The sequence below is a fragment of the Gossypium hirsutum genome, chromosome D01, assembly GCF_007990345.1.
Source record: "Gossypium hirsutum isolate 1008001.06 chromosome D01, Gossypium_hirsutum_v2.1, whole genome shotgun sequence".
Classification (NCBI taxonomy): domain Eukaryota; kingdom Viridiplantae; phylum Streptophyta; class Magnoliopsida; order Malvales; family Malvaceae; genus Gossypium; species Gossypium hirsutum.
The window spans coordinates 27769949-27842037 of NC_053437.1; the positions used below are offsets into that span (position 1 = coordinate 27769949).

General features: G+C 33.9%; 2 protein-coding genes across 18 annotated transcripts; both read right to left on the reverse strand.

The window, feature by feature from the left end:
- Positions 1–20972: 20972 nt before the first annotated feature.
- LOC107921087 (DEAD-box ATP-dependent RNA helicase 5) lies at positions 20973–27274 on the reverse strand. 17 transcript variants are annotated; one of them, XR_005909015.1, is made up of 6 exons: positions 27112–27274; positions 26750–26808; positions 26201–26272; positions 25912–25997; positions 25782–25838; positions 25516–25687 (listed from the first exon to the last, which is right to left on the reverse strand). XR_005909015.1 is itself a non-coding variant. In XM_041086500.1 (6 exons), the coding sequence occupies exons 3-6, from the start codon at positions 26256–26258 to the stop codon at positions 25604–25606; spliced, it is 285 nt and encodes a 94-aa protein (XP_040942434.1). In that variant the 5' UTR covers positions 26259–26272; positions 26750–26808; positions 27073–27274; the 3' UTR covers positions 25516–25603. The 17 variants fall into 17 exon arrangements, 14 of the variants coding, with proteins under 14 accessions (XP_040942427.1, XP_040942428.1, XP_016706440.1 ...); XR_005909014.1 differs by having other exon boundaries at positions 26201–26279; XR_005909013.1 differs by having other exon boundaries at positions 26201–26326.
- A 13293-nt stretch (positions 27275–40567) lies between these two features.
- LOC121213639 (insulin-degrading enzyme-like 1, peroxisomal) lies at positions 40568–56878 on the reverse strand. Its single transcript, XM_041086503.1, has 26 exons — positions 56569–56878; positions 56378–56453; positions 55862–55929; positions 55045–55136; positions 54873–54946; positions 54742–54785; positions 53757–53808; positions 52821–52943; positions 52591–52703; positions 52270–52432; positions 51461–51553; positions 51209–51294; positions 49887–49973; positions 47685–47788; positions 47093–47195; positions 46868–46963; positions 46593–46782; positions 46319–46380; positions 45385–45489; positions 43691–43892; positions 43370–43578; positions 42173–42297; positions 42041–42092; positions 41877–41963; positions 41259–41381; positions 40568–41154 (listed from the first exon to the last, which is right to left on the reverse strand). Exons 1-26 carry the CDS (start codon positions 56689–56691, stop codon positions 40903–40905), a joined length of 2904 nt encoding a protein of 967 aa, XP_040942437.1. The 5' UTR covers positions 56692–56878; the 3' UTR covers positions 40568–40902.
- Between the last annotated feature and the right edge of the window lie 15211 nt (positions 56879–72089).

A 72089-nucleotide genomic window follows, 5' to 3' on the forward strand; every position in this document is an offset into this window, starting at 1 on the left:
ACTAGGACAAATAATCAAAATTTTACTGGAAGAAGAAAACTAAGAAAATTCCATGACACGTTGCCATGTCGTGACATCCACTATCCTATCTTCGTGACGTTATTTTTGCTTCTCCCCTGTTTCGTCGTCGTGTCATCATGACGTCGCATGGCTCCTCGTTGCGACGTCGCTCTCTATTTGTGTCTTAATTTGACCGAAATGCGAGGCATACTCCATAAATCTCCACCTTGACTCATATTTCCATAATGCCTTTTTTGCTGAGCCCGCCATGGGCCTATCTTGAACTTTGTAGGATATTAGCTGAGTCTAAGCTGAGCTTGAACTTTGATATCGGAAAACTTCAAGTCTTCACTTGTGCACTGCCAAATCAAAACTGACTTGAGTTTGCTTTCCATGAACGTAGTGCTCTATCTTTCCAAATCCTGTACCCAAAAGAGAACTTCTCTTATTCAAAACGGTCATACCTTTTTCCCTCCTATGACCAAATTGCCTCTGCTTCAAATAAGTCGACTCCGACTCCTTAACAGACAAGGGACTTGTTGTTTTACCAATCACTATTGAACCTTATAGAACATAAAGATTGCCAGTCTTTCAACCTTTCATTAGAACAAGAGCCCTACAAGACACTTTAATGTCGCTTGACTCGATGTTAATTCTACAACCCTTCGAGCCTAACATACTCAAGGAGATGAGATTCTTCATTAATTCAAGTACATTGACAGTGTCCTAATTGTCCCGTCGTGCATCCTAATCTAAACGGTACCTACACTGATTGTCTTACTGGATGAACTATTCCCCATACACACAACTCTACATTCAATTGAACTGCATGTGTAGAACCAGTCCCTATTGGGGTACATGTGGTAAGAACACTCCAAATCCATGATCCATTCGGATGTAAACTTAGACCTTTCAATTGTAGACACCAACAACCAATCATCACATTTGTCGTCGGCCAAATTATCATCAACTAATTCTTTCTTATTACTCTCAGTAGCCCTCTTATTTCACAGTTTGTAATAATCTGCCTTAACGTAACCTAACTTTTTGCAGTAACAACATCTCTTGTCTCGATTCCTTAATGCTACCAAAATCGAGGCTTGCTTATCTGACTTTCTATCCAAACCAAACTCATTGTCAAGTTTGTCTTTACTCAATAAGTGACTTTTCACATCCTAGAACAAGAGTTTATCTCTGCCATAAATTAGGGTCTCCTTGAAAAATTTATATGAAGGGGGTAAAGAGCATAATAATAGCACAATTTGATCTTCATCATCAATTTGAACCTCAACGCTCTTTAAATCATTTAAAAGAGTAATAAATTGATTGATGTGACCTCTAAGGTGCTCACTTTTGTCTATACAGAACGTGTATAGTCAATGTTTCAACACCAATTAGTTAACTAAAGACTTTGTTGCTTAAAGGGTTTCTAACCTTTTCCATAAGACGAATGTCATTTTCTCCATCAACACCTCCTGCAATACACTATTCGTGAGGCAAACTGAATTGTAGACAAGGCATTTTCATCAATTTCTTCCTATTTTGATTGATCCATATCTGTGGGATTTTTCCACGTAATGGCCTTTTTCAGACCGTTATGAACTAGTATTTTTGTCATTCGAACTTGCCACAAATTGAAAATTTAAATTCTATCAAACTTCTCAATTTCGAGGACGAAATTTTCTAATGGGGGAGAGTTGTAACAACCCATTTTCAGTGGTGTCAAAATAGTGATTTCGATACCCCAATTTTGATGAGTGAGTATGTAAATATTATTAATTAATATTTACAAGTTAAATATAGTAAAATAGTGAAATTTGATATGGTAATTTTTTCTAATTGATCGATTAATTAAGGTACAAGTGGTTTGACCTAAAGTTTGTGGTTTTGGAAAATGAGGTTTCAAGACCTCATTTTTGTAAATCTAATTCGTAAATATTTTTATTAAATATTTACGGAGCTATTGTATAGGTGAATTGATGTTTGGTTTGGAAAATTTGATGTTGTGTTTGTTAATTAAGGAAAAAGGACTAAATCGTAAAAATCATTCAACTTGAATTCTATTGAATTATATTCACTAAAAATTTATATGATAATTATTGCAAGTATTTGAGTGGAAATTATCCAGTTTTGAAGATTAATGGACGGTTGTGGCTTGGAAAAATTATAATTTATGTTAAAAAAATTATAAAGTAAAAATCATAATTTAATAAACAAATGGTGGAAATAAAGAGAAGATAGTCATTCATCTTCTCCACTGAAAATTATTCTCCATTGAAGAGGAGAGAAAGCTTCAAAATTCACCAAGATTCGGCTATTGCTTGTAAGCCATTTAAAATCGTTTTTAGTAATTTTTATGTTTTTGAGATCATTATAGCTTAATCTAACTATCTTGGGTATTAAATTGTAAAAATGTTAAAGTTTGTAAAAATTACCATTGATGGTTTTTGGATGTTTTGATGTTAATGATAGATTTGTAAGCTTAGATATGAAATAGGACTAATTTGTAAAGTGATTTTTGTTGCTTTTGAGTTAAAGGAATAAAATGAAAAAAAATACAAAATTGTCATGAAATTTCTAAAATTTTGGATCCTGGGGGGTTATAAAAGGATGAAATTGAAAATTGATTAAAAAATGAAGCTTAAATGTGAAAGTTATAATAGTTTCAGTTTTAAGGACTAAATTGAATAAAATGAAGAACTTTAATGACTTCCAAAAAGTGAAATTAAATTGAATTATACTTGTAATAAGATTTTAGAAGGCTATTAGAATTGATAAATTGTAATGAATTATTATAGATTGGGAATTGAATCAACCGATAAATAATCCAAAAAAAAAGAAGAAATTGTGTATTAGTCCCAGTACCTTGTTTGTTGTCATTTCTCCAGATAAGTTCATATAAGACTTATTATAGATTGTCAGACTTCAATAAGTTAGAGCACAATATTTCAAATCCTCAAGATTAAGTTCATCTTTCGACCTTTAAAACCTATGCATTTTGAGAAGGATATCTGATTATTTGGGTCAAATGAAAAATCAAAACCCAGTAAGTTAGGGTTCAATTTCACAAAATTCCTAAATATCGAATATTGCCTTTTTTATTTAGAAGAATCCTCGTCTTGAGAAAATAACATGTCATATCCAATACGTTAGGAACAACATATTGAATTCCCGAGAATGAGCTTTTTATTTGTGTTTTAATAAAAGAAACACATGGCTATCTAATTCATCGAGACAAATTGGAACCTAGTAAGTTAGGGCACAATTCTCTCGAGAATTATAAACGCTTGGCCCCTTTTTTTAAAATTATGAAATAAAAATGATTTTGGGGTTTTAGTGAAACCGAATATTAAAAAAATGCAATGGGATGTTAACATATAACGCAAAACAATAGGTAAAGTATACTAATAATCATCGATAACCAATAAATACGAATAAATAATATAATACATATGCGGGCAAAAATATCAAACACACATCGTGCAAACACAAATATCAACATTCAAAATAAATACTATAAAAAGATAAATCAAAATGCATTAAATCACATACATATATTAATTTAAATAAATAGTACATGTGGAAGGAAAATTTTAATGATAATATATACACAATAATATACAAAAGTTGAAATAAGCAAAATATATTAAAGTAGGTTTTTTTTCTTTTTTTAAAAAAATATATGTATAAATAAAATATATAATATAAAATCAATAATATGTTATGTATACATATATATAATCAAAATGGTTTAATATAAATGCATATATGTATAAAACAATATCGTATATAAATGTTAACACCTAAAATAATATTATATAATAATGTACATACATAAAAAAAGTAGATAAATATATAAACTAATATAAATAATAATACTAATAATAATGATGATAACCAGGATAATAAAAATAATTTAATAATAAAAAAGGGTAAAAAAAAGACTAAATCAAAAGTAAAACCAAAATTAAAGGATGAAAAATGCAATTCGAGATGTCCAAAAGCTGCGTTGAAATGCGCGCGTAATATTAGGGATCAAAAAGGGAAATAATCTCTTGCCCAAAACGCAGCGCTTTAATGTGGATTAGAATGAAACAAAAACAAAATGAGAGATTAAATCTAAAAAGAAATAAAAGGATTGGATTGAAGCGCATTTGAAAAGCGGAGGGACTGGGGTTGTAAATAACCCATTAATCAAAACACGTGGATCCCCCATGGAGCGGGTCGGGTCGGGTCGCGCACGGATCTTGGTCAATACGGTGCCGTTTTGGAGTCACTGATCAGACTCCAAACGGCATCGTTTAATACATCACGTAAGGGCCAAAATAAAACCCTAAACTAAACAGCCATGAGACATTTACAAAAAAACTAAAAAAAAACTAAACCTAAGGATTTCTCCCCGCGCCGCTTCGGGCCTCCATCCTCTATCCGACTCCGATTGCAACAGAGCAATAGGAAGATCGGCCACCAGGTAAGGTCGCTTTTCTCCCTTTTTTATTTTTTTTCTCTTCTTTGTATAAAAAGAACAAAAGGAAAAAGTGAGAAATGCAGAAAAAATAAAAATGAAAATGGCGAATCATCTACTCGAATCTGTTTTTTTCTTTTCTCTGAATATTTTTTATTTTTTATTCAATATCCGTATGTAGAAAAAATTAACAATCTTTGTATTGGCTTTTTATAGCCAAAAATACAGAAAGACAAAAGAAATCAAAAGAAAAATCAAAGAAATCCCCAAAAATCCCCTCTGTTGCCCCTTTTCTATCATTTTTTGCTGCTCCTTTCGTGTGTGCATTTGTTTGTTTGTCCTTCTTGCAGGTACGGAGCAGTGGACGTGGAGGCGTGTAAAGGGATTGCGCATGCATGAGGAGTGGCTCGAAGGTGTGGTGGCGCACGCACGAGAGGGGAGCATGCTGGCTGCGGCGCTTAGTTTGCTGCTTAGGGTTTCTGATTTGGGTTTTCTGGTGTTGGGCCATTTAGGTCGAGTTGGTTTTGGGTTAGGGTTATTTGGGCTAGTCTAGCTTAGTTTAAAATGATTTGGGCCACGTTGGGCCCATGTATTTGGACTGTGGACTTTTTGGTTTGGTTTATTTTATTATCTGTTGGGTTGGGCAATATTGGGCCATTACAGCTGCCCCTATTTGCTCGTTGTCGTGTAACGGGAACGGGGCAAAAACTTTAAAAATGGCCAAATTTGCCCGGTCGTGTTGGGCTTTGGTGCTCTTGTTCTTCGAGAAACCTCATTCCATCCTACTGCATCTTCAGAGGTATAGGAAATAGTGCTTCGATCCACTCTACTACAACGTCAGGGAGATAGGATTTGTACCTCGTAGCTTCTAAAAAGAATAAAATTTGTTATCTCTAGTCGGCAAGACTTGATGAGATCTGCTCTACTGCAACTTCAGAGAGATAAGATCTATTACTTTAATTCGCTCCACTACAACTTCAGGGAGATAAGATTATCGACTTCAATCTGCTCCACTGCAACCTCAGGGAGATAAGATTTGCTTCTTCAGTCTGCCCCACTGTGACTTCAGGGGGATAAAACTTGTTTTCTCAGTCTGCTCCACTGCAACTTCAGGGAGATAAGACCTGATGCGATCCACTCTACTGCAACTTTAAAGAAATAAGATCTATTACTTTAATCCGCTCCACTACAACTTTAGGGAGATAGGATTATCGGCTTCAATCTGCTCTACTGTAACTTCAGGGAGATAAGATTTGCTTCTTCGATCTGCCCTACTGCAACTTCAGTAGGATAAGACTTGTTTTATCAGTCTGCTCCATTGCAACTTTAGGAAGATAAGACCTGATGCGATCCACTCTACTGCAACTTCAGAGAGATAAGATCTATTACTTTAATCCACTCCACTACAACTTTAGGGAGATAGGATTATCGGCTTCAATCTGCTTCCTTACACTTGAAGATAAGATTCGCCGTCTTCGATCTGCTCCACTATTGCTTAAGGAGACAAGATCTGCAATTTCCAACCTATTCCACTGCTGGTCAGGGAAATAGGACTTGTGGCTTAAATCTGTTTCCCTACTTCTGGGGAAGATAAGATTCGCCATCTTCGATCTGCTCCATTATTGCTTAGGGAGATAAGATCTGTAGTTTCCCAATCTATTCCACTGCTGGCCAGGGATATAGGACTTGTGATTTCACCGATCTGTTCTCTGGGGAACATGACCTGTATAATTCGTTTATGAACTTAATTATGCCTAGTGATTAGGATGTCATGATCAGAATGAATCAAATGCTCCTAACTAGACATATGTGAATGGTGTTTGCATGAATGCAGAATTTTATTTTTTTGAGAATGATCCCGCTTAGGTTGTCATTACTCGAAGTTTATTAAGGCTTTGTCACTGAAGTGCTATAACACCTTCATTCTCGAATGCCGTTTTCTGAAGAAACATTTAGCCAGGTTGCCCTCCACTGTAAACCTTAAAGTTTAATCCATTGGGGCCCATAATTTGTACCATCATTCTCCCACTGTAATCCAAGTGTAGAAATATGTGGCTTTTCCTCAATTCTTCTATCACAATTCAATGATACATGATCTAAATCATTCTAGTTCCTTACACCATTCCCAAGGTGTCGTACTAAAGACTTATGCGCAGATGATGGCTCTCTTCTCCGAGGTAACCTCTTCCTATTGCCTGATGATTATTGCTTGCTTGTTAATTTAAGCTTTGTCATTAACCCGTCATCTTATCATTTTGTTCAATCAATGCATTTGACAACAAAATCCAAAGAGAAAGTTCAAATTTAGACTCTTCCTTTTCAAATTTCCAACCTTTAAACCTAGTGCATTCTAAACAATAGTCCTGTTTCAGGCTCCTATATTATTTGGAAACTTTTCAAAGTAATATGCAAAACTTCCTTTGTGAAAGTTTTATTAGTCCATTAATCATTATTCCAATGCAACATGTTTGCAAAAAAGGTCATAACAATGGATAAGAATAAAGTTAATTCTGAGCATAGCTCAAAATGAATAAATTATCAAAAATGGTAAAGAGGGATAATAAAGTAATTGATTGGGAATGTATATCTTGGAAAAGAAAAAGGTATTCCAAGAACAACAAATTTAATATAGATAATATGAGAATTGGGTGCCCCAAGTATCGCAACTTGAACTTCTCTGTACAAACTTTCTAAAGACCATTCTGAGTTTGACATGTGTTTAGGAGGTCTACAGTGCTTTGTCGATGCCCCAAGATGTCGCCTACCCTTTCCTGTTGATTCAGGTATAACAAGATTACCACATGCCCCAATCTGATCAAGATACGAGTTGCTCTAATCACTTCATGCCCCATTCTGGTCAATATTTGAGCCGCCCTTTTCGAGTTTTCAACTCAAATTCCCTTTGGCCTAAGGTGCCATTTGCAGGTTTTCCCCTTAGCCTCTTCATTTTTACTTTTTCATTTTTTCATTTTTCATTTTCATTTTTCATTTTTTTGACTCAAAATGCCCTTTGCGGGCTTTCACCTTGGTCCTTTCTTCTTATTTAAACGAAGTATTTCTTGACTAGATCTGAGTTTGTAGGACTAGCAATCTCACTCAGGATCAGTGCTCCTCCGAAAAAGGTATTCTTTACAACCTAGGGACATTCCCAGTTTGGCATTCACTTCCCTCTAGAATCTTTTCGAATGATCTTTTTCAACATCTAGCCCTCTTGTGGAATTCTCTGAGATGACCCTGTTTATTATGGGCTCGTATCATTTGTTTCTTGGTACATCTGACCCTGATGAATAGCTTTTAACCCTTTTCCTAGGTCCTACTGGTCGCATCACGATAGGAACCCTTCAACTAATATCTGGAAAGAGGGGATTTCAATAGGTAAAATAACCTCAATTCTGTAAACCAAAGAGAGAGGTGTTGACCCAGTACAGATGTTCGACAAGCAAGGAGGGCAGATGGTAATTTCCCATGCCGGTAATTGCAAGTCTCAGTCATTTTTCTTCAATTTTCTTGATGTTCATTCCTAGGTAATTCAGTGACGAATCATGGTGTCTGCTTCTGAATTGGTTTCAGACCTCAACTATCGTGCTATTGTTCAAGTTCAATACATTTTCCAATACCATCGGCATATAATGAAATTGACGCATGCATTCTTTACCCGTTTGACAAAGTAACTAATGATCTCAAACATGAAGCAATTCCCATTAGAAGCCTTTGATGATGGTGACGGCCATGCCCCATTTTGCTCAAAACTTGAGTCGCCCTTTTCGGGTTTTCAACTTAAAACCACCTTTGGTCACAAAGTGTCCTTTGTGGGTTTTCACTTTGGCCTCTCATTTACCTTTTTTGTCATTTTGATTTTTTTCCATCTAGATTTTTTTCTTTTTTCTTCTTTTCTTCTTTCCTTTTCTCTCATTTTTTATTTTTTATTTTGATTTTTGATTTTGATTTTTATTTTGATTTTTTTTGAAAGGATCTAAACTCATGGGATTAAGCAAGTCCATGGTATCTCTTTTGATTAGAACTATTACTTCACATAAGATCTTCAACTTTCATCTCGTATGCGAAAGGTCTTTTGGTATCAGATTTCTTTCATAGAGCCTTCTGGGGCGAAACTACGATAGAAAAATTTGGATCATCCTCTTCAATCAAGATAAACTCCATCAAAACTTGAAGAGACGGAAACTCGACTTCAAACGAGCAAAGCTATACTGAGTCAACAAGAAAGGCATTGCCCCGGCAAGGAATTTTCATTGCATCGTTCACACTGTAAATTTTTGTCATCGAGTTCTTGTGTAGATTTCATTATCAGTGCTTAACTCGGGTATATCCTAGTATGATCATATAAAAACATCTTTGAACTCTAGAGGTGACTCAACAAGGTCTTGCTTCGTCTTTTCAATCAGGTCAATTCTACTCTTCACCAAGCTCATAATTTCTAAAGATTCCTTGTGAGGTAGGATCTGTCTATCTTTTTATTCTACCCTCCTCACCAAGTCCGGAGATAAGCTACGATCTATGTCATTTCCAAAGTCATGAGATCCGTCTAAACACATGCCTCGCTCAAGAGAAAAGTCTGAGTCTGTAGTAGTGTCATTCATGCCATTGATATCTGAGGACCCATAGCAAGTACCAAAGAATATACAAAGAATGTGTGAATTTATGAATAATTATTTATACAATATGATTATGAATGAATGAATGATGTGGAAGAAAATCATAAAGAATGAAATAATAATTATTCAAAAGGAACGGAAGAATATTGGCTCAAAAGTAATCACAAAGATATATTTCATTAGAATAATAACGTTCAGACATGAGCCTATTTCACAAAGAAGTTCTCATTGCTCCTAGGCTAAAAACAACAAAAATGTTTTGAACATTACTCTAAATAAGTTCTAAAAACTACAGGGCTTCCTTCCGCAGCCCAATTGCTTAAAACGCTCCAGATTTATAAGGGCAGATATCTAACAAGGTCCCTTTTTCATTCGTGTCTTCAAATATGTCATTGATGTGAACACTTCCCAACATCTCTTCATGCCTCGCATTCACCTTATTGTCAGTCATGATTGGGTAGCGGGCTTTCTGCACTAGATGAGCAATCAAGCTTGACAATACCCATGTTGATGAGTCTTTCAACTTGTTTTTTGAAGGCAGTGCAATTCTCTATTAAGTGCCCCATAATTCCCGCATGGTAGTCACATTGTACATTCGCATCATACCAGTTGGGGCATGGAGGTTGTAGAGGTTTCACATGAAAAGGGGAGACAATGTGTGCATTAAACAAATTTTGATACAGCTCTTTATACGACATCGGAATTGGTGTGAACTGGAGCTTCTCAGTACTTGGCTTCACTCTAGATTCTTGTCTCAATTAACCTTGTTGACTAGCGACCCCTTTACCTAGATGACTTATTGACCTTGAGTAACCTATGTTATTCATCTCATCTTCTTTTCTCATTGAGACTGATCTCTTATTACTCTCTTTCGCCTCAATTTTTCTGGTCCTTATAGCATTCTCAATCATTTCACCATTCATCACTATATCAGAAAAGCTTTTTTTTGCACTTCCTAACATATGCGTGATGAACGGGGCCTTCAGTGTATTGATGAAGAGCATTGTCGTCTCTTTCTCCAAGAGGGGTGGCTGAACCTGGACTGCAACCTCCCTCCACCTCTGTGCATACTGCCTAAAACTTTCATTCGATTTCTTTTCCAAGTTTTGTAAAGTGATTCTATCGGGAACCATATCTGTCACATGACTGTATTGTTTCATGAATGCCTGTGCTAGGTTCCTCCATGAACCAATCTCGGTACGGCTCAACTGATTGTACCATTTCAACACTGATCCAATGAGGCTATCCTAAAAATAATATATTAATAGCTGATCATTGTTAATATACCCAGTCATTCTCCTACAGAACATGGTGATATGGGCTTCTGGGCAACTGGTCCCACTATATTTCTCAAATTCAGGCATCTTAAACTTATGAGGGAGTACTAAGTCTGGAACCAAGCTCAGATCTTTTGCATCGATTCCATGGTGACTATCGGCGCTTTCTAGAGCTTGAATTTTTCCTCTAACCATTTACACCTATCCTCCCATTGTTTTGACAGTTCGACATTTACCTTCTCTTTTTCAGCCATTTCATCGAAATCAGGAATAACAAGATTCACTGGGTTATCTCTAGGATTAGAACCTGATCTAGCCTGAAAGTTTATCGGCATTGAAACATCAGTTTGAAACTACTGAGGCCTAATAGAAAAAGAGGATCTACGCGGATGCACCTCAGCTTGAGTTTGCCCATGCAGAGGCTTAAAGCCTAGAGGATATAGAGGTCCATCATTGTCTTCTTCATCATCATTTACCATAGGACCTTTCCTCTTATTTTCACCTTTAGTCAGTAGATGGGTCAATTCAGCCATCGCATCTTTTTGAGCCTTGATCAAATTTTCCATCATGTCTTCTTGAATTTTATCTAACCGCTCTTGCATTTGTACTTGTAACCGTTCCTGCATATCCTTTTGCATTTGATCCAATTTCTCTAATCTTTGATCCATTTTCTTAGTTTTGCGATGAGTACCGTAAGGATGTTTGGTTGGTTGGTTTTCCAGATTAGCTAAAATAAATTTACTCAATTAGACTCTTTCAATGGACTCTAATGCATGTAATGCAAATGTATGAAATGAATGCCTAAAGAGACATTGATTCTGATTCAATTACATTTAGAAAACTTTACTAGAAGGAAAATTCCTTTACATAAAACAGATGCATGTACAGCTTTGCCCTTATATTCCAAGAGACAACATCGATCTTTTTCTTCATCCACATGTTTGAGATAATCTCGCCAATTTCCAATAGATGCCACTGCTAGCTCTTTTTCTTGATCTTGGTCGCGATCCATCATCTGTCGATCTTCATAAGGCTCGTCAGGGAGTTGGAATGTGGAAGGCTCTTAAATAATCACCTTGAATCCTCAGGCCACGAAGCAAGGTCACGAACTCTTCCATCGCTCTTCTTGTGTTTCTCAAAATATATTCAGGCAACCGTATTATTTTCCACTTTATCAAGGAATCCGTATTCCATGACAAGCTTTCTAATTTAGTAATCAAACTTGAATCAATATCTCCTTCCTAAGATGCAAATGCAATGCGATTACAATCAAAACACAACAAGAGGGGTTAGTACAAAACAGAAGTAAACAAGGAAAACAAAAGTACCTAGTCAGGTAACCGCTAGGGATTTGGAGGGGCTCTACCTAGGATAGGTTCCTAAGGTCTTCTACATGCGGTTTGGCTCTAAACTCAAGGTACTGAACCAGTAGATTCCTCGATCTTCACCCATTATAGGCTCATACAGACCGAGTTCGGTTCAGGGGGATACATTTCCCTATGGCTGCACGGAGATGAAAATCTCACGAAGACATAGGTACGGATGTATCCTGGAAGTGATCTACTATCCTGGACGGAGGTGAAAACCTTACGAAGGAGTAGCTTCTCACTCCCACTTAGAAGGGTAAGACTAAATAGTCTTTATGCAATATGATGCCAAAATATAGAGCTCAATTTATAGTAATCATACAAACAAATGCACAAAGAATATCGTAATTTTTCAAATCAAATTTTAATTTTTGACAATAAGACAAAAACAATCAATTTTATGGCATGACTCTCTGATGTCCCCAGTAGAGTCGCCAAGCTGTCGAAACCATTTTTTGAAAGCAAAAATTTAGTTGTCGACAAAAAAATGAAAATTGGAGTCGCCACCAATCCTTTATCGAGGTGTGACCGGTTCACCAAAAAATGATTTTAAGTCTGCGAATTTTGAGAAAACAGGTTCGGGAGTCGGTTACGCACGAGGAAGGGTTAGCACCCTCATGACGCCCAAAATTGGTACCGAATTAATTGTTTAATGTCTTAGAGTGGAAATTTTGAAAATATTTTAAAAATACAATCCTTTTAAATAAAAAATTTGAATGAAACGAATCGGAGGATGAAACTCATTTATTTCAAGGAAATAGATTGTCACACTTCAATAAGTTAGAGCGCAATATTTCAAATCCTCAAAATTAAGTTCATCTTTCGACCTTTAAAACCTATGCATTTTGAGAAGGATATCTGATTATTTGAGTCAAATGAAAAATCAAAACCCAATAAGTTAGGGTTCAATTTCACAAAATTCCTAAATATCGAATATTGCCTTTTTTATTTAGAAGAATCCTCGCCTCGAGAAAATAACATGTCATATCCAATACATTAGGACACAACATATTGAATTCCCGAGAATGAACTTTTTATTTGTGTTTTAATAAAAGAAACACATGGCTATCTAATTCATCGAGACAAATTGGAACCCAGTAAGTTAGGGCACAATTCTCTTGAGAATTATAAACGCTAGGCCCTTTTTTTTAAATTATGAAATAAAAATGATTTTGGGGTTTTAGTGAAACCAAATATTAAAAAAATGCAATGGGATGTTAACATATAACGTAAAATAATAGGCTAAAGTATACTAATAATCATCGATAACCAATAAATACAAATAAATAATATAATACATATGCGGGCAAAAATATCAAACACACATCATGCAAACACAAATATCAACATTCAAAATAAATACTATAAAAAGATAAATCAAAATGCATTAAATCACATACATATATTAATTTAAATAAATAGTACATGTGGAAGGAAAATTTTAATGATAATATATACACAATAATATACAAAAGTTGAAATAAGCAAAATATATTAAATTGGGTTTTTTGTTTTTTTTTCTTTTTTAAAAAAATGTATGTATAAATAAAATATATAATATAAAATCAATAATATGTTATGTATACATGTATATAATCAAAATGGTTTAATATAAATGCATATATGTATAAAACAATATCGTATATAAATGTTAACACCTAAAATAATATTATATAATAATGTACATACATAAAAAATGTAGATAAATATATAAACTAATATAAATAATAATACTAATAATAATGATTAAAACTAGGATAATAAAAATAATTTAATAATAATAAAAGGGCAAAAAAAGAGACTAAATCGAAAGTAAAACCAAAATTAAAGTATGAAAAATGCAATTCGAGATGTCCAAAGGCTGCCTTGAAATGCGCGCGTAATATTAGGGATCAAAAAGGTAAATAATCCCTTGCCCAAAACGCAGCGCTTTAATGTGGATTAGAATGAAACAAAAACAAAATGAGAGATTAAATCTAAAAAGAAATAAAATGATTGGATTGAAGCGCATTTGAAAAGCAGAGGGACTGGGGTTGTAAATAACCCATTAATCAAAACACGTGGATCCCCATGGAACGGGTCGGGCCGCGCACGGATCTGGGTCAATACGGCACCGTTTTGGAGTCACTGATCAGACTCCAAACGGCGCCGTTTCATACATCACGTAAGGTCCAAAATAAAACCCTAAAATAAATAGCCATGAGACATTTACAAAAAAAACTTTTAAAAAAAACTAAACCTAAGGATTTCTCCCCGCGCCGCTTCGGGCCTCTGTCGTCCATCCGACTCAGATTTTGAGGGAGCAGAAGGAAGTCGGCCACCAGGTAAGCTCGCTCTTCTCCCTTTTTTATTTTTTTTCTCTTCTTTGTATAAAAAGAACAAAAGGAAACAGTGAGAAATGCAGAAAAAATAAAAATGAAAATGGCGAATCACCTACTCGAATCTATTTTTTTCTTTTCTCTGAATATTTTTTATTTTTTATTCAATCTTCGTATGTAAAAAAATTTAAAATCTTTGTATTGGCTTTTTATAGCCAAAAATACAGAAAGACAAAAGAAATCAAAAGAAAAATCAAAGAAATCCCCCAAAATCCCCTTTGTTGCCCCTTTTCTGTCATTTTTTGCTGCTCCTTTCGTGTGTGCGTTTGTTTATTTTTCCTTCTTGCAGGTACGGAGCAGTGGATGTGGAGGCGTGTGAAGGGATCGCGCGTGCGTGAGGAGTGGCTCGAAAGTGTGGTGGCGCACGCACGAGAGGGGAGCATGCTGGCTGCGGCGCTTAGTTGGCTGCTTAGGGTTCTGATTTGGGTTTTCTGGTGTTGGGCCATTTGGGCCGATTTGGTTTTGGGTTAAGGTTATTTGGGCTAGTCTAGCTTAGGTTAAAATGATTTGGGCCACGTTGGGCCCATGTATTTGGACTATGGACTTTTTGGTTTGGTTTGTTTTATTATCTGTTGGGCCGGGCAATTTTGGGCCATTACATATTGGATGAATGCAGGTATGCTTGAATGAATTATATGTATTGATAGTGTTGTATGAAAAATAAGAATAGGTATATGGAACTGTATGAATGTGAAATGTGACATGATTGAACGATACATATATGTTGATTTTATAAGTTTGAACTGGGACAAAAATAGTAATAGTAATCATGAAAGCTTGGTAAATGTTTTCAGGAGTAAAAGAGAATTGGGCGTTGATTAGGGAATTTCTTTATCAATGGTTGATAATCCAACATGATTCGAGGATTCTCGATAGCTTGAGTGGGTAGCATCAAATAAAGCTTATATAAGCAACCCTGATCTACAGCTTGTGCGAGCAACCTAAATATCACAACTTGTGAGCAATCTAAATATTACAGCTTGTGTGAGAAATCTAAACATTATAGCTTGTGTGAGCAATCTACATATTACAACTTGTGTAAGCAAACCTAAATGATACAGACCAAGTACTAGTCAAAGATTAAGTTATCCATGATTGAGATCTAGCATATGTTGCAGATTCTCTACAACTTGAGTGAGCATCATTGACTAATGGTTATATGAATAATCCTAATCTACAGCTTGTGTGAGTAGACCCATATTTTACAGACTTTGTGAACAAATCATTCTAGTGTATTCGAAGTTAATTACTATAGTTCTCCAAGTGAAAGTGGCAATATATTGGAAAGGAAATGGTTAAAAGGATTGATACTAAATCAAATTGAAGTGCCTATAAAATGTGTATGTTTGATTTACATGAAATTCATTGTACATGATTGTAAATACATGATTTGAATGGGTACTCCATTGATATGTTTACATATCGAACAAGGTTGAATGGTATGATGCAAGGAAGTTGTAACACACTAAACCCGGCCTAGAAGTTTAAGCCGAATTTGGATGAGTTACACCAAATTATTGAAAACTGATTTCTTTTCGGAGTTTTAACTTTGAAAACCAAAAATTCATTTTAGTCGATTCAAGTGGTTTTGTGGTTTTGTGGTTTCGTGTTAAAAATTGACAGATACCGATGAGATTATCAAAAAGAAAGCAACACAAATCCAAAAACAATTTGCAAGCCCAAAAGATCAAATCATAGTTGTACCAATACAAGACAATTTGAGCTCTTGTACGCTGCCTGGTCCTAAGTCAGATGTCTACCTGACCAGATAAAGGTAAGAGAAAAGGGTGAGCTACCAAGCACTGTGTTAACCAAACTCAGATACAATAAATAGATCTTAATATCTAAATCAAAGTAACGCAAAGAACTTAATAACAACTTATAATCAGTACGAAACATATCTAGAGTATCATGAAGATTTCCACAACAGTAGTACAATAGAACTGAACAAAACAGAATGAAGCAAAACATAACAAATCAAGCAGAATAGAATTAAACAGAGCAGAGCAGAACAGAACAAAACAGAGCATATTAGAACAAAACAGAGTAAAATAGAACAGAACATAGTAGAAGATGTACGTTATGCAGATGTTCTATCTTTCAAACAGATCAGAATGCAGATTTATCAAAAAAATCCTACCTAAACTCCGTTACACACCCAAATACAGTTCCCTTAAAACTCATCCAGCCAAATCACACTAACAGATAATTGTGGATGGTGCCACTAGAGTTTTGCAGTTAACACTACCAGATCGGATACATGTGGTCAAGCCACTATAGTACAACCAAGTTGCTGGAATAGAATTGTGGATAAACCACCAGATAATGCAGATCTTTAAACTGCCAGAAACTGCCTCCTTTCACATCAACCCAAGTCTCATGCAATGTGTCATGGCATACATATGCAGAATTAGAGTAATGAGCAAGTAAGCATGCTATCTTTCAATAACAAAATCAGTAAACATGGGAGTTTAAGTTTTGTAAAGCAGACTTATCAAGCCTTAACAGATCATATCAGATTAGCCATGAAGTCACATACACGGTTATAAATCAGAATCAGTAACAATCAGCCTAACATAATCAGATATCACATATTCTTAATCAATAAAGTAACACAGAGGCATATCAACAAACTTAACAGAATACATATCGTACCTGGATAACTCGTACACATTAGACAATCGTACATTACATTCTAACAGATCCTATTCATTTAGGTTCTAACATAGCAGACATATGTATAGATCACAAGTAATTCATCATCAGATCATCAGATATCAAGTTATATAGCCTAATTTAGATCATACAGGCCCTACAGTAAGCCTGCCTTCGTCTCAAACAACACTCGTGGCGCAAGGGAAAAGTTCCAAATATTGTTTTACACACTCGTGTGGTTTCACACGGATTGTAGAACTAGCCCGTGTGACTCCATACGATCTAGCACACACCCGTGTACTTGCCCGTGTGTCCCACACGGCCTGACACACACCCGTGTCACTTGCCTGTGTGCTCCTAATTCGTAAACAGTTAGTTACATGGCCTGGACACACACCCATGTCACTGGCTCATGTGCACATTGCACAATTCATAACCACACACAGTCTAGGCACACACCTATGTGCCTAACCTGTGTCCCTCTAATTTTTGTGAACAACAAGTTACACGGCCTACCATACGACTTGACACACGACCGTGTGGCATCGATAGTCCCGTTTTTCAACGACTAAGATTCGAAGAAGAAGGGGTTTCTAATACCCATCTGATACAAATTTGATGTAGAAGCAACAAGGATCAATTCTCGTCCCTAAATGACAAGTAGTTGCCTAACAAATGATTAATTCACAATCAAATAGCTAAAAACTAACATTCCAAAATCTCAGTTACGTTGAAGAACTTTCGACACCAAAACTCTAAATCAAACTTACTGACCAATGAATTAAACTAGAAGGAGAAGTCAGACCCTATACAGAATCAGTGTAACGTAACATAAAAAAAAGGAAGTTCACTTGAAAAGAAGAAACCAAAATGAAGAAACTAAAGAACGGAAAAGAATGACAGAAAAACGTCGCATAAAAAGAAAGAACAAAATGTGAAATAAAACACACCAGAGCTTTTTTGAAAGGTTTTAAATAACCAACTGAAACTAACTACCATACAACGAAATTCAAAAATAAAACATTCCTCTATTGCTTTCGCTGGGATTTGAACACAAGATCAAGGATTATACAGAAGCTTAACCATTGAACCACCAGGCTCATTCTTGACATCAATTGCCTGAATTTAACTTACAATCCAAACGTTCAAAGGTAAAGGTTTAAGCAAAATAAAAAAATTTCTAAAAATAGGATTCGAACCCAAAACACTTGACCACTAAACCACACCAATTTACTTGTTAAAACTCTCTAAGATCTAAACTCATAAACGAGAGACGACCATTCCTGGTTTCGAAACCCAATTTCTTCTAACTCGAGTTTTAGGATGTTATAGAAGTTTTGTTAACATGCATATGAATTTAAATACTATGATCTTGCTATGTGAATTACTAGCTTATTGGTGGTCTTGTGGAACTGTATACGAACATATGAAAGGATGCCAAGAATAGGTTATGTCATGCCTTCTGTTTCAAACACTTAAACTGTTAAATCATTAAGTTGAGTTAAGTTTCTTATGAACTTACTAAGTTTACCTAAAGCTTTCTCTATTTCATTTTCTATTTTTTGTAGTTGACATTTTTGTGGAACTTAGCGATTGGATCACTCCAGGGCCCATGCTATCCAGCGTCAATCTTGGTAGACTTTTAAATCGTTCCTAAAGAATTTTATGACATGTATATAGGTTTTGATATGAATGAGTGCCTATGTTGAATAATGATGGAAATGGCCTTATGCAATGGTTGTTTTGAATGTATATATGTTATGTTTATAAACAAATTGATGTCAAGGAAGTAAGTTATACTTGAAGTACTTGAATGGTTGATAATTTTAAAGGTAGATTGAATGAATCAATATGGATTAGGTTTAAGTATATTTTGCATGATTTCTGAAGACTTAACATAAAGATAAGAGATGTTGAATTATATTTTATTTGTAGGTAATGTGGTTGAATAATTAACATGTTGAATGTCAATTGGTTAATATGTAAATCGTGGTTTGATCGATGGATGAAATAGGTACTTTTATATTATTTGAATGATATTTTATATAGGTTTATTTGTGTTTAAATTGTCTATTGAAGGGAAACTTGAATTGAACATGTAAAGTGTTTTCAAACTTGTGATTTTTGATTATTTAGGTAAAAGTATCGACACCAAGGACCAAGGTATCAATACTTTACCAAATGAACAGTTTTTTCCAAATTTGGCAGAATGCCAAAATGGTATCCATATAGATTTTTGTATCGATACCTGCCATAAAAATATCAATACTTATTTCTTTGGTATCGATACTCAGTCCCAAGTTTTGAAAATTTTCAGATTGATCCTTATTCATGCTCAAATAAGATAAACTATGATTGTTTGATCGATTTAATCTTATAGATGTATCAAATTATTATTATGTGTACAATTGGTATAAATTGTTGTGATTAAATGGCCTAATTTACATAATTATTTCATTATTAGTGGTAACAACCTGTAACTCAAGTTCGACGACCAGACCGGGCGAGGGGCGTTACAAGGACAACGACCTACCCAATTTGAAAACATTCCTATGTATATTGTGGAGATGGAAACATGTTCAAAAATTGCCCATCAAGCCTAGAGTCCATTTACTATATGGGTAATCAAAATCAGAGCAGAAGTAGGCCAGGACCACAATCCAACTTTTATAATCTTTCATGGCGAAACCACCCAAATTTTTCATGGAGTAACCAATGAGCCAGTCCTAGCAATAGTTACATGCAATCCAAATCGAATCAACCACTAGGATTGACCCAACAAGTTCAAAAACCACCACAAGTAGAATCTTTCAATAGTTTGGAGAACTTGTTGAAAGCATACATGGTGAAGAATGATGCAATGATCCAAGGCCAAGTAGCAATGTTGAAAAACTTGGAGAATCAAGTGGGTCATTTAGCCAATGAACTTCGAAGTAGACCCTAAGGAGCTTTGCCCAGTGACTCAAAAAACCCGAAACGTTCAGGCAAAGAGCATTGCAAAGCGGTCACTCTACGAAGTGAAAAGACATTGGAGCCCAAAAGTGTCGAGATTAAAGATGAGCCTGTTGATGCTCAAGACAAAGAGAAAGTTCAACCAAGTGTTGAAACTCCCATTTCATAGAAGTTGAATTCTAAAAAATTTGATGAGGGAAACCTTAAACCAGTCAATTCTGATAATCTAACAACTTTTTTAGATGAAAAAAAGTGTCGTAGAAGAATTGTCCAGCAAAAGTTAAGACTCCACCACCCCCTTATCCTTAAAGACTCCAATAACAAACGTAGGAGGTCTAATTTAGAAAGTTTTTAGACGTACTTAAGAAATTTCGTATCAATATTTCATTGGAAGAAGTTCTTGAGCAGAGGCCAAACTACGTAAATTTTATTAAAGACATCCTTTCCAAAAAGAAAAGACTTAGAGAATTTGAGACAATAGTTTTGATGAAAGAGTACGGTGTATTCTTGCAGAACAAGCTACCCCCAAAAATGAAATATCTGGGATATTTTACCATACCCTACAATATTAGAGAATCCTTCTGTGGTAAATCAATGACTGATATTGGAGCGAGCATCAACTTGATGCCCATGTCCGTATTCAGGAAATTGGGAATTGGTGAAGTTAGTCCAAGAACGGTTACACTTCAAGTGCTAGATAGGTTCTTAGCACATGTAACACCCATAACCGTTGCCATCGCTGGAATAGGGTTACAGAGTATTACCGTACAATTCAGAACATTCTATAACAATAACATTCAATTCATCAAATTAATTAACAATATTCATATATGATTTAAAATGAAGCAAGACATACATTCACGGGTCTTAAATTAAACTTATGAGGCCTTAAAAATAGTTTAGAAGCAATTAAGGACCAATTCGGAACAAAATAAGAAATTTCAGTTAAAAATGAAAAATTTTCCAAAACAAGGGTCACATGACCATGTGTCCAGGTCGTGTGGCAAAGCCCAAACCGTGTGGCTCTAGATAGGACCATGTGGTTATCCCACACGTCTATGTGCATGGGCCATGTAACTCTCTGACTTGGGTCACACAGCCGAGTCGCAGGCTATGTGCCCACCCATGTGAACCTTGTACCTAACACGCTAGGGGCACACGCTCATGTGTGACACACGGTCGTGTTACAGCCCGTGTCTCAGGCCATGTGTACCCAAAAGTGACCAAAATTATACTTATATATCATCCAATTACATAGGTACCTAAACTAGTTCATAACACATGATCACAATACTATAACCACCCCTAAAAGCAACCAAAACATACCAATTTCAACCACCTAAGATCAAACCAATGTACCATACAGGAAGATATAAAATAATGCTCATACCCAAACATTATCATTTCATATCACCTACAAGTCATAACATACACACCAACTAATATATCTCAATCTCATCATGTCGTACTTAAACATGATACTTACCATTCCTTGGACAAACACTCATGCTCAACTTTGAGTTTAACAAGCATACCATATAATGTTACCATTCCACAACATCAAACATACCAAAACACCACACATAGCTAGGAAACATTAGAAACATAATCATTTGCCTTATTACATGCCATACAACCAAAATGTTTACAAAATCTACAAAAGAGTCCTCGGGATAATGCGATTTTGTAATTTGATCTGATCTCCCCTCCACAAATATAATCTACAAGAAAAGGACAAGACACGAGTAAGCTTACAGAAGTTTAGTAAGTTCGTTGGCTAAACGATAATCTTACTAGATTAAACATAATAAAACAATGTATATGATTCAAGAACTAAGTTCCTGACAATCACAGCTCACAACAAGTGAGTATTGCACTATACAATAATTCAAATCATACTCTATTTTACTATTATTTCAACTTTCCAAAAACACTTATACTTAGAGATAGTTTACATCATCAAAATGCCATATGATAAATGATAGTAACCAAGTCATAGTTTCTAACAATATCTCATCTCAAGTAGTCGAAAGCGTAACACTCATTCGATTTAACATTTATAACTTTAACCGGCTCACGATACTGCTCACACAAGCTGCAGAGGCTACGCAACACATGCAGGATCTCAAGCCATCACTACAATCTGTATCACCGGTACATAGCCTAAGGCCTGCTATTTCAGCATACCATGTACTCACCATACTCATTTATTATTCCTTCTTTAAACATTTAATGGATAAATACAAAATTAGATCAAATTCTGCTAAATGATCACCGGCTCAAAGCCTACTAAACAAATCACTAGCCTAAGGCCTGCTATTTCAGCATACCATGTACTCACCATACTCATTTATTATTCCTTCTTTAAACATTTAATGGATAAATACAAAATTAGATCAAATTCTAATAAATCAGGTAATATGTAAGAAATCGTTATAAACATAAAAAAAGTACAAACTTATCGGATTGATTTGCAGCAACAACAAAAGTATAAGGACTACTTAGCTACTTTGTCCTTTCCTCAGTTATCAACACGTTCTTGATCTAATATAATAATTTCATTCAATTAACTAAATCAATAGCAAAATTAAATCATTTTACGCAATTAAGTCCTTTTTAACATTTTACAAAATTGTCCTCAACATTTCACTTTTACTCAATTTAGTCCCAAAGCCCCATACATGCAAAATAACCATTTTTCCTTTTTAACTCACGTTGACCAAACCTATTAGGCCCTCTCTACAGCTCTTATTTGTTGTTAATTCACATCAAATCCTCATAGTTTTTCACTTTTAACAGTTTAGTCCTTTAACATTAAAATTGTCAAAAACACTTTACCAAATAGTCCTATCTAACAACCAAGCTTAATAATCTAACATGAAACTTCAAAAACAACTCAAACTCTTCAATGACACAATCCACAACATTTGAGAATTTTATAAATTAGTCCTCGAGTTAGGTAGATTAAGCTAATACAAATTCAAAAACATAAAAATCACTAAAAACAGACGAGATTTCACTTACCTATCAAGGATTGAAGTTCAATCGAATATCCAAGTCTCATTTTAGGGTTTCAATTCTAAATTATTGAGGAAAAAGATGAAAATCATTTTTATCAAGTTGATTTTTATCATATTATCTTTTACTTATTCAATTACATTTCTACCCTTAATTATAACATCAACTTTTAACATTTACATCTCTAGAACATTCCACCACTTTAATTGATGGTCTAATTACCCCATTAGTCCACTACCACTTAATTCAATTTCTATTTAATACCTTTTTACATTAAGGACCAACATTTATGACTTTTATGATTTAGTCCTTTTTATTTAATTAACTATTTAAAAAATAACATTTCATAACCAAATTTTAGTACGACGCTAATGGCCTTGTAAATATTAAATAATTAATATTTACAAGCCAACACATTGGAGTCATGGTCTCGAAACCATTGTTTTCGATACCACTGAAAAATGGGTTGTTACAATACATCCAAAAGGAAAAATCGATGATGTATTGGTACATATAGATAAATTTATTTTTCCTAATAACTTTATTATCTTAGATTTTGAAGCAAATAAAGAATTACCAATCATCTTAGGATGACCTTTCTTGGAGACCGAAAGGACTTTAATTGTTGTGAAGAAGGATGAACTCACCATTCGAGTTCAAGATGATCAAGTGATTTGCCATAATTTGATATACCAAATTAGACTTCCCCGATATACTTAAGAAGCTTATTCTCAAGAAAATTAGCATTTTTTTACAGTTTTTGAAACTTTTAGATTTTAAGTTAATAAGTGTAAATGCCTCGTTTTTGCTCATTTTGAGAACCAATTTGGCCAATAGTGCCATTAGGGGTCCTAACATGTGGTTGAGTGTTGTAAGGACGTGTTGGAAGTTGAAATGAGTAAAAACGAAACAAAAGGAGAATGTATCATGATATCCAAACCTTGGAATCGCGATACCTCCAATAGACTTGAAGATTGGAGACCGCCTTTCAATAGTATCGTGATATCCACTTTAGGTATCTCAATAACCACCCTCTAAGAAAACCCCAAAGTTTAAAACTAACCGGGGAATTGTGATATCCTTTTCTTGGTATCGCGATACCGATATCGTGTGGAGGACAAAATTGGACAAAAAGGAAGTCTTTGTTCTCCTGACACACCAATCACACAAGGGCTGTGTAGGGGCAATTTTGGTAACAAAAATTCATTAGCCTAAAACAACCAATTTTGGCTGAGGAGAGAAGAGACACACATTAGCTTAGTTTTAGTCTTAGTTTCTCTAGGTGTTCTCTTAGTTTTTCTATAACTTCTTCTAAGGTTTTTATTTTTCTCTTCTCCTTTCTTAGTTTTAGAGTTTATTTTACTACACTTCCTTCCCGTCCTTAATGTTCTTTTAGTTAGTTAAGTTAGTTATCATTATAGCCTAGGTTTATTTGCACTTTCAGTCTCTATACTTTGGTTGTAATGACATTTCTAGCTTTAGTTTGATGTATTTTAGTTTCTTTTACTTTAAATCTTTTAAAGTTTGTTCCTTTTATGTTTATTGCTTTAAATTTTCTAATTGAATGCTTTTCGTTTCATGTTCTTTAAGCTTTCTTGGATAAAAATATCAACTTTTATCTTTTTCTTAAGCTTTACTTTAATGGCTTCTTTACTTTTCATTTCCATGGTTATTAGTTGTATTTTCAGCATGAGTAGTTAAACTTTTAAGGGGGTTGGTTGATGGAGATGCGGTGAGCTGAGTTTTGGATGAATCACCAAATCTAATAAATTGGATTAATTTGAATGAAAATAAAAATAGGATTGACACCCTTAAGGGAACATCTAAACGAGTGACACCAAGAGGTAATCTTGTTGTGTACTAATTCATTAGTCTCGGATTACTCGGTGAGATTAAAAGATAAACAGGAATAATTTGTCTAATTTGGTAAAATTGAGATCGAGAGATAAAATTGAACCACTTTAGTAATTTAGCAATTTAAGTCTCTCATTCAAAGATTGAAGAACCACATCGAAGCTAATCGACCACCATTAGTCCTTTATTGGTTAATTTCTTAGTCCTTTACTCTTTACTATTTGGTCCCTAGAGTAGCGTATTTAATTTCCTTACAACATTTTCTTGTTATGATTTTCCGTACTATAAAATCGTATCAGTAGCCACTTGGACTCTAAAGTTTATGTTATTTATTACTCAATCGATGTCTCCTTTGGGTTCGATCCCTGGAATTAGAGGTGATCATGGGCCGAGCCGGGCCGGGTTTAGGCCGGGCCCAAGAAAAATTTTGGCCTGCTTCTTAGGCCCGGGCCCAGCCTGGCCCGAAATATAGGCCTAAAATTTTGTCCAGGCCCAACTCAGGAAAATTTTCCTAATCTCGAGCCCGGCCCGGTCCGGCCCCTTTTTTTAAGTAAATTAACTCATGCAAAACAAAATCAACTTAATTAAACAACAGATTTGACTCCTGAAATTAAATGAAAGAAAGAACATAAAAAAAAGCTCAAAATTGAACTAATAAAAAGTACTTAAATTCTAATGCAATTAAGTATCCACAACTGATTTTGAACTTTTAAACTCAAACAACTTGAGCCTTCAAGCAATTCTAGATGATATATTTAGTTGCATAACTCGCAATCACATGAATATCAAGTGACCGTCTCAATGCCATGTTAAACTAACATCATCAAATTAGATTGATTAGCACTATCGCATGTTTTAAATAGCTCATGTGCTTAATTCAAAGTCAACAACTAAGTGAAACTTATAATAGCATCAAAATTCAAGAACCATTTTAAATTTAAGGAATGAAAGGATCTGCAAACTTATTTATTTAAATGAAGCCCAATTAAAATGTTAGCGAACACACACATACAGAGTGTAAATTTTAAATGCTGCCCATTCTATTTAGCCAATGAAGAGAAATTTTAAATGCAGTCAATCGCTCATAACGTGCACGATCATCTAAAACCTACATAAGAAAACAAATTTTTAATAAAAGCATTTATATATATACAAAATAAGTTAATATGAAAGACAGTTTAACAGGTTAAATAAAATCAGACCTCAACTATCTGCATAACATCATGGTTAGCAGCTAAATCTTTTGAGCCAATCACAACCTAAAAACAAATTTATTACTTTCTCAAATATATAGGAAACTATGACAACACCATCAAGCATTCAGATAATTACCTTAACAGGATTAGGGGCCATGTACTCTTGAGCTAACCGATGAACCCCTGCAGGCCATGTAGCACTGAATATTACCATCTGACGAGCTGCAAAGGTTAAAAGCAGCATGAGGATTTCCAACCTAATTGCTCATGCATTATTCTACCAAGATATAGAACAATATTTTTTAGCTTGATTGAACCTTAAGTTATCAATGGTTACTGGCGTTTACTCATAAGCATCAGTAAAAGCTTTAATCTAAGCATCTTCTAGAAGTTTAAAATTCCAATGTACTAACAACGAGACATACCAGAACATGTCTTTCCCAATATAAAGCGAACATCCTCTTCAAATCCCATGTCAAGCATTTGATCAGCTTCATCTAGAACCTAGAGAAAATCAAACCACTTTTTTCCTTCGTACATACATAATCCATCTATTCAAGAAATTGGTTATATAAAAGATGTATCAAGCATTAACAAACAGCTCAAATAGAAGCAATTTAAACATGAATAGAACTACAGTAAAGAAAAGGAATCATTCTTTCACTTAATATTCTTCATGGGAAATTAAAAAAAAACGAAGCGAAAAATCCCATATATCATAGCTTTTTTTACACTTCCACAACATCCAAACGAAATAGGAAATTGAAGTGCCAAAAGAGAAAAAAAACTTTAATAATTCTCTTTTGCACAAATTTTAGAAGATTTGAGAAAGATACAATTTTAAAAAATAAATTAACAAATGAAAGTTTATGGATAAATTCCCTATACCTCTAAAAAGGAAACAGCATAAATTTTAATTTGAAAAAGAAAGCAAAACTACAACAACTAGGGTTTATCGACAATCAAAATTTTACCTTAAATAGAGGTGACTGAAATTCTGTATAGCAAAAAGCTGTTTGATTTACGTTTCTTTCTGTATAACAAATCTCAGCGTATGTATGTGTGTTTGGAAACAGAGAGAACAACAAATCAAAGAAAAGGAAAATGAAAATCTAGCAGCATTGAAAATTAAAAAAAATACTAAATTAATGTTTTGAGTTGCGACTTGCGGTTCAAAAATTATTCAAGAACTGAAGATTTACAAATACAGAAGCACTGTAAAAGAGAGGAAAAAAATATAACTAAATGTCTAATGAGAATTGAATCGAATAAACTAGGGTTAACACTGTTAATATACCTTTGAAATTCAAAGGTAGAAAACGTAGACCTCTCTAACCTCTAATTCTGGAAATGGGTGGAGTCGTGGAGGACCGAAGGTGGATCAATAGAGGTGGATTGGTGGAGGTGAAGGTTGATTTTTGAATTGGGAAAAAAGGGAGGAGGACCGTAGAAGAGGGGAAATGGGAAATGGGAAATGGGAAAATGGGTTAATGGGAAATGTATTTTAAAAATAAAAATATATATTTATTATATTCGGGCCGAGCTGACCTCGGGACAAAAATATTTTGCTTGAGGCCCGGCTTGTTTTCTAAACGGGCCTCATTTTTTGCCCAAACCCATATTTCGGGCCTATATTTTTACCCGAACCCTCCTATATTTTGGGCGAGCCATCGGGCCGAGTTGGGCCGCCAAACCCATGATCACCTCTACTTGGAATACTCTAGTGTTTCATTGTAACACTAAGAATATTACAAATGACATCTATGCTTGTAGTTCAAATTGCTATTCGAAAAAATAGTTTTCCAAAATCATTTTTTTAATGCGCACGAACAGTCATCAAGTAACGTTTAACATATTTAAATCTATGAGGTTTCCTGATGCAGTTGAGAAGTGTTCCACAATGTCTAAGTTAGAAGCTTTAGCTACAGAATGGGAACTCAATTCTGTAGAGGACCCATTGGAGCGAGTCTTAGTGTTTGACTCACCAAGTGATAAACAAATAGAGGAATACTTAGCTTTGTCAGAGGCTAATTCAAAGGGATTTGTTCGACAATCCCTATTTGAATCTTTGGAGTTAGCATCCCGTGATCATGTTCAACCAAAGTCATCGACCAAAGAACCACCTAAATTGAATCTTAAGATACTTCTTTCTTGTTTAAAACACGTTTATTTAGGTTACTCTTCTACTCTGCCTGTAATAGTTTTAGGTTACTCTTCTACACTCCTGTAATAGTTTCAGCTGAGCTAATCGAGGATCAAGAGAAGAAACTGATTGACGTGCTGAAGAAATTTTAAAAGGCAATTGGATGGACCGTAACTGACATCCAATGAATTAGCCCAACTTTGTGTTTGCACAAGATCATATTAGAAGATGGCGAGAGAGGAACAATTAAAGGACAAAGAAGGTTGAACCCAATTATGAAGGAGGTGGTCAAAAAGGAAATTATAAAATGGTTAGATGAAGGTATCATTTACCCCATCTCGAATAGTTCATGCGTAATTCTGGTCCAGTGCGTGCCAAAATAAGGAGACATTAAGGTTATGGAGAATGAGAATAATGAATTGATACTGACTAGAACGGTTACAGGATGGAGATTTTCTGTGGACTATCCAAAGTTGAACAAGGAAACTTGGAAATACCATATTTCGTTGTTGTTCTTAGACCAAATGCTAGATAGACTTGCAGGGCAAGATAATTATTGTTTCCTAGACAGATATTCGGGTTACAACCAAATCACAGTAGCCCCGAAAGATCAACACAAAACAACATTCACCTGCTTGTACGATATGTTTGCTTTTAGGCTTATGCCTTTTGATTTGTGTAATGCACTTGCTACTTTTCTATGATGTTTCAGGAGTTTCTTTAGACATGTTGAGTTTTATCAGAGATTCATCAAGGACTTCTCCAAGATTTCCAAACCCTTATGCAAACTATTGGAGAAAGACACAACATTCAACTTTAATGAAGAATGCTTGTAGGCTTTCAATGAGTTGAAGAGTCAATTAGTCTCAGCTCCAATTATCATCACACCAGATTGAGAGTCCCCTTTTGAGTTAATGTGCAACAGAACTTTACGGTAGGAGCCGTAATGGGACGGCGGAGGAACAAGATTTTTCATCTCATTTACTATACGAGACAGACCTTAAGAAGAGCACAACTGAATTATACAGTAATAGAAAAAGAATTACTTTCTATTCTTTTTTGTTTTTGACAAGTTTCATGCTATCTTATAGCTACTAAGGTGGGTTTATATGGATCATTCGAAAATCAAGTATTTTCTTTCCAAGAAATATGCTAAGCTAAGGCTGATCGGTGGGTACTTTTACTTCAAGAATTCAATCTTGAGATCCAAGATCGAAAAGGGGTAGAAAACCAAGTAGCAGATCACCTATCTAGATTGGAACATCAAGGACAAACTAACTCTCTTGCTCTCATTAACGAGAATTTTTTAGACGAACACCTTTTTAGTATAAGTCTTCATAATAATCTTTAGTTTACTGATTATGGTGACTTTTTGGTTTGTGGTTTGATGCTGCCTAAGATGTCGTACCAACAAAGGAGGAAGTTCCTTCATGATGTAAGGTACTACTTTTGGGAGGAGCCATACCTATTCAAACAATGCGCAGACCAAATGATCAAGAGATGCATGACAGAAAATGAGGTAACTAATATTTTGTATCATTTTAATTCATCCCCAAGTGGGGGACATATTGGAGGTTCACATACTGCAGCCAAGGTATTACAAACCAAATTCTTTTGGCCAACTTTATTCAAAGACGCGCATGCCAACGTGAACAATAGTGATCCTTGCCAGCGGGTTGGAAACATATAAAGAAGGAATGAGATACCACTAATAAGCATAATTAAGGTATAATTATTTGACATTTAGGGTATTGACTTTCTTGGTGCTTTTCCTCCTTATGGTAACAGGTATATATTAGTGGTGATTAACTACGTGTCTAAATGGGTGAAGGCCAAGGCATTTTTGACAAATGATGCCAAGGTGGTAATATGATTCTTACAGAAGCATATATTCATGAGGTTTGGGATTTCTAAGGCCATCGTCAGTGATGAAGGGTCTCATTTTGTGAATAAATGGTTAAAGTGGTTACTCGACAAGTATGGCGTGAGGCGTGGGATTGCCACAACTTACCATTCCCAAGCGAATGGGCAAGCTGAGTTGGAAAATAAAGAGATAAAAGGTGTACTTGAGAAGTTGGTCCATCCAAATCGGTGGGATTGGTCTAGGAGGCCTGATGATACGCTATGGGCCCACCGAATAACTTTTCAAAACTATTTTAGGGATGTCTCCCTATCAGCTAGTGTTTGGTAAAGCCTATTATCTAGCTTTAGAGTTGGAGCATAAAGCTTATTGGGCTTTCAAGGAACTCAACTTGGATCTACAGCTTGCTAGAGAGAAACAGATGCTACAGCTCATTGAGTTAGATTAATTTTTGATGTTTTTCTATGAGAATGCCAAGTTGTTTAAAGAGAAAACAAAAAGATGGAATGACAACCACATCCGACTCTATGAGTTCGAGACAGGTCAACAAGTATTACTGTTCAACTCCAGACTAAGGTTGTTTCCCAAAAAGTTAAAGGCTCGACTGGTCTGGGTCATTTACTATTCACCAAGTCTTTCCTTATGAGGTGGTCAAACTTCAGGACGATAAGGGAAGTGAGTTCAAGGTAAATGGTCAACACCTTCAACATTATTGGCTGGTGTAGTCAAACGGAATAAATGGCTGTAATTTTTTGTAAATATTTTGAGTAGCCAATAAAAAATAAAATAAATAATTATATATCTATATACATATATACATTTATGCATATATTTACGTATATATTTTTATTTTTATTTTTATAGTAAATAATAGTTTTTCTATTTTAACCTAGCTTCCTTTGTATTAAGTTGTGTTTCCTTAGGTTAAAATTTAACCTAGTTTCATTCTTATAAATTCACTACCTTTATGCCCTAACATATCATATACCACCAACCTTCCTCTCCTAAAAACACCCATCACTGTCGACCTTATCCTTTCAATAAACCTTTTTTCGTTGCCTCCTCCTTAAATAACCATCACTCCTGGCCAAACATCCCTCCACAACCAAAGTCGAACATTACCACACCACCTTACCTGTACCCTTCATTGTTGCAACCCTCCACTGCTAGTTACCTCTCACTGTCACACACCCTCGTTGTTGAACCACCAAATGCCACCCTTTGCAACCCCAAAGAACCACACTCCCAATCACCCTAACCAACGCCATCACACGACCACTTTGCCATCACTACCACCATTATTGAACACCCTATTGACTCGAATCCCATCAATTTTCCACAACTCCCAACCCTGCACACTAATTATTCGTATGATGTCTCGAAAAAGAAAAAAGTTATACATCCTAATCCGATAATCTCCAAAGCTGATTCCATACTGAAGAAGCAAGGGAGAGGTTCGAATTCATCTTCAAAATTCAACCGATGCTTCTGGACAAAGGGTTTAGCTTGACGAATGTGGACTGCACAATAGTGCTACCAATCTTTGAAAGACAATATATGTATTGAGGTGGAATTTATTTTGTGATGTCAAACCACCTCCGAAAGAAGATTTAGTTTAGGAATTCTATGTGAACCTGACTTCATCCACTGCAACAGAGGTATATGTTCGAGGAGAGATGTAAGAGTATGCCCAAAGATCAATCATGAGATGGTTGTAATAACATACTTGATTTACCATGTTTATTAATATAAGGCTTTGCCATTATTATTTTAGTTTCTTTTCTGTGTGGATAAATAAATTATTTTATAATAATGTCCTGAGAATAATATTATTATTCTTAAAAGATCCTTAGTCAAGTATTATTATTGACTAGGACAATAATAATGCATTAAGACTAACATGTAGTTGATTGATGATAAAGAGTTGTCATTGATATGGAGTGTCAAAATCAATGCATGAATATGTGTGTTAGAGAACAACATATCGGACTGACCCGCTATGAGTATGTTTCTTGGATTATTATGTAATTGTCACAACATTACTCATAGTGATTAATATGTATATGATCCTCAGACTTAAGATCATCATTATCTCAACATCATGAGTTGTATATTTTGATACAGTCAAACGTACACCGTAACTGGTTGTTCTATAAAGGCTGATGTTGTATATACCACAACCTATGTAGAGGGATATGGTTGATCAATATAGGATAAGTCCCTCCTACATAATAGGAGTAATATCTTAGGCCACTTGATTGAGTGAGACTAGAAATGTATAACCATGCTCAAATAAGTTGATATGAGATGTCATACTTATTTATATATATCATAATCTACTCAAGATATCAAGGAACATGTGATGGACTATGTAAGTGTGACTATTCCATGACTTGTGTCCATTCCAGAGATAAAGAACTTAATGATTAATGCATGAAAGGTTAATCACAAAAAGGTTATGTCGAATCATGACTTCTTGTAACTTAGGTAGCAATGATGCATTACTAGATGTCACTCATTGTTTGTAACATTAGAATCGTTCTAGAATTACTGCTAACGTTACAAGAACCTACAGGGTCACACCCTATGGTTGAAATGAATGAAATAAAACATAGTTGATATTGTGTTTGGTTGTCACATGAATTAAATTAATTATAAAATTAATTTAATTGGGCAATCAAATATCGAACATTTATATGTACAAGGATGTTGTACACATAATGAGAACATAGTTCTATTCATATATGAATTTGGTTCGTATATAAATTTAAATAAATATAGTTTACCGAAATCCTTGTTATAATTAATGTAATTATAATTTTTAGTTAAAAACATTATTATATTTATTTATTTTTAATTATGATTATTATGTTCGGATAAAAATTTTATGAATTATGATTCATTATATATATACCAATTATAAAAGGGTGAGATATAGAGAGTTTTAAAAAACCCTAAAAAACAAAAAAAAACTTTGCTTGTGAGGTCTAGCAGCCGTTAAGCAAAGAATTCTCCCAAAAATAGTTTTGGAGATTTCTTCCGTTCATTGTCAAACTAGGTGGATTATGTAGAGGTCGGAATCATAAAAGGTTGCGGCTTGGTTCGATAGTAGATCAGAATTCTCATTGTCGAGGTGTCGTTGTCTACTCATATTGAAGTTTCGATAATTTCGAAACCATTATTTCACCTTGATTTGTTCTTCGCACATGGATCCATAGGTTGGATCACCAAAATTTTTTTTATTAATTTTTGCTACACCATAGGGGTACCGACATTCCAACAAAAGAAAGTAACCCTAACCTCGACTTATATTAATGATCTACTTGAACTACCTACCATCGATAATGACGATTATACTACTATGTTGAAAAATGTTGATTGGGAGATGCTTAGGGAAGTTCTAGAAGAAGTTTTCGTTCCTAGAACCAAATGGATAACTTCAAAATTTGGTAATAATATTTTCTGAAAGGAGTTCCTGAAACCAATAGTATGTAAGGACCCAAAATTCATAAGCACCGGAAAAGTGAGTTATAGGGCTTCCGTCTTAGTAAACCGAGTTCGTAAATAGTTATTAGGAGTAATCATGAGTCTAGTTGAGTGTTTAATTAGGTTCAAATTGGGTGAATTTAGCTTAGTTAATAGATATTAGGAAAAATGATCGAATTGAATGAGGTGTGAAAGTCTAATTATAGATTAAAAGAAGATAAGGGGGACTAAATAGGCAATTAAGCTATTCTAATGAATGAGGCGGCAAAGCATAAAAATCTTTGATTTTTATGATTGTTGAATTATAAAATATTTTATTATTTTTATTATTTTATCATATTATAAATTAAATTGGTTATAGTATTATATTATGAAATAAATTAAGAAAAGACAAGTGTAAGGTAAAAATAAAATACAAGTGTATCAATTTAATTACATTTGTATTATTTATAAATAATTAGTAAAAAAAGAAGAAACAAGAAAAAAAATATTTTATTATTTATTACTAATTAGTAAAAGATTTTTATATGATAAATAAATTGAAATTACGACAAGTGGATGGTGATGATAAAATAAAAATGTAAAAAATATATATCTGTACATTTGTAATATTTATATTTGTCATTAAATAAATATTTATTATTATAATAATTATTTTTATTATTATTTAATTGATATTATATTATTAAATTAATGAACAAATTAGTAAGTTGACAAATGTATGGTGATAGTAAAGTACAAGTGTAATAAATCATATACATACAATTGTAAAATACATATTTACTTAATATTTAAGAAATAATTATTATTATTAAGTTAATATAATAATATAATATACTAAAGCACAATAAAAGAAAAGAAAAAGGAATTGAAAAAGAAACAGAGAATAGAACGTAAAGGGAAAGAAGAAAAGAAAGAAAATGGAGAAATAGGATTTTTAAAGCTTGGGTTTAATTTGCTAACAAAGAACCCGAGACATCAGCACCGAAAGGAAAGGAAAAAGTTATCGAGGAGTAATTACGAAATTCGGGTTTGTATTACTATAATTTATGTTATTCATTATTAAATATTAATTTTAAATTTCTTTAATTTATGGTAAGTAAATATTGAGGTAAGTAACTTTATTAAATTGAATTTAGAAAATTGAATTGAATGAGAAATATGTGTTAGTATTGAATTGAATTTTGATTAGTGAATGAAAAAGTGAATTTGATATTGAAAGTAAATTTTGAAATGAAAGTGAGTTTGAATTGAGAATTAGAAACCCTATTAACTATTCGGGCTGAGTCGAATATAGTTGGCATGCCATAGGATTGGAAGAGTTCAGGGATACTTCGACCTCGAGTCGATGAAACACTGGGTGTCACTATTTTACTTCGGATAGATTCGATGAGATATTGGGTATCACTTTACTTCGGCTAGGTCGATGAGACACTGGGTGCCAATCTGGTGTGTTTGGTTGGATCTGTGTATTCGCCAAAGTCCGAGTCTGTTAATAGGGGTAATTAATTGAAAAGTTAAATCGAACGAAATGAATCAGTTGAGCCATTGAAAAGAAACGTGATTGTGGAATATAATTTGAAAATGTGAATTGAATATGAAAATGTGAATAGAAAGCATGAACTAAATCTTCATGAGATAAATAATGGCTCAATGTGATAGTATAAGATATTAACTAATGAAAGCCAAATTGAATTGTAGATATTGAGAAATGAAAGTTAAAAATGAATTAGTTTAGTAATTTTTTTTAAAGTTTAATGATTAAATTTACTTGGTTATTATATTATAATTTGAATTATAGTAATACCACTGAGTATGATATACTCAGCGTACGATTGTTTTCATGCGCAAGTTAGTAGAAATTAAGGTTTTGGCTCAGCATCCAGAGCGATCCCGACTCCAGTGCAAAATTTGGTGATGTAATCTTTCTTTTGGTAAAATGGCATGTACTTAGGTGTTATATTGGTCACTTGAAAATGTCTTATGCTTTTGGTTGGAAATGATACTAAAATAATATTTTGATACTTGATGTAATGAAATGGAAATAGAATTATCATAACATATTTGATATATTTGGTAACAAGTTGAAATAGAATGAATGAAGTTTATTAATTTAAACAATATATGCAAATATTTATTTATTAAATTACTAAGTTGATGTTTAAGATATGTTTAGGTGTATTTGAATATGAAATTGTATGGATTGTGATTTGGTTTTGAATTGGTTGCGGTTTGAAATTGCAGGGAAGGTTAAATATTTATAAAGGGGTTATATTGAGTTTTTTTTTTAAGAAAAAAAAATGAAGTCAATTAGTAATAAATATATTTATATGAAATTATGATTATATTATAATAAGTTTATTATTTGTTCAAGAATTATTTGTAGATTGTCTGATATGTCTGGTAATGTCTCGTAACCCTATTCCGGTGACGATTTAGGGTTAGGGGGTGTTACATAGTAAATGTTTGGTTCTATTTCCTCTAACTTAGTTTTATGTCTGTCTCACATAGTTCTACTATCTCGATGGAACATATGCTCTTGTTGTATGCTATTATGACAGAAAGGTTCATTGATGTTGGAAGAATCATCCTCAAGGAAATTCAGAAGTGTACTGCAAAGCGAGCTAGTTCTGCATGTTTCCCATCATTAATCACTTTACTATGTCTACAATCTCACATCCCTCTGAAGATAGACCTTAAAGCAAGATACAACCAAGGATGCATAATGGATGCTGATATAGCCAGAATAGTAGATGATGATGCTAGGTAGAAGCAAGCAGAACTAGTTGATGAACCAACCAGAGTAGAAACGCCCAATTATCTAGATATGCCAGAATCAGTTCTTGAACTAGAACCAACTACCTATCTTGACTTTGCAACACCAACTGAACCTGTTAATCCCAGGTGGACCGAACTGACACCTACCTTTCCATCATCGAGCATTGTTGCATAGTTTCATCAATCTAGAATCATGGACATGCTACAACACATGCATCCACAACAATAAGCATATTGGAGATATGCAAAAATACGGGATGACTCAATAAGGGGTGCATTTAGAATACTCTCACGTAACTCGTTTGACTTTATGCCTGATTTCCAGATTTTATCTTTGATCCTTGGACTCTTACTCCGAATACCAGGCGTGATGATTTCACCACTCTAGAAAGATGAACCAGGCGCAAAGACGGTTGTGAAGAAATGGAAACAATATCGAAAAGTGAGGATGCTACTAAATAAATAAAAGGGTTTTTTTTTCTTTATTATTTTAGGATATTTTAGGTTTAATTAATTTTTAGATATTTTTATTTGTATTTTTCCCTTTTTTTCATAATAAAATTAAGTTAAATTCATGAATAATAAAGGGTTGGATTATAGTATGCTTATCATAAAATAAGAAGTGTGGCAATGTGAATGTGCATGTCTAGGATTGACTCTGTTAAGAAAAGTCTTGGTATTTAAGCAAACAAATAAGACTCACCTCTATTTCCTAGGACCTTACCTGGTGCACAGTTCTCATTCACTTCTTTATTTTTGCCCTTCTGATTGATGCTTTCAAACAATGAGTACATTGTTTCTCTTTAGTGGGGGGGAGGAATATTGTAATATGAGTTAATTAAAATTTTTCATGAAAGTATGTTTTAAGTGAAATTTGCTCAAATTTTAAATTTTTGCACAACAAAACTAGCTTTAGTGTATGCATAAATCCTTATTATTTCAAGTATTTTTATGCTAATTAAAATTATCATATGTATGTTGGTCTTAGTGATTGTGTATAAGGGCTTCCCTGAAAAATTTCAATTCCTTAGAAAAACTAAGCATGCATGAAAGTTTAAGTCTTTAGAATTGATTTAGTAATTTTCTTAAGGCGAAATCCTAAGAGGCATGGTAATTTAAAAATGATTAGGCAAATTTTGTTTAGACCGTTTGAGCCTTTCAAGCCAACCTTAGTAAATATTTATCCATTGAACCCTACTTTGAGCTATATGGCCTGATTTTTCTTCTAAAGCTTAAATTAATGAGTCATCCATTCTTTAATATTTATCTTTATTTGTCCCAAACCTTAGATTTAGTTCATTTAGAATATTTTTGTGATTAAGTTAAAGTGAGTTAGAGAGAAGTATTGGATGCTCAAGATCAAAATGTTAAGTTGTATGCTCAAGAAAGCATCTGTTTATGTTTAAAAAAATCTAGTTGTTGAATAAAGATGTACAAAGAGCATGTGTATTCGAATTGAAAAGAAGTTGGTGCTTTTGGGGATAATTGCATTTAGAAGGTCCAAGGTAAGCTGAGTTTAAGGTTCTAGCCTAAACATTATCTATATTTTTCCTACCTTGACCTAAGCCACATTACAACCATAATAAAAACCTATTGATTTAGATTTTTGTGCCTACTACATTAGTGGAGAGGACTTATTGAACTTAACATATGAAGACATAATTTAAACTTTAAGATTATTGCTTAACATTACCCAAGGGAAACAAAAATTGATTGGAAAGAACTTAGTGCACATTCATAAAGGGAAGGCATTCTATTCATAAATTTTATAGCACTCTAGTACTTGAGAAATTTTGGAAAATGTACATACTTGAGTTACATATTTGTAAAATTTAATTCGAGTATGATTTCATTGATGCATTACCAAATGAAGAATTAATTATGCTTAATGTGTTACAATTATGTGTTTTTGCCTTTATAAAGTGTCATTACTCTGTACGAACAATGAATTAAGTTTAGGGGTGTGATAACTTAAAAATATAAAGTTATCTTCCACACTTTTAAACTAGTAATTTAAGCAAAATTTAAGTGTTTGATAACAAATTTTAGATTTTTTGTTATAATTTTGTCTTATTGGTTGATACTAAGATGTGTATTCTAATTTCATCATTTTATACACTAAAACACATTATTTTTGTAGTTTTTTAGTTAGCCAATACACTAGAAGAAAATGCAGTCTTGAAGCTCACCTTTTGATGCTCAATGCTGTAGCATTTTCAGAGCATAATCCATAAAGAAGAGGGTTGATTTATGATCAGCTTTGCACGCCCTATTAAAGAATTATTAGACCTTGAAATTTTTCTTGACCCAACTCAAGAATTGGATCAGCAAAATAGACAGTCTGCTAATGAGATAGAAGCCCAACTGTCTATGGAGGTGCCCAAATTAGCCACCCAAGACTTGGTAAAATATTTAAAATCAGCCACAAAAATCCCACATGTGACTGTCCAAGTCCCCTCCTATTTTCAAGCTTTCTCTTCCGTTGATAAAGAATTAATCAAGTTAAAATAGCAAAGTTATCCACCCACTTTCCTTAAAGCAAGGGCCAGCCATGTAAAGAGAGATTTTCAAGACTCTCATTTGCTAAAAATAGCCAACCTCTACAAGTATAAATAGCCCCTAGCCAGTCACTCATTTCACTCATCATCTCTTCTCCCATTCTCTCTTCTTTCAGTTCCCATTTCAGATAGCAACACAAGAGTTGTAAGGAACATTTCAGAAGTTCTTGTAAGTAGCAAAAATTTGACATCTTGAAGGCAATTGTGCGAAGGAGCAAAGCAAAAGGAAGGGGGAAAAACAATACACGTTGTGCAATGGAGAAACACCAAATTTTTCTTCTAGTTTCTTTCCCTCAGTTGTTTTTTATTTTGTTCTAAATTTATGAACATGATTGTTAAATATATTTCTGATTTAGATTTAATTATAATGACTCAACTCTATATATGTTAGATTGATTGCATTCTTTTAACTTAGATTATTAAAATTATGTTAATGATGTTATTTTTGTGGTTGATTTAATTATAAATATGTTATTCATGCATTATAAATGTAGTGATGCAATTGATTTAATTATTAAATTAGAACCATATTGTAATTAATTGAATTAAAAACTATCTATCTTTTTCCCACCTTGACCTAATCTACATTACAACCATAATAAAGACCTATTGATTTAGAATTTTGTGCCCACTACACTAGTAGAGAGGATTTACTGAGCTCAACATATGAACATATAATTTAAACTTTAGGATTGTTACTTAGCGTTACTCGAAGAAAACAAAAATTGATTGGAAAAAACTTAGTGCACATTCATGAGGAGAAGGCATTGAATCAATAAATTTTATAGCACTCTAGTGCTTCAAATTTTTTGGATAATGTACAACTTAAGTTACATATTTGCGAAATTTAATTTGAGTACGATTTCCCTGATGCATGACCAAATGAAGAATTAATTATGCTTAGTGTGTTACAATTATGTGTTTTTGCCTATATAGTGTCATTACTCGGGACGAGCAATGAATTAAGTTTGAGGTGTGATAACTCTAAAATATAGAGTTATCTTTAGCACTTTTAAATTAGTAATTCATGCAAATTTTGAATGTTTGATAACAAATTTTGGAGCTTTTGTTACAATTTTGTCTTATTAGCTGATACTAAGATGAATTTGTTAATTTGGTCATTTTATACACAAACAATCTTGAAGCTCGCCTTTTGATGCTCAATACTACAACAATCGAGTCAGTAAAAGGAAAAGATTGCTAAGGAGATAAAAGCCCAAACCGTCCACTAAGGAGGAAGAGACTCAACCATATGTTGAGGTGCCCAAATCAATCGCCCAAGACTTGGTAAAATATTTAAAATCAACCACAAAAATCCCACGTGTGACCGTCCAACTCTCCTCTTTTTCAAGTTTTCTCTTCCATGATTCAAACATGAATCAAGCTAAAAATAGAGAAGTTATCAACTCACTTTCCTTAAAGCAAAAGCCAATCATATAAAGAGATTTTCAAGGCTCTTATTTACTAAAAATAGTCAGCCTCTACAAGTATAAATAGCCCCTAGTAATTCACTCATTTCACTCATCTCACTCATCCTTCACTCACCAGGAAAAGAAAAGACAACTAATCTTAACTCTTATGTCAGTAATTCAAACTAGCGAATTATTACTCATTACTCTTTGTTCACACTATTATTAAATTTTTAGCATACTTGGTTGATTTTTAGTTAAGTTAATTAGTTAGTTCAAACTTCTCTTTGTTTACACAAATCTCACAATAATTATCTATACAATCCCGATACTTTTACTTACTACTTTATTGTGTACATTTACACGTCATTCAACATTTTCGTGACAATTATACCGAAATAAGGTGATTTTCCGATCCAAACACTACCTCGGTAGTCTTTATCATAGTCTATGCCATGCAAGCGCCATATAGAGGCGTTGCATTGCATCCATTTGTAATTTAGGCTAATGATAACTAATCCAATTTAAACAAAACTAATTCGCAAAAGTACAAAATGTATATGAACTTCAATTTTTATAAGAATAATTCGAATAAACCTTGCATCAGACGCATGTCCCTATGAGACACATTTTGTGACTCTGAAGCAACATAGAATTGCACGTTCAATTATATCAGTGGATTCGAACCAGAGCTTAAATTTGTTCAATATTCGGGCGACATGAATTCTGTTTCTGAACCAAGGGAATTATTTTTCATAACTAAGTGAGATACAACAATAAATTAACAGACAAGAGGGATTCTCTGTTTTTCTTCAATGTAGAACTTTTATATGAAAACTTACCGGAAAAATAAATGTTCCTCCGATTTTCCAACAAGAGATGAGCCTTTATGCTACAGCTTCACATGACCAATGCCTCCTCTAAATGAACCATAAAGAGGTTGAGATCTTCTAAAGCTGAAGATATCATTGATTTGGATGGTATTTGGTTGAACTGCTTCGCTTTTCTGCGAGTGGTATTCGGCCAAATGTTGGTTCCCATGCACTTGCACGCTAAGTGTTTTCTTTCGAGTTGCACCGACTTTCACATTTTCATTGAAGAATTCTATCAGTTCTTGTTGTGTAAGTTTCTTTAATGCTGCAACCTGTTAGAAACAGATAGTAAAACATTCATCATAGATTAATATTAAACTAAAATGTAGATGAATTTTCTTTCAGTGATTAGAAAATATCGGAAGGATTGACATACCTCAGCTTCTCTCCGATCAAACTTGAGCGTCCCATCAGTGATCTCTCGCCAGTAAAACCGAGATTCTTCCCTTAAATTCTTGTGCTTCTCGAGCTTCATATCAATCAATGCATTTACATTGCTCTGTGTAACAGATTGGAAATTTACGGTTAGAGGACAAACTCTCACTCAAATCCAACCACAGATGAACACAATCGAATCTTGAAAAGAAGAAAAAAAGGAAAACCCCAAAGTCATGAACGTACGAGCTAGCATCAAATGTTACAATGGAATTATAGGAAATAGTTTGAAATCCCTTCATCTACTAAATGCAAAAATACTATGAAATGATGTTCATCAGAAAGGGTTTCTGAATTGTCAAAAGAAGGGAGATCATGGATCACTCTATCACAAATTCTCCAGTAACTCAAACATTATCTAGCAATAAAAAGAAAAAACGAGGAAAAAACAATACTAACCATCTTTCTCAGACTAGGATACCAAAAATGGTAGAATTATGAGAAGATCAATATTATACTATGAAACACTACTACAAAACCCTACAATCTCAATTAAAAACAAAATACATAAAAACCAGAAAAATAAAATTACTTCCAGCAGAAGAACTCTCCATCTTACCTTAAATTCATCATTTGTCATTTCATATAGTTTATTCTCAAACATTTTAAGGAATGCCTCAACTCTCGAATCAATATGTGCAGGACCCTGTTAAGAGAGATTGCCTTCTTACGTTACAGGTACAAGGCAGGAGGTATATACAAAAGAAAGAACCTGCTATTCACCTTTACTGTAGACTGGATAATGAACTGCACCCCGCAGATGCCAGAATCATTCCTAATGAGAAAAAAATTTAAAAACCCTTAGATTTGGCAGACCAATTGAAGAATAAATTAGGGAGAATTTTCCTTTCATACCTCTGCATGAGGACAGTAATGTATCCTAGTTGCTCTACGGATCTAAGCTGATGGAAGGCAGGTTGCTTTGCAACAAGAGCAAAAAGCTGAAGTTTCACATTCAGTATAAAATCATCCTGATGAACCTGACCATTCAAACGTGATATCATCAGAACCAAATAAAGCCTAGATAATCAAGATGCAGCCATAAGCTCATCCACCACAAGCAAACAAGGGAAACAACCACTAAAATAGAAAGAAAAGATATAAGAAGAAGGCTCTTTTTCTTATGTGGGGCAGGGAAGGGAATAACTACATTGTAGCAAAAATCTGGAGTTCCACCTTCCAAGTGCGCAGAAACCACTTTAACCCCTAGACATCCTTTCATTTACAAACAGAAAACACCCAACCATTTTACTTATTCAGAGATGCGTAAATGCAGCCAGAACATTCAACAGGTGCTTGAACAACCAGAGCCTTATGTCACGGGCCGCGGATGACACTTACAGTTACATCTTCTAGAAAGTTATAAAATTTTTAAAAATAAAAATCATGTTAGTGTCTTACTTTCAAAAGAACAAAAAAAATCATGTTAGTGTGATGAATGGAAAGACCATGTGTTTTTTCCTAACATGTTTCACTGGCTGCATATTACAGAATCAGCAGTAGAGGCCAACAGTATTTTCCATAAGAATAGCCTTAAAAGCATATCATCCTCCAGATAATCATACACTGCTTTGAGGAATATCAATGTTGTTTCCAAAATAACAACATATATTTGTTTTGTATTCAACACAAATATGTTTCCTTTTAACGCCTATGTTCATGAAGTTTGACACCACCATAGGAGCCAATAGACAAACATACAAGATTTTTATTTCTTGTGTCCAGCACTTGGTCTCTGGAAAAGTTAAGTCATAACAGGTTGAGTTGAATAAATGAGCAATATAACATCTCAGAACAAAAAAAAATCTTCATAAACAAGAAAAAGCTAAACATCAACACCATGTCATTTCAGAACAAGGTAATAGTTATCTGAACTAAAGCACCAATTATTTAGCAGCAAATATTTTCTTAAATCAAAATGGCATCAATTGGTTAATTCCGAACATGTGGCATTGGTTTCCGAATTTAAGGAAGATCATTGTCTTTATGGAAGATAAAGTGATTCCTGAATGAAAATGCATTAAAGATGGAGTCACCAACAAGCACAATTACCTGAATATAGTGGACTAAGGCAGAATTCTCATCACTTGGATTAAGTCCTTCCTTACTGTAGCAGTAATTCATGCCTCTTTCAAGTTTGACAACTCTATTTGTTAGAAACTGTGATGGAAACAGCGGTCGGCATATAGGGTTTGGACCCTTAAAGAACACATCTTCAACATGCTGAACCATTGATTCCGCCTCCTCGCGTTCAATGTTCCCTGGGGGAGAAATAAATAAAAGAAAAGAATGGCAATTTTTAGAACCAAGCAAGTATGGCTAGATGCAACAAAAATGCAACTGAGGTAGGGAGGGAAGAAAGATATGACAAACCTGCTATGTAACACTCTAGGAAGGCCTGTGAGAGCATCATTGGAGCAAAATTTGTAAGGTCTTCCACATTAAGACGAGGCAAAACATCAAGTCGTTCCACCCAAGGCCTTGTCTGGTCCTTTAGTATTAATGAGCAATAGTACATAGCCTGTTGATAGGGTTGCTGAAACTTGAAATTTTGATAGTCTTTAATTTCCATTTCCTGATAAAAAACAAACAGAATGCAAAGGCAGAACATATGGTTATTAGCAAATTTATTAATTAACAGGAGAAATATAAGAGGGAAAAAAAAAAGGTATTTCTAAGCCACATATGCTCAATTTGATGAAGCAATAAATTCAACTCCAAATAAAAAGGTTTAACTAAAAACATTTAGCAGTCCTATCTTGCAACTTGACAATTAACTACATGTCAGGAGCCTACTCATACACATTTTTTATTTCGATAGAGAGAAGCCAGGCTGCCAAATAAAATTTCTTCTCCTTTTTCTCGTCTTTTTTTCCCCAAAACTGACAGAAAATGATTAAATTTGGATGAACAATGCACCATAACATGGATTATACCTTCAGCTGCTCATCATTTTGGAACGTGAGTAAACTGATCAATGGAGTTCTATTTTAAAACAGAGGTCATAGGTACTAAAGAAACATAAAAAGCTGCAAAAGGACCTTAGGAAACCCTCATCTTCCCTTCAAAGGCATGCTTACAAAGCACCGCATTTGACAGACATGTAGTTGCCTAAGCTGTGGCTACATTTATGCCACTAGTAGCTGTGAAAATTACACAAGTGATACATTATTAAATTGTCCTCATCTATTCGTCAGGGAAAAAATCTTCTACCCTCCTAACACAAATAAAATTTATTGAGAGTCAATGGTAAAGATTACAAAGCCCCTTGCCATGCTACTCACACTGCCTTCTCACTGGTGGCATAAGAATCCCACACGTCTTGAATATATCAAGCCTATGTCTATAAGAGGCTAACTGGAGACTTTCCCATCACCTATTGCTTTCAAAATGGAACCACAATCCAATGTTACAAAATTTTGGCATCTTCTAAGCAAAATTTTCTTCGATGGAAATTATTCCAAGAAATAAGCCTACACTGTAGCGAACAGAAATGTACTTTGAAACTCTACAGGTGATTCCAGGTCTAGGGGCATCAATGATGCCTTACTTTTTAATCATCTTCGAACATGGCTATATATATATTAAACTTAACCAAACAGTATGTAACAAATTCTTCTCCTGCCTATCAAATTTAGACACGACAATGTGATGAATGGACAATGGATGAAACAAATTGTAAATGTCCACAGGACATCTACACTAGATATAAACATCAGAATGATTGTGAGCTCGAAAGGACAAAGTCAAGAAAATCCAAAAACATACATAGCTAACTTGACAAGAGAGGAACAACAAAAGCATTCATTTGGACCTAAATTAAATTTGATTGTTAGTGCCAATTTAGAGGAGAAATAAAAGGTTGCAATATATAAATATCTTATGTAATTAATCTTCAGGCATATTCATTATTTTTTTTTTTATTCTTATTTAAATCAATAAGTAACAAATGATTAAGGCATACAGGAAGGAGAAGAGCATGGAAAAGACAACAGCATACCGACAGTAAATGGCAGTTCTTATTTCTGAAGTGAAAATAGCAAATTATATTGTCTCTTAGTCATTACCTTGATTACTGAAAACCTGTCAGGTTTCACTTCAAATTTAACAATTTTGTCGATTATAGTTTCCAGCAAGATCCTCAGTTTATGATTATAACCAACCAACGTCACCTAAAAGTGAAAACAAAATAAAATGATACCATTTAATTGAGAAATAAAAGAAATGATAAATAAAATACACCACTATGAAGTGTGCACACATGCATATAGAGAAAATGGTTACCACGAAAGAAATTTTTTTTCCTAGGATCTTTCCAAATTATGTATTAGAGCATCCATATCATGCCAATTACATCTTTAATCTAACTTTAGACAAGGCAAACTACAGAAAGGCAGAATTTAGGGTGTGGCACTGTAAATTAATGGTTTATTATGCATGTCAGTACACTTCTCAAGAGTAATAGCATAGAAGCATCTTTCACCAAACAAAGAGATAACAGAGTAGAGAAACATTTGGGTTTTCTTGAATTGGTAGTCCAATGATCTCAATTACCTACTAGCATTCAAAAATTATTTTGCTTCTTTGCCAAAAGAAGAAACATATAAATGTTTTTGGAAGCTAGAAGGTCACTGGTATCATTTTGTCCAAGACAATTTATAAACTGACCCACCAAACCAATTCAATGTGGACAAGTTAGGATCATGTCAGGCACAGGTTAAAATGACCCCAGCAACCCTTCTTAGAAAATTGGCCAAACTCGAGCAACATGGAGCTTTAACATAAAACCCCACCATTCAACTTCTTGGGATAGAAATCTAAATTCTGTCTCTGTTAATATTCTTCGCAAAGATATAATCTTTTTCAATAAGTAATACTTTTAAGACATGTATGTGTCATAAAAATTCATCACCTTATCCATAGATAATTCCCATTTAATTCAAAGAAAAAAAATTATCAGATAGAATCACATCAATGCCACAAAAAGAAAAGAACAAGTACCTCAAAACCACTATCTGTGTGGCTTATGCCATAAAGAAGACCAGCAACCTGAGCATAATAAGCTGAAGAATGCCACAAAAATAAAAAAAGAAGGCATCAATAAAGAAGATAATCCTATTCAAAGGATAAGAACAATCTACTGTCACTATAGAAGGCTTTGCATATCAAATGCTCAACAAAGAGAAAAACAAAAGATGGGGAAGGAGGAAAGCGTAGAATCATACAGGCAAATCACATTAAACCACTATGGCAAAAGCATTGGCATTTGTCATACCATACTCATTCAAGTAATCCAGCAATAACCGTGCAAAAAGATCTCCAAGAACCTCAGTTTCGGGAGAGTTTCCAGCATGGGGACAGTTGAAGTCTATCTTAACATATGCCTTTGGAGTAGAGAACACTGTATCTGGCTTGTACCATAATTTGGAATAGGATGACTTTCTCAATAAAACAGGAAACTTGACCTGTTCCGAAGGATAATCATATGAGAAGTCAGAATGTCTGTAAAAAGAAGGTGATTATACTAAAATCAAATAAGACTCATCAAACCTCCTCTTGTGCATTCTTAATAGATAAGTCTTTTGGTATGAAGACATTAGGTGCAGGTAGATGCAGGTTCTCATTAGGAGCTGAGGACATCCATGCCTGCAGTCAAAGAAGGGTGATGAAGCACCTTTTTTTTTTCAGTAGAATCAAATGACTAGTTCATCCATAGACAACAAACTTATTTTACAAATGTAATTAACATATCATCAGCAAGATCTGACTACAGACCTGAATTTTTGAGGAGCTAACTTTCTCAATGGAATATGCAGTACCATACCATGGCTCAACCTTGTCAGTCAGTCCCTCAAATTTCTTCGACTCCCAGAAGATTCTGTCAAAAAAAAAAGTAGGCTTATCAGAAATAAACTGTATCAGAGCAAAACAGTAACTTCTCGAAACTTATAAGATACAAAAACATTCCTACTATTAAGAGGGAAAAAAAAGACCACTGGAAAAGTTTCCAGATAGCTCCCAGAAACAGTTTGTAATGAGATAAATAAGATTAATAGTAATTGTGTTTAGGAGGAGCTCAGATGACTTAAGGCAAATTCATTTGATAACTTGGTAACCCATTTATTTAGTAACATGTATAATATAATTCACACAAGCACAGAAAAGAAATTTTGGATGCCAAATTTAAGGAAAAGCCTCAAACTAATTAGAGAGAATGATCGTGTTTGAAAATTTATAAGAGTTACAAATGGAGGGCCAAACAAGTCAAGTAGATTTACTTGCATTAAAATGAAGGTAAATAGTGTTGTATCTAATGGGATAATTGAATGCTTCAAATCTTCCAGTTTAACCTTACTCAAACATATACCTGACATTCTCAGGAGAAAGCTCATTTAGTATCTTCTGTATGATGGCTGGATTGAAATCCGAAGGCAATAATGACCCAACCAACCAATCTTTTGGAGGATATATCTGAAAATCACTTTTCAAAATATCAGAGTCAAAGCTTCAACAAGGGATCATCAATATTGAAGGAAATGCACGAACAGAGTGAACAACTTATAGATGGGGGCAGTTGAGACATAGAATGACAGTTTAAAGCAAGTCCTAAAGGCCAAGCTAAACACATGCTAGTTAAATGATCAGCAATTTTCCTTAAAGAAAGCTCTAAAAGGAACTTGACAAGGAACTTAACAAGCATTTAAGAGAGCTACCAAATGAGCTTGAGAAAGATATTGCTTCTGAAACAATCCTTCAGTATCAGGTTTCACACATACAGAACCTCAGGAGTGTCCATCAAGTAATTTGAATTGGTGACCTTTCTATTTCCATAATTGCTTCTAGGTCAATCACAAGTTGCATTACACTTCTTCTAAGGGAAGACTAACATCATCTAGCATAAGGAAAAGCTGTTCCAAATAAGCATAACCATATAATAACATTGAATATCCAGCATATTTTTCCAAACTATACAACATAAAAACACTCAATGGAAAAATAGCCAACTCCTTTTAGCCAGAAGAGACAAGCATATATCTCTCCTAGAGCATGGTAAAACCTAATTATACATATTATGCAACTTCAGGACCAGAGGGATAAGTCACCATGGTCAAACACACGTTTAAGAAATCTCTCAGTAGTCAAACAGCTCTTTTTCATAGAAAACCCTCTCAAAACACCATACAAATTAGGACATTCATGAACAGTTGTTTAGTTTTGCTCAGTAGGAATGACGTGAAGAGGAAAGATGGAATGATGGATTAATTTTTTTCTTTTGGATTGGAAAACTTTAAAGCTAAGGTCAAAATCCCATAACCAGAGGTGTTTTACAGCATAGATCTGATTAAAAAAAACTTTCCCTTCCATCTCCCACCAAGAGAAGCCTAGAAGGGATATTTCTAGTTAATTGCCACGATCCAAGAAACATCTAAACAACTCAGCTTCATCCAGGTTTTCTCTATTTGGACAGAAGAGCTAGATTAAGTCTAATGTAGCATCCTTAACCCTACACCCAGTCCTTAGGCCACCAGCTATGGTTGAGTTACCTGATATTACACCATGCTAACCTTTAAAAGAAGAAATGTATTTGGAGAAGAAAAAAGTGTAAAACTGTATGATAAAAATGCAGAAACTTACTCCAAAATCTGAAGAACCCAAGTGAGAGAAAACTATAATATCATATGGCCAATGTGTTTTGGTGAATTTAAGGCAATTACACTTTGAATTTTCATAAGCTGAATTCTTCAAGTTTTGTGGAGTTTTTGAGCCAATTTATTATTCTATTTTTACCAGAAAAAGATGACTAAACATCATTTTGACTTTTCATAAGCTGAATTTTTCAAGTTTTGTGGGGTACATTATCAGCCTATCTGTCTTGTCTCTTCCATTTGATTCTTTACCACAGCCATATTCTTCTTTTGAAGGATAATAATGGTTTAATTCATAGAACAACATTTAAATAGTGCACTCTCTTCAGTCCTATGAAACTTTTAATAAAACCTCAGTATCTTGTAGTGTCTGTTTTCATTGTGTTCTTCCTAATTCCTCTACTTCCACGCTAAACACCTATTCCCGCATGTACCTCAAATGTGTATGTTATGGATTAAACAAAGTCCTCATGAATAGATTTGGATTTAACATGCGACCACTTCAAGTTGCAATAGACTCTTCAATTCCATTTTGCAAGTGGTACATAAAATAGAAAGCTGTGATATTATTAGATGATGGTTATTCCAAGTTCCGTTAACATCAAGTGGTAAAAGCCATTCAAATAGTCAAAGTAAATTTACCATTCAAAGACATTGAGTTGCCTCAGTTACCTCTATTACACACCAAATATATAACAGAACATGTAAAAACATGTTTCATTTCATGTCATCAAATATACAAAATAATCCTTTCTTTCCATTCATTGTAATTAAAGTAGCAAAACCAAGAGTAGCATGAAACAAAAGAATACAGAACTATAAGTGAAAATGACATCAAAACACTAACGGTAAAACCCTTAAAGAAAAAATTTCAAGCAATAAATGGGGGTTAAAAAGAGATGAAAGGGATGTAATTGAATTACCTGCATGTTTGATGAAATATTTACAACATAGTCGATAGGAGAGATTTTGTCCTGATAGTGAAATCCTGTCTCGCAAACAGCTGATAGCTTCATTCACAAATTAAAGTATCTTAGAATCATTAATATAAAGAGATACCGCCCACCACTAAATCAAACCATCGGTGCACATAAGCATAAATTGACACATTGAGCAAACTCTCCACATGAATTCTGACTTGCCCAACGTGCCTATGGATATGAAAGCTGATCAAGTCTTCTTACACTTGTTCATATGTTTTTATAAAAAAGGGGGGGGGGGTGGGAGAAAACCCCACAAAGAGATCCAAAATTATAAACATGAAAGTTTTCACTTCTATTACCCAAAAATTAACCAAATTAGTCATAGGGTAATCAACTGATTTTTGACTGCAAAAGAATTGCAATAGAATAAATTTCCCCCAAAAAGAGTGCCAATCTGATCTTGTATTATTATTTTATAAATTTAGGTTGCTTTCATGTCAAAGGCAAAACCGTAGTTCCTTAATTTTAGTGCACTAGGTTTAAGCTGTTGAGAGTAGATTATTTGAGTTACATTTATTTTCTTGGAGACCAAGCTGGTTACATGGTTCTTTTATCAGAAATGGTTTAAATTAGTTCAGAAATCATTGAAACACCACTCATTTAGATTTCACTGTGCTTTCAATTAGTAAAGTTATGATTCCTAGCTAAAGATACTTTCTCAATCTCAATCTTCATGGTCACAAACACATTTCCCCCATATTCTGATATTAACTCCCTCCCTTTCTCCTGACTTCTCTCCTTTTCTAGCTTACCCATATATTTAAATCAAATCCCATAGAAAAAAAAAACCCCACTCTCTCACTACAATCTTCTTGGGATACTGTTACTGCTCATAGCATAAAACCTCTGCCTCTAAACTGTAATTAACTTTCTTCTTAGTAGCCTTAGTCACGTTCCTTTCTATTACCCATCAACCCTTATCCTTGCCATAGTTTAACATAATTCCCATAAGCCAAAAAGTCAATGACAAAATAAATCCGAATCTTCTTTTTTCCCCCTGCCAAACAAGTTAAATCTAAGAGAGAAACATTTCCTCTAAAGAGGTTATAAACAAGCCAATAATCACAAATCAAGACATTTGTTTTTTACAAGATCTAATAAACAGCAGTATATTATCAATCAAAAAGCAGTCTTTGTGGGTAAGTTAAAATAGACATATGATCACACACAAGCAACAAAGACATATTCAAATGATGATAAACAGTCACAATGAATGGTCAACAACTCCTAAAAGAATTAATTTAAGTATAATATATGCATACCTCATCGAATATCCATTTACAAACGCCAGATTGCTGCAACAGCTGAATATATTTAAATAGTAACCCAACTATGTCTTGCATGTTATCTGAAATTTACTCAATGGAAAACAATATTAGTCAAGTTAAAAGACATCATTTTTTCCCACACAAACTTTACAAGCCTTTGTAATATTTACCATTAAATAAGGCCCCAATGATCATATCAAACACCATATGATATAAGAGAGGATGTTTATGAAAATAAAAACTAACCCTGGCCAGCATCAGTAAGATCAATTACAACGTTGAAGAAAGAAAACTCTGAAGTCCATTCACCTTCACCAGCAGACAATCCAGTAGCCCATCCTAAAAGGTTCCATACATATGCATATACAAAATTCACTAAATATACACATGATAAAGACATATGATGTCCTTAGACATATATAAATAAATATGCATATGCAAATATACATTATGTATTCCTTCCTCAATCATCGAGATGAAATGAACCTTTAAAGAGAAGTGAAGCATATGGAATAAACTAAATATTCAAGTAAAGAAGCACATTACTTTTAGGAACAAGTAAAAGATAAACAAATACTCCGATAAAATTTGTCGTAATGATATAAGATCAAAAGGCCAGTCTAAGACTAATAACAAGGCCAATGATTGAGTTCGGTGTAACAAATGCAGTAACGCCAATGAATTGAAAACACAATCATAAAATGAAAAAAGAAATTGTACTAATAAAACCATTTATTATTTACTTTTCCTATGAAGTAGGGTCAGAGTCCATAAACCCATTTACATGACAACTTCTTCCGACTAGGTTCTTTTACACACGTGTACTCCATCAGACCGACTTCTATCTTTCACATTTTAAGATGCCTCAAATTCTTTAATATTTCATGTTGTTTAATATTATCTACTTTACCCATATAATGGATAAGCATGAACTGGGATTTTTGTATATGAGAACCAAACTGCATTTAACCTGGATTTTAAGAGGACGCATCCTAAATATTAGGGAGGCATGAATTTTGAGATTTCTAAAGCATATAATGACATGTGCAACCTACCCGATTTTTTCAAGACATAAAATAAAGATCCTTCTCCTTCATGGCCAATAAGATGACCAAGATACCTGCATGGTCCTTCTTTGTAATGAAGAATGCTGGGAGTTATTGGCCATACAATCCTTAATTTATGGCCTTGTTTTATTGGAACAGCTCTGACAAGAATCTGCAAATTGAAGAGAAAAAAAACAAACAGAAAAGAAACCAGCAAAAAAAAAAAAGTCTCTTAGAACATTGAACCTTGCAGAAGAGTATTCTCTCTTTGCTTAAAACTGTGACAAACATAAGATGATGATGCATAGGCAACATCACAGCACTGTATACCTCAAGGTGTTCCGATGTGCAAGGCTGACCAGGAAACTGGAAACGGCTTCTATCAGAGTTTCGAATTTCCTGGAACTTGTCCTCCACCAGACACTGAATTTTATCAAGGCTTTCTGAAATTACAGAACAAAGAAATTATAATTTTGATGATTCAAAGAAAAATAGCAACAGCTTCTTTTCTTCTTACCAAAATCAGAGCCCTTAAGTTACTGGAAAATTTAGTTACCAACCTTTTGAATAAACAACCAGATGCATGAGGTTGGCTGAATATTTGTCTTCATAGAATTTAAGGAGTTCTTGCCTTGTGTCTACTCCCTTCGCTTTTGGTCTAACATCCAAAGTATCCCAATTCCCTATATAGGAACAAGTTACTGATAAGCATAAGAATATAGTTATAGAGTAGTATCAATTCTTTCTTTACAAGTTCAAAACACAAAGGAAGATGCCAAAAGGAGAAGAGGCAAACTGTGATAGAGATAAGGGAAATAAAATTCATACACACCCAATAGAATAAAAGAAGAAAAAAGAGAAAGCCAAAGAAATTATTTGAGAAAGAAACAGATGCATATGTATCTCAAAATTAAGATCCAGTACAAGAACCGATCCTTGCATATTTAAGGAATACTGAAAAACAGGAGCATATGCAAAAAGGAAGTAAAGTAAGTAAATTGAGCACTTAAATCTAATCCATCCAAGTCCAGATAAGAGTAGGAAGATATTAGCATCTGTCAGGGGAATAAGTATCTCAGAATCAAAGACATCCAGACAGAACTGTTGGCAAAATAAAAAATGTAGAAATGCTAAATTAAACATCATCAACTCCAGAATTGGGTTTTTATTGCAGAACTTCTCATTCAATTTTCTGATAATTAATATCCAATATCACCAGCCAACAAAGCCCCAGTTCTAGTGGCAAGGTTGTTGTTTTAATTGGTACCAATGGCCAGGGTTTAAAACTCCGCAACCCATCTCCCTCCCACAAAATTTGAAATGATCCAAAAGGAAATATATATCCAATATCCAATATCAGTAGGTTAATTGATTGACTATAAAGCAGAAAGTATACCCTATAACCTGCTTAGGCAAGAATTCAATTTAACAGAAGAGGGGAGAGAGAAAAGATAAAGGGAAGAAGGAAGGAAGATCAACTAGGAAAGGTTTTTAACCTGTGCTGAATTTATGATATGGATGACTTTCCAAGCTTAGATGTTTCTGAAGCTGCATAGAAGGAAAAATTAAAACCAGATAGGAATACATCTAAAAGGTTCACCATTGAAGATATTAACATGAACTCAAATGAGATGGATTAGGTAGTAAGTGCAAACTAGTACAAAATAAAAGTTCTGAATCAATTTGATCACCACCAATACCCATAATCCATCAAAATTTTCTTCTACTCAACTAAAAGCAAGAAACACATTCTCATTTATTTTCAAGAAAGACAAAGATTGGGAAGTTTCTAAAAGTTTGCTAATTTTTCCAACAATCATCAATTCTTAATTAATTTTAATAGCATAAATCAACCACTTGAGATGATTAGATTGCATTCAAACTCACAAACAATTGCTCAAATACGAACTGCAACCCAGTGTGCTTAGTAATCACAAGTCTCTCTCTCTCTCTCAAAATAGCAATGAAACCACAATAACCATGCACACCATAAACCCTTAACAGGACAAGAGGAAACAATTGATGAATAGCCCTTAATGACAGGGTATATCCAATCATCCTCATCTATCAATATCAAAGGATGAAAGAACACTTCCACACATAAGCTCAGTTCCCCACTTTGAGGAATCAATCATGTTAGTAAGTGACTTGTTTCCCTGTGAATTCCAGCCAAAGACCAAATTAGTATTAAATGAGAATCTAAACTTCACAAGCACATACAGATATGGAATTTTCAACAGTAATTTATGGAAAACATTACAAGATGTTCCTAAGACAATAGTTTTTGGGCTTTGGTTTTGATCATTAAAGCAAAAGTGATAAAAATTAACACCATAAAAAGCATTGACGGGAGAGGACTCACAAACAATATTAAAGTTGCAATTGAGGAATAGGGGATCAATTCCAGGTTCCATTTCTTCCAGAAAAAATTGATTAACATTTTTAAATAGCAAGGGTGATTCAAAAAAAAGAAAATAATACCTGGTTCATTCTCCATGCATCGGACAGTAAATTTTTCTGGTTCTCTAGAAAGAGAGAGAATAGTGTTGATTAATTATAGATTAAAATAGAGGAAATCCATGTGTAAAGTAAACCAAGAACCAAAAGCTAACCAGAATCGACAGCTTTAATTTCCCTCATGGTAGCATCAGCTGACATCAATGGTTTGATGAAGAACTGTGCGAACCTAGAGAGCAAGTGACAGGAAAACACCCAATCTCACATACATTAAATGAACATTGATGAAAATAAGAGCTAAAGAAAGACCGCACAAACAACATCTACCGGTCCAAAGCCTCTTCAAAGCAATCAGTGTTGACATCAAAATAATAGTTGGTCATCTCAGAAGCTGTGAAGGCGTTTGTGCTGCCTCCATGCTGTAAATCAGGAAAAAAGAACTACGTAAATTTAAATCAAAGGAATACTATTGAAAACAAGTCATACAAATAATTTTACTTCACTATAAGCCTCTTGTTTTATGGCATCTCTTCAAAAATTTTGAAGTTAATTTTATTCAAAGTTAGCTAACAATAATCAGTTATTAGATCACATACATCTTACAGGAATCCTTTCAAATTTGATGTTCAATTGGTTTAAGATTAAGATTTCTTATCTATTATATGTATTTCTGTGATTATAGTATTATTGAAATATTTTGGCAAAAAAAGATACCAAGAATTTGTAATCACCCCTTTTATTTATGCTACAAAAATAATCTTGATGCTTTTATAGTTTAAAAGGTTTGTATCAATAAAACATCTTTTGATGTGCTTATCTATTATACAGTTTTATACATCAATAACGCCCAATAACTGATCCAAATACCTGACCTAATAAAGGCACAGTAATTGTAATGGCATGACTATTTAGGTGTGATGCAAGGTGACTATGCACTTAGTAAGCAACACTAGAGATACTAAGAACCCTAACCCCTCTCAAACTTGGGATTTTTCTTTTTCCTTTCCTTTCTTTACAATTTCAATCTACATACTTATATAGCAAGTTAGTAATAAAAACATGAAGAACTTTAACTTTATTAAAAGTAACCATTTAAACTGCACGCATCAATAGATGACCATACTGCATTTAAGAAGAGCAATACCTCTGTTATATACTTTGAGTAGCTATCTTCCAAGGGATACTTCTTACTAGCATAAAACAGCATGTGCTCTGCAAGGAAGGACGACATGTTAAACATAAAAAAACTAAGTAAAAATCATAACTATCCCACTACCATGCAATTCTTGTTCATTTGCTGGAGCAGAGTTATTTCAACAATTAAATCAATGTACAGAAACAATAATACCACCAAAAATAATCATAAATTCGATAAGATCATTTTGAATTATTTACGAAAAGGGAAGTTGAACCCAGAAATAATAAGCTTACTTTTACTGACCAAAAGAATTTTTGTAATCAGCATTAATGGCATATATTAGTGAGCTATACAGATTACAAAATTTTAGCCCGTTCAGATTATTTAATAACACTATGAGGAACAGAATTACTAAAGTCGCATACTGTTAAAATTTAAACTATAAAAGGAACAAAAAATTTCCAGACAGTTCACAAATACAAATGGAAGATAAAATAAACGGATGAAAAGGATAAGCAATACCAAGAAAATGGGCAAGGCCTTCGAGGCCGTCAGGGTCACAAAAGGAACCGACACCCACATTCATAGAAGCAGCACACTGTAACATCAAAAAACAAAGAAATTAGAAAGAAAGAAAAAAAAAGAAAGGTTCATAATAGTAATGGATTTGCTAATGAAATGAAAGTGAAGAAGGAATTGAAAAATTAATTTGCCTTGTCGGTATCGAGATCGCTGATAAGAAGAACTTGAAGGGAATTTCTAAGGACGATCCTCCGATACTCTCTTTTGTCAATTCTGGGCTTTAAAATCTCCACATCTTCTCTCCCGACCGCCATTTCTCAGTTCTCTGCTTTTTTATGTTTGGATTTTTTTTGTTTTGGATGATTTTGAGTTTGGTTATGGAAAGTGGAAGAGAAGATAGACTTACTGTTTTGCTATTTCCAGGCTTGATAAAGACGTTTTTAAGGACAGAAAGAGGAAGATTCCTAGTTCCTTTCTATATATTTTTTCCGAGAAAATTAAAATATATCCAGTTCTTTTTTCGGCCATCAATATATCCAATTCTTTGTTCTTTTGGGCCTTCTATATATTTATCCTCCTTAAATTTGAGATGCTTTGTGTGATTGGGCCAAATTGAGTTTATGGATTAGGTTTTAGATTTGGTCCGGGCATATCAATCAATTCATTATTTTAATTATATTCGAATTTCAAATAGAGTTAGAAGCGTATACACTTGTTTTTTGTTACTAACTATTACGGCCACAATACTAGAATGTAGTAGCATTCCTAGCATCAATTTCTAAACGCACTATTTTTATTACAATTACACTTTGAGAATAACATTCCATATTGAGAAACTTATGGAGCTAATTTTGGTAACAACATTCCATGTTGTAAAGGTTAAGGAGTTAACCTTGGAAATGACCTTCCATGTTAGAAAGGTTGTAAAGTTCACATTAGGAACTACATTTCATATTGAGAATGTTGTGGTGCTAACCTTAAGAAGATTGATAGGATCTTTACGTTTGCTCCACCATTAGGATGTTGAAAAGCACATTTTGGAGGACTCAAATATGAACATTGTTAAGAAGCATGTTTCTTAACCTTTCAATGAAACATATGTGCTCCTCTCCCCTCTCATTGTTGAACAAATAGTGCTCTTGCACTTAATAGTGCAAGTAGCACTCTCCTTTTAACACTCCTTACCCAACTTGATCGCCTAGTCCAAACTACAGGATTCTAAAGTTGTCGTCGGAGTAACTACAATCATTTAACATTCAATCCAAAGCATAATACATGCAAACATAAGCATTTCAAGAAATAGATATGATATACAACCTTTCTCGAGTCTTATACAAGCCTATGTATGCTCTTAAAGTTAGCCCGAGATCGAACGAGGATCAATTTGTAAAAGTTACAAAACTTTGAGTCGACATTGCGACATGACATACTGACTTGGCCTCGTCGTGACAACGAGGTTCCTCGTCACATCATGACCTGAAGTCCAAAGCTCGTCGCGACGACCATCACCTACATCGCAACGTGGACTTTGATTTAGGTAAGATTTAAAGCCATTTGGTACCTATTTCATAACTACCACACAATCTATAAATTTTGTGCACAAAACACTTAACTTTAAATGCACCAAAACATTCCAATTACATACCAAAACAATCCATTTAATCATTTACAAGTTTTGCAAGTTGGCAATCTACAAGGAAATGGGAGATAACGGAGTAAGCATATTGAATGCTTAGTAAGTTTATAGAAATTTACTTACCTTGTGTCGCAAAATTTTCGAATGATGTGCAAGTGTACACAGTCGTCAACAAGTAATAAAGTAGTAAGTAAAAGTATCGTCTCCACAAGGACTGTATAGACAATTATTGTGAAATTTATCACTTAACAAGTTGGTGATTAAAATTAATTAAGAGAAGTTTGAACTAACTAATTAACTTAACTAAAAATCAACTATGTATGCTAAAAAATTAACGACTAGTGTAAACACAGAGTAATAAGCAATAATCCACAAGTTTTAATTACTATGGCATAAAAGATTTGTCTTCTTTAACTTAGAATTACTTAAACAATGCTAATGATGTTACGAAAGAATTCCATGGCAACTCGGCTATTTATTAACCCATGAAGTCACACTTATTTAATTATTAAGTTTTCTTAGCATATGTCTATGTTCAATCAACTTAGTAATTTTCATAAGTAGACATCAATTTATGTGAGGTAACAGTAATATTTCTATACTGAAACAATTTAATCACACTAATACTAAGGTTATACAAGGTAATAAATTTCATTCGGTATTATGACTAATTTGACCTAATTACAATATGGTTTTTATTTAATAATGAATTCAATTGCATCCCTACATTTATAATTCATGAATAATATGTTCATGATTTTATCTGAATGAATAAGCAACTAAGCCACATAACATCATTAACAAAATTTTAATAATCTAAGCTAAAAGAATGCAATCAATCTAACATAAACAGAGTTAAGACATTATAATCAAATCTAAAGTAGAAATATATTTAGCAATCATGTTCATAAATCTAAAGATGCAATCAATCTAACATAAACAGAGTTAAGCCATTATAATCAAATCTAAAGTAGAAATATATTTAGCAATCATGTTCATAAATTTAGAACAAAATAAAAAGAATTGAGGGAAAGAAACTAGAAGAGAAATCCAGTGTTTCTCCGTTGCACAACTTGTATTACTTTTCCTCATTCCTTCTGCTTTGCTCTTTTGCACAATTGCCTTCAAGATACCGAATTTTTGCTGCTCACAAGAACTTCTGAAATACTCCTTACAACTATTGAGTTGCTTTCTCAAATGGGAAGTGAAAAAAGAGAATGGGAGAAGAGATGGTGAGTGAGGGATGAGTGAAATGAGTGAATGACTAGAGGCTATTTATACTTGTAGAGGCTGGCTATTTTTAGCAAATGAAAGCCTTGAAAATCTCTCTTTACATGATTGGCCCTTGCTTTAAGGAAAGTGGGTGGATGACTTTTCTATTTTTAGCTTGATTCATTGGAAAGAAAACTTGAAAAGAGGAGGAGAGTTGGATGGTCACATGTGGGATTTCTGTGGCTGATTTTAAATATTCTACCAAACCTTGGCTGGCTGATTTGGGCACCTCTATGGACGATTGGGTCTTCTCCTCCTTAGTGGACAATTTGGGCTTCTATCTCCTTAGTAGGCTTTTCCTTTTGCTAACCCAATTCTTAAGTTGGGTCAAGAAAATTTCCAATGTAACACCCCTTACCCGAGACTATTACTGGAGTTGAGCATGGGGCGTTACTTGACTTAACTTATTAGTTCGGGGCATAAAACTTTGCTTTTAAAATTTATTTCACTATTCACCATAATGCTGTGCACCTGCGCAGCAGTCACTAATTTAACTATAACTCGAGTTACAAAACTCGAAATTTAGATCCGTAAATTTTCCCTGAACCTAGACTCATATATTATCTTACCATAAAATTTTTAGAATTTTTGGTTTAGCCAATTAGTACAGTTTATTCATTAAAGTCTCCCCTGTTTCACTGCCTGATGGTTCTAACCTTTATTCACTAAAAATCAATTTTCTCATCGTATGATTTTCATATGGTGTTCTCACTTATTTGTACAGAAACTAGACTCACTAAGGAATCTATAAATATAAATTATAACTCATAATTATTTTTTTACAATTTTTAATGATTTTCTAAAGTCAAAATAGGGGACTCCAAAAACCATTCTGACCCTGTCTATCCAAAATTCAAATATCTCAGAATATAAAATTCATTTACCCACACCGTTATTTTTCTATGAAAATGACTCGATAAGATTTAATCCTATATATTATTCACTTTCTAATTCATTTTATACTATCCCTGGTGATTTTTCAAAGTCACATCACTGCTGCTGCCCCAAAACTGTTTCATTGCAAATTTTTACTATTTCATAATTTCTAGGTATAAACTATCACCTAGGCATTCATAATACCAAACATATTCTTACTTAGCCATTTTAATAGCTAAACATTATCACATATTTACACATCATCCTTTATCAATATCAAAAGGACATACATTCAAAATGACTAAGTCCCTATACATGCCATAACTCAAACATTGATCATCATAAAATACCGAGTTGTTGTTGTTGATAGTGTGAGCGCTCTCCGGCGTCTTTAAGATCCCCAAATTAGCTTTGAAATACTATAAAAGAAGGAAAATAAAAGAATAAGCATAAAGCTTAGTAAGTTTAAAAGAAAATAAATAACAACATTTAACACAAATAATTATACTCAAATGTCATGATCTTTAATTTCCTCTTTACTTACTCTCTTACTCGTTCACTTACTTGTTTACTTAGATAACTCATGATTATAACTTACTCTTCTCTTGCTGAAATGTTGGTACTCAATTGATAATATAATATGTTCTTAACTCTTATAACTCACCTGAATTTGCTATTTATGCTTTTACCTGAACTTTCATGGAACATAATTTGTTTACTAGCTTGTTGAGCCACATTGGAATAATAAGGATACTTGGGTCTCTTTTCTGATAATAACATGCCAAATCCATGTCCCAAACATGGTCTTACATGGGATGTTTCTTGTACTGCCAATGCCATATCCCAGATATGGTCTTACATGGGAGTTCTCATATTGGTGCCCATGCCATGTCCCAGACATGGTCTTATGGGGGACCTCTCATCTCGGTGCCAATGCCATTTCCCAGACATGGTATTACATGGGACCTCTCATAACCTCAATGATGCCAATGCCATGTCCCAGACATGGTCTTACATGGGATCTCTTTACCCAAATGTCATGACATTTGTATCTGATACATTCCTAATGTTTCAACGGGACTTTTTAATACTAATTCTCTATCGTCTCATACTTGAGTCAACATTAAATAATTTCATAAAATAAATACATAATTGCTGGAAAATAGCAGCATTAATAATAATTATTGAAATATTGTATTTATTTACCGTAAACTTACATCGGTACAAAATATGGCCAAATCTATCAACTTAGTCTTCAACCTTTTTCTTTCCTCTATCTAACCCCGAATTTCGTTCTTCTTGATCTATAATATCAAATTTAGTTTATTTAATACTCACATTTATCAAAACAGCCCTTGACTCTAACTTTGGAAAAATTACGATTTTACCTCTAAACTTTTACATATTTACACTTTTTCCCCAAAGCTCGGAAATTAAACTTCATCTCGTATTCTTATTTTTATAACATTCTGAAAATTTTTCTCTTCTATGGTAACATCAAAATTCCCATTCTAACACTTACTTATGAACATTAGGTATTTTTACCGATTATGTCGTTTTACTTGTTTTCACTTAAAATCGCTGAGCACAAATCATTTAACATAATTTAAGACTTCATATTCTACCATAAACATCAAAATAAACACATTTCACCTATGGGTATTGTTCCAAATATGAACCCTAGGTTAAATTATTGCTAGAATAAGCTAAATCAAGTGACCGGGGCTTCAAAAACGTAAAGAACATTAAAAACGGGGCTTGGAATCACTTACTATGGAGCTTGGAAGCTTGAAAACCCTAACTATCACTACACCAAAATAGGCTTTTAGCGGCGCTTTTTTAGGCCTTTAGCGGCGCTAAGTATTTGCGGCGCTTTCACCACAAACGCCGTTAAAGACCAGGACCTTTAGCGGCGCTTTTCCTACAAACGCCGCTAAAGACCAGGACCTTTAGCGGCGCTTTTCCCACAAACGCCGCTAAAGACCAAGACCTTTAGCGGCGCTTTTCCCACAAATGCCGCTAAAAGATCATGACCTCTAGCGGCGCTTTTCCAACAACGCCGCTAAAAGACCATGACCTCTAGCGGCGCTTTTCCATATATTCCTCCCCCTTGTGAAATTTGACCAAGGCTTGAAGATGAGCACAATTTGCCATCTTTTTCCCTTTTAATTCATTTTAATTACCAGATTACCAAAATACCCCTAACTTAAAAATTTCCTATTTCACTTATCTCATCTCCATTTTTGTCCATAACTTAACCAATGGTCTAATTACCATATAAAGACCTCCATTTAAAATTTCATAACAATTGGACACCTCTAACATGTAGAACTCAACTTTTGCACTTTTTACAATTTAGTCCTTTTGACTAAATTGAGTGCCCAAACGTCGAAATTTTTGAACCAAATTTTCACGAAATCATTCCGTGGAATTGTAGGCCATAAAAATATAGTAAAAATAAAATTTTCCTCATCAGATTTGTGGCCCCGAAACCGCTGTTCTGGCTAGGCCCAAAATCAGGATGTTACATCCAAGGTCCAATATTTCTTTAATTGGGCATCCAAAGCTGACCATAAATCAACCCTCTTCTACATGGCTTATGTTGTGAAAATGCTGCAGCGTTGAGCATTAAAAGGTGAGCTTCAAGACCAACTTTTCTTCTAGTGTATCATCTAACTCAAAAATTGCAAAAATAATGTGTTTTGGTGTATAAAATGATCAAATTAGCAAATTCATCTTAGTATAAGCTAATAAGACAAAATTATAACAAAAACTCCAAAATTTGTTATCAAACACTGAAATTTGCATGAATTACTAGTTTAAAAGTGCTGAAGATAACTCTATATTTTAGAGTTATCACACCCCTAAACTTAATTCATTGCTTATCCCGGGTAATGGAACTTTATAGAGGCAAAAACACATAATTGTAACACACTAAGCATAATTAATTCTTCATTTGGTCATGCATCGGTGAAATCATACTCAAATTAAATTTCGCAAATATGCAACTCAAGTATGTACATTTTCCAAATTTTCTTAAGTATTCGAGTGTTATAAAATTTATGGATTGAATTCATTCTCCTCATGAATGTACACTAAGTTCTTTCCAATCAATTTTTGTTTCCTTCAAGTAATGTTAAGCAACAATGCTAAAGTTTAAATTATGTCTTCATATGTTGAGCTCAGTAAGTCCTCTCCACTAATGTAGTAGGCATAAAAATCTAAATCAATAGGTCATTATTATGGTTGTAATGTGGTTTAGGCCAAGGTAGGAAAAAGATATATAATTTTTAGACTAAAACCTTAGACTTAGCTTACCTCGGACCTTCTAAATGCAATTATCCACAAGAACACCAATTTCTTTTCAATTTGTGTACACATTCTCTTTGTACATCTTTTTTCAACAACTGAATTTTTTAAACATATATATATTTTTGCTCAATCGATATAAAAATGACAAATATAGAAATACGTTAGAAAATACCAACCTCTTTCAAAGACAAAAACATTACAAAAACTCTTAGAGTAATCTTTTACTTTGAAATACACTCGACCTGTGACAATCAACATCAACTCAAACCAAAACTAATTAACTCAGATTATAATATGGCCCCCACTTAGTATGTGACACCCCAAACCTAACTGGGATAGCCGTCCCAAATTCGAAGCGTTACATTAGTCATTGAAGCGAATCTCCAGCTAACAACCACCTGACGCACACCCCAACCTTATAAAACCTCATTTATGACTAACTGACTATCATTTATTAATGCAGAAGCAATTTGTGAACCATTTTAAACTTTTTCTAAGTATTTAAACCTAAGGGTATTTTGGTCATTTTATCACCTAAGATTAAACTATCCCAATTTTATTTCTAAATAGTTGTCGACCTTTTTTTAGTCAAATTATGGAAACCCTAAAAATTTTAGCTTAACTCGAGTTCATTTACTATGTCTAATTCAAGTTTTATTATTAGGGACTAAATCGTAACTTTTACAAACTTTTAGTACATTTTCTAAATTAAAAAAAATTAAAAGTGTTCCTACCAATATTAGCAATTTCAAGTTTAATACTAAAACATTACCAAGTTTTCCTATCATTAAAGGCTTCAATTAATCTAATCAAGTTTTATGACTAAATTATAAATTAAGCAAATTAGAATACTAGATTACAAAAACCAAAAATAAAACCCCTAAAAACCTACACGCCCATGTGAAAAGACACACACCCATATGCAAACCACTGTAACTTTTTTGTCAAAAATTCGTTTTAATCATCCGATTTTACATAATTTACTTACCCATTAAACTTGAAATATCTAGAATTAATTACCACAAACATCCACACATCTCCAATTTAATTTATTTACAACAAATATGCAACAATTAATCAAAATTTAACACCCAATTACACGCTTAGCAAACACCAATTAATTCACACAAGCTACATACCTTAGTTGCAAGCAACCCACTCCATGGTAAGCTTCAATTAAACATTGTTAGTATAAAATACATGCTTCATACACCGTATTATCAACCACCGCACGAACACTTATCAACATACCATAAATCAAACATCAATTAGACATAAAATCATGTATTAAAGCAATTATAAAATCACCAAAATTAAAGTCCAAAATTTAATGTCCAAAGTCCATTACAAGTAAAATAACACTAGTCCCAAAAGCATTACAATGCCCCTATATAGTCTCTAAAGTAAATTTCTTAAGCCACTACTGAGCCTTATTCTTGGATCGCCTTTGCAGTCGCTTCTCGACTCCTTACGCCCCAAAATTCTCTACACGAAATGTGAAGGTGTGAGCTTAAAAATCTCTTGTGAATGATAGTAAAAACATCAAGTAATTTGCACCCAATCATGCATAAATCAAAGAAATTAAGCATTAAAATTTCAGTCACAACATGTTAACATTTCACCAAAACATCACATGCTATTTCAAGAATTAAGAATCAATTTTTCCATGAAATGTAAAATCATCTTTTAACACATAAACATTCAATTATATTGGCATAATACATCCATGGCAATAAGTAAACGTGTGATAAATATTAGATAAACGGATCTCCGAACTCCCACAAATCAAATACAATCCTCCGAATTGAGTGGGCCAAAGACACACGCTCCCTTATAACGCCTCAAATAACCCGATGAGTGGAGACTCAAGCTCAACACTCCCTTATCTACTCCAAAAAAATCAGTCCACCAAGAGCCATATGCTCATAGTATCACAAATAATGGTGAGTACTCACAAATCCTATGGCATGCCAACTATATCCAATGAATCCACCATGCAATGTTGCCAATATAATCATACATACAAGGCATAAAATCTGTTGTTTAATCACTTAATTGAAGATGTTAAAATGTAAGTAAAAGCCTGTTTCTAAGCAATTTTAACATCAATAAAATTAAGCATAGCAAATATCATTTTCCCAATATTCATATACAAATTAAAACATCTTTATCAAATGTTCAATAAATCCACAATTCATGCTCCAAATATCAATTTATTCCATACAATTTAATCATGCTAAAAGCATAATACACAACTTACCAAACCAATTGCCATTTTGCTCTTTTATAAAATAAAACCTATTTTTGCAAATCCAACCATCCAATATACAATTAAGTCATTAATAACAACAATTAAAACTTTAAAAACCTATTTTTGCAAATCCAACCATCCAATATACAATTAATTCATTAATAACAACAATTAAACCTTTAATTTAACACATAATCAGACCAATTTACCAAATTGCCCTTAATATCACCCACCTCTACTTAGCTCTTTAAGCAAAAACGTATTCAAACAAGCAAGTTTGAGCTTCAATTTTGATTTGCACGTTCCTCCTCTTGATGTGGAGATTTAACAGAGACAAAGTATGCATTACAAACTAACAATATCAACAAGAAACATGAAATTTGATAGAGCATATGAATCTAAATCATTGCTCTAAACTACCTTACCAATGTTGTAAACTAAGCCGAAATATGAAATTCCTCAACTAAACTACCTTTTCAGCACCTCAAACCACTTCTAATCTTCATTCCTAGTCCAGTAACATGAATTCTAAGTATTAATTTCATCATTTAATCCACTTCATAATTTTCCAGAAAAATCATCCATGTTCTTGATCAAATTTGAATTTCTTAAAATTATTCCATAAAATGTGTTTGAACTTTTGGTTTAAGATTAAAAAAATCTTATTAGACCTATTTTGAGCTTAGATATCCATTAATATTTGGATTCCAACTCAAAATTAAAGATTCACCATTGTTGATTCGCAAGTTCAAGAAAAAAGAAATTAAAGTTGAAAATCCATTATAATCACTTTAATTAACAAATAATGATTGAAATCAACTTAAAAAGAAGTTCGGAGATGAGGATTACCTTCAATTGAACTCAAATAATTGATTTGGAAGTTTGAATCAAAATGCTTGAAGAAATTCAGATGACTTTTTGCCCAACTTTGAAAATTATTTCAAGAGATTTTAAAGAGAATTTTGGGAGAGAAAAGGTTTAGATCTATTCTCTTATATTTGGTTTATGAAAACAAGCGAGAGAGAGAGAGAGAGAGAGAGAGAGAGAGAGAGAGAGAGAGAGAGAGAGAGAGAGAGAGAGAGAGAGAGAGAGCTCTCAATTCGAGTGAAAAATGAGTGAAAAGTGAGGTAGTTGCAGAGTTTTTAAAACTGAAAACCCTCACCTGATTTTCAAAAATTTGGAGAATTTGCCATCAGACCACTCCCCATTTTCCCTTATTTTATAATTTGCTCATTTTCCTCCAAAATTCTGAAAATATGGTTAATTTGATATAAAACCTTGTACGCATTTCCCTTGTTTTTCAAATTAGTCCCATTTAATTAATATTTTAAATCACTAAAGTAAACCCCTATTTTAAATTATTTTTAAATTCCAATTTAACCCAAAATATTTATTTTTACCCAAAAATTATTTAAAATCATAAAATTACTTTTTCTAAAAATATTTTTATTTTCTAGAATATTATTTACCGATTTTTTGATGAAATTAAGCTAACTAATTAAGAATATAAATTGCTAATTAACCCGATTAATTCCCAATTTCACTTGAAACCCGATAAACTTACCCAAAACTACTAGACCTATTTTCGGGGCCTTACAAAAGAGAAACAATATCCTTATTGTTTAAAAGCATTAATCAGAAGGGAAAAAAAGTTAATGAGAACTGTGCACCAGGTAGGGTCCTAGGGAAGGGAGGTGAGTCTTATTTGACTGCTTAAATACCAAGCTTTTCATTGGTAGAACCAATCCTATACATGCACATTCACATTCACATTGACAGAACCAATCTTATTTTTATTTTTATTTTATTATGGGAAAAAGGGGAAAATAAAAATAAAATATTTAAAAAGTAATTAAACCTAAAAGATCCTATAATATTAAATAAAAAGAAACCCCCTTATTTATTTGGTAGCATCCTCGCTATTCGATAGTCTCCACTTCTTCATGACCATATTTATGCCTAGTTCCTCTTTCTGGAGTGGTGAAATCATCGTGCATAGTATCTGAAGTTAGAGTCCAAGGATTGAAGATAAAATCTAGAAATTCAGGCACAAAGTCAAATGAGTTATGTGAGAGTTTTCTAAATGAACATCTTATTGAGTCATCTCGTATTTTGGTATATCTTCAATAAGCTTGCTGCTGTAAATGCATGTGTTGTAGCATGTCCATGAGTACCGATTGATCCAATTGTGCAACAATGCTAGATGATGAAAAGGTAGGTGTTAGTTCGGTCCACCCGGGGTTAATAGGCCAATTGGTGTTTCAAAGTCAGGATAGGTAGTTGGTTTTGGTTCAGGAATCGGTTCCAACATATCTAGATAATCGAGTAGTTCTACTCTAGTTGGTTCATCAACTGGTTTTGTTTGCTTTTGTCTAGCAACATCATCCACTGTTCTGGCTATATCAACATCCATGATACATCCTTGTTTGTATCTTGCTCTAATGTCTATCTTTAGAGGGATGTGAGATTGTATACAGAGTAAAGTGATTAATGAGAGGAAATAGGTAAAACCAGCTCACTTTGCAGCACACTCTCGAATTTCCTTAAGGATGATGTTTCAGACATCAATGGACCTTTCTATCATAATAGCATACAATAAGAGCTGGTTTTACCTATTTATTAAAGTAAATAAAATAAATAAATAATTCATGGGCCTAGTAAAGTGAGCGAAGTTTTATTCCTCTTGACTTCACTACCACAATAATGTTTAAGGCGTTGACCATTTACCCTGAACTCACCTCTCTTACCAAACTAAAGTTCAACTACTCCATATGGAAAGACTTGGTGAATAGTGAATGGACCGGACCATCGAGACTTTAACTTTTCGGGAAACAACTTTAGTTTAGAGTTGAACAATAAGACTTGTTGACCTACTTTGAACTCAAGGATTTGGATGTGCTTATCATGCCATCTTTTTGTTTTCTTCTTAAACAACTTGGCATTCTCATAAGAAAACATTTAGAATTCCTCTAACTCATTGAGCTGCAACATCCGTTTCTTTCCTGCAATCTCTAGGTCCAAGTTGAGCTATTTGAGTACCCAATAAGCTTTATGCTCCAACTTTAGTGGTAGATGGCAGGCTTTACCAAACACTAACTAATAAGGAGACATCTCTAAAGGAGTTTTAAAAGTTTTTTGGTAGGCCCATAGTGCATCATCAAGCCTCTCGGACCAATCTCACTGATTCGGATTAACTACCTTCTCGAGTACACGTTTTATCTCTTTATTTGCCAACTTAGCTTGCCTATTTATTTGTGGATGGTAAGCTGTGGCAACCTTATGCCTCACGTCATGCTTGTCGAGACATTAACCATTTATTCACAAAGTGGAACCCCTCATCACTGATGATGGCCCTTGGAGTCCCAAACCTCGTTAATATATGATTCTATAAGAATCACATAACTACCTTGGCATCATTTATTGGATATGCCTCGACTTCCCCCAATTTAGACACGTACTCAACCGCCACTAATGTATACATGTTACCATAAGAAGGGGAAAATGACAAAGAAATACAGTACCCCAAACTTTAAATAATTCTACCTTAAGTATGTTCATCAGTGACATCTTGTTTCTTCTTGATATGTTTCCAACCCACTAAAAACGGTCACAATTTCTTAGATAGGCGTACACGTCTTTAAATAAGGTTGGACAAAATAATTCGACTTGCAATACCTTCGTTGCGGTACGAGAACCTCCAAAATGTCCCCACTTAGGGATGAGTGACAATGATACAAAATATTGGCTACCTTATTTTCTGCCACACATCTCTTGATCATTTGGTCTGTGCATTGTTTGAATAGGTATGGCTCATTCCAAAAGTAGTAACTTTCATCATGGAGGAACTTCATCCTTTGTTGGTACGTCATCTCAGATGGCATCAAACTACAAACCAAAAAGTAAACATAATCAACAAATCAAGGAGTATTGTGAAGACTTACCCTAAAAATGTGCTCGTTTGGTTTAGTAAACTATCAATACTTGATCAACTTTCATTTCAAATACTCTGGAATCCAAGATATAAGTTAAAAACGCATCACAGCCATTTCAGATAAATTTCTATGCGGATATTGTTGAAATCATATTTGAAACACAATCAGACTTAATAGATTCAACAAAAATCAATTCACCCTTTTGGTAATCTCAAATCAATTCATTTTTATCAACAATTCACTACAGCATCGTGAACAGTCAACCAATCCATTCCCAGAACAATATCAAATTCGTTAAATGGTAATAACATCTAATCAGCACGAAAGTTATAGCCTTGAATTTTTAGTGAACAGTTTTTGCAAACCAGGTCAACTATGACACTATGGCCTAAAAAGTTCATTACTTTAACAATAATCAGTTGACTTAATTGATAAACTCTTTTCCGTTACTAACGTAGTGCATATATATGAGTATGTTGACCTAGGGTTAATTAATGCTTATTCAGTAACATCAAAGATAGAAAATGTACCAACAATAACATCAGGACCTAAGGACTCCTCACGTGCATGGATCGGATAAGCTTTGGCATGAGCTCGAGCTTCAGATCGAACCACTGTATCCTTGGTCCCACTTTTGTTGACTCCAGCAATACCACTATTCCCTGACTGTCTAGCTCTAGTAGTAGTAACAATTGGTTTTGTATTCTGATCTTATTTTTACTCAATTCGATTTGGGAAATCTTTCTAGAAATGATCAGAAGATCCACAATTAAAGCATAAATCGTCTTTCAACCTACACACTCCAAAGTGATACCAGCCACATTGACTACATTCAGCTTGTAACACCCCGAACCCGAGGCCGTCGCCGGAGTCGAACACGAGGTGTTAACAGACTTCAAACCACTTAAAAAAAATTTTCCAGACAAGCTGCCAGTCTGCGTACTAGTCGCTAAAAAAAATCATATCTTGAGTTCTGAAACTCGAAATCCAGTTCCGTAAATTTTCCATCAAAATAGACTCATATGCCCATCTACACATTTTTTTCTAGAATTTTTGGTCGGGCCAATTAATACAGTTTATTAGTCAAAGTCTCCCATGTTACAGGGATCGACTACACTGCCTTTGTGCATTACGACTTGGATATCTCCCTGCACAGAGCTTCAATACTGATGCCGTTTGTTTATATAGAAACTAGACTCAGAGAGGAATCTATACATATATGGTATGACTCCTAATTATCTCTGGTTAATTTATAATGAATTTCCAAAGTCGGAACAGGGAATCCAGAAACCGTTCTGGCCCTGTCTCACGAGAACCTGAATATCTCTTAACATACTGTCCATATGATCTTTTCGTTGCTTCTATATGAAAATAGACTCATCGAGCTTCGAATACATAATTTATTCATCAATTAATTCCACTCCTACTATTTTTAGTGATTTTTCCATCTCACGTCACTGCTGCTGCCAGCATCTGTTACGAAAGCAACTATGCCCATTTCGTGATTTCTCCTTAATCCAACTAGTAGTTCTTCATACATATCACAAATTATGATCATGACTAGCCATGCCAAAGGCTAATCATTGTCAAACATCCCCCTACTACACTATTGCCATATCATGAATTTTAACACCAAAATAATCAACCATGACATATGGCATAAAAAGGTCGAATTATCAAGATTTACGACCTAACGTTATGAAACCAAACCCAACCGAACATTCATGCCATTTTCGCATGGCTAAAAGTTTACATACCAAAGTTCAAACACAACATAATAGCCTATACATGCCAAAATGTTCTCCTAAGCTGACTAAGAAGAAAGTACCAAAACTTGCTAGCCGGTGTGATGACTCCAATGACGGCCCGATCACGCAAAAAGAGTCGAGTCCAAGAAACCTAAAATAGGTGACAAGGAAACACCGAGTGAGTATATAACTCAGTAAGTCATAAGCAATGCACTATCATCCATTAATAACATTATCACAATAGGAAACAAAATGGAACGAGGCTAGTTACTCCATCCATACCGAACCATGCCATAGTTCCTCAGACCCATCGGTTCAATCTCATACCAAATCATGCATTCACATTCCATATACTCATCAATAGGATATTTGAGGCATTTTCATACATCATTTTATTTTCGTTACAATCATACAACTAAACGGCCTTTCACCTATTCCACAATAAATCTTATGTACGCGACTTCAATTATAATTGTCACATAGGTTTCAACTTACCAAACTCAACTCCAATTATAAACATAGCGCCTATTGGCCATGAACTCAAGGTACTTACCCGATCCGCTGTCCGTGATCGACTTAATAATGTCGCACACTTAGTGTCCATAATGATTCAAACGTATATATTAAGTCCGCACACTCAGTGCTATATAATCAACTCGCACACTTAGTGCTATATAATCAAACT

What these genes read in the sequence shown, in the direction of transcription:
- LOC107921087 (XM_041086493.1), bottom strand. Translation starts at nt 26,258, where the DNA reads ATGCTTGACATGGGATTTGAAGAGGATGTTCGCTTTATATTGGGAAAG. An exon ending in ATTGGGAAAGACATGTTCTG is followed by an intron (nt 25,998 to 26,200) that starts GTATGTCTCGTT and finishes TAACCTTTGCAG; the next exon opens with CTCGTCAGATGGTAATATTC. An exon ending in TGGCCCCTAATCCTGTTAAG is followed by an intron (nt 21,429 to 25,911) that starts GTAATTATCTGA and finishes CTTTTCTTGTAG; the next exon opens with ATTATATTTGTGGAGGGGAG.
- LOC121213639 (XM_041086503.1), bottom strand. Translation starts at nt 56,691, where the DNA reads ATGGCGGTCGGGAGAGAAGATGTGGAGATTTTAAAGCCCAGAATTGAC. An exon ending in ATATCATAAATTCAGCACAG is followed by an intron (nt 52,944 to 53,756) that starts GTTAAAAACCTT and finishes GTTCCTATATAG; the next exon opens with GGAATTGGGATACTTTGGAT. An exon ending in TTGATCGGAGAGAAGCTGAG is followed by an intron (nt 41,155 to 41,258) that starts GTATGTCAATCC and finishes TGTTTCTAACAG; the next exon opens with GTTGCAGCATTAAAGAAACT.